Source organism: Condylura cristata, unplaced genomic scaffold, assembly GCF_000260355.1.
Source record: "Condylura cristata isolate star-nosed mole 26May11 unplaced genomic scaffold, ConCri1.0 scaffold00019, whole genome shotgun sequence".
Lineage (NCBI taxonomy): Eukaryota > Metazoa > Chordata > Mammalia > Eulipotyphla > Talpidae > Condylura > Condylura cristata.
The window spans coordinates 29,626,411-29,698,499 of NW_004567120.1; the positions used below are offsets into that span (position 1 = coordinate 29,626,411).

Here is a 72,089-nt window from a genome sequence, read left to right on the forward strand (position 1 = left end):
AAGTGTCAACGGTGGGCCCTCCTTCTGCTCTCCCTGGTGGCGCAGCAGGTTTAAAGCACAACACTAAGAAGCTAAAGCCACTTCAGCATGAGTTCGATCCCAGGAGATGATCCACATGGCGAGGCAAACCTCTCCTGATCCGCCTGCTGCTCCCCTCAGCAGTGTACTTGTCACTTGGCTTGTTCTGCTCCCCACTCTGTCTCTGGTGAATCCTCTCACCCACCACACCTCTGGCCTGTACCCCAGTTCTGTATGCATAAATAAATACATCTTTAAAATAAAAAGATCCCCAGATAATTCCAATGTGCAGTTCATTTAGAAATCACTACATTAAAAAAAAAGTGTAAAGGGCACACATCCAAACTTAATTTTATAAGCAAACCAGTGCCTTCGCAGGCTCAGTAAAGCTTCTGCTTAAGGAGACAGTTTGAGTTTTCACAGTAACCCCCAAAGCAGGACAGGGTATCTCACAAATGCTAAGAGGACACTTCTGTAGTTTAAAACTATGGTAGGTTTCAATTTAATGTTGAATAACACTTAAAAATATTAAAATTCACAGCCCAAACCTTAAAACAAAGATAAAAAAGCATTATGTAAGTTCAGATATATTAAAAAGCTAAAAAAATATGTTTGTGAACAAAGAGAATCTCTTGGATGAGGGTCTCTCCCATGCTCGCAAAACCTGGGTTCACTTGACATTTACCTCTTTGATTTATGCTTTCAAAGCATTAAAACTTGAGATAAGAGGAACTCCCGCCCCGTCTAGAGAAGGATAAAACCTCAGAGGGAGGTAAAATTTCCCTTCTCGTTAAGTAAAACCTGCAAAGCAAACTGTTACAAAAAAAAAATGTGTATCCAACTCCACTGTTTCTCCTCAGGGATCTTCTCCTCTAAGACAATAACGGAATAGAGCTAGATTTCCCACACAGAGGAGCGAAGTCCTTTGGCAAGAACAAGGGTTCGAGCATTGAATGACCCCTAACCCGGGTGGGGGAAACCTGGCCAGAAGGAGGGACCCAAGGGGCCTTAAATCTAGAAAGTTCGGAACCATCACCGGTCTCTCCCTTCCTGACTGAAAAAGATCTGGGGGTGGGCGGGTCTCCACAAACATCGGCATCAAATGTACAAAAGACCAAAGGGAGTTGCCTCCAGAAAAGCTCAAACCAGGCAGGGGGCTGAGAAACACAGGCCTTCGGAAGCGACCGCAGTAGTTACGGCGGCGGCGGGGCAGCGACGGCGAACGCGGGCCGGGGGCCGCGGCCTCAGGGCCGCCAACCGAGCCGCGGAGCCGCTAGTTACCTTCCTCGATTCCCCCCCTTACCGAGGTAGGCGCAAAATGGTGGCCCACTCGCCACCGCTCTTTCAAGCCCGTCCCCTCCCCCCGCTCCTCGGGCGAGTCCCGAAAACACGCACCCGGCTCTCGACCCTCACTCCGCGGCCCTCATCGTGAGGCGGCCGTAACCGCCCCCGCGGCGGCCCTCACAGCTAGGAGGCCAAGGCCGGCCGGGCAAGCCACTACACGCTTCCTCGCCGCGCAGTCGAGGGAGGGGACACTTACCGCGAGCAGAGCAGTTCGGCCAGACTGGGACTCCAAGAGGAGGAGAAAGAGGAGGAGCGCGAAAACACTAGGCGGCGGTGACTAAAACCGCGCCGGCCTCGGCGACTCCCAGCGCGGAATGAGCGCCTCAGATTAGGGCAGTAGTATATAACCACGCGCGCGCTGCCTCATGGGTAACGCCAGTTTCTGCCACCGTCCACCCGTTCCCCCCCGCCCCAAATCTCTCCGCACATCCGGGTTTCTTTTCTAACTGACCAGGGAGAGCCGGCGCGGACATGTGCGCGCCTTAAGCGTCCTCGAAGACAGCCCGCTTCGGCTATGGGCCGTGGGTCTCCGGTCAAAGGTTCCCTGTCAGGGCCACTACTTGACAAGCCCACTGTCCAATCCGAGCTATAGTCACGAAACAGGGGCTTCACAGGGTATCTGAGCACATGGAAACATGTATCTGCGTCCCCCCCTCAAGTCACGCCCCCGCCCCCCGCCGCCGGTGTTTCATCGTCACCAATTTTTAAAAATACTGTAGCAGGGAGGTGAAGATAATAAACTAGGTGACTAAAAGGAATAAAGGCCAAATTATTTAAATAATCTGTTGATTTCACTACGTTTGTTTGAATGACCAGTAACCCGGGTCGGGGAAACCTGGCCAAAGGAGGGATCCATGGGGCTCTAAATCTAGAAAGTTCGAAACTGATCGCTTCCTCATCACCGGTCTCTTCCTCTGACTGAAAAAGAATCAGAATTCTTGTTATTCCTAATTATGTCATATAGATGTCTATAAATAACCAAATTGTGAAGAAAAAATACATTTGCAAGAAAAATATGTATAAAGATAACTGCAAAAACATTTTCTAAATATTGGGTTCTGTGGTAAAGTTTCCTCTCCCAATTTTCATCACAAGGTCTATGAAATTAGTGGGTCACTAGTCAAGCTTAAAATCAAATTTTGGACCCTCCATCGTGGTGCAGCGGATTAAAGCACACCACTAAGAAACTAAAGCCACTTGAGCATGAGTTCTATCCCCTCCCCGTGATCCACATGGCTCGGCAGACCTCTCCTGACCTGCCCACTGCTCCCCTCAGCAGTGTACTTCCCGATTTGCCTGTTTTGCTCCCTGCTCTGTCTCTGGTGAAGTCTCTCACTGCCCCTACACCACTGGCCTGTACCCCATTTCTGTATGCATAAACAAATCTTTTAAAAAATCAAATCTCACCTCACTTGTTCCTTAACACATATTAAGTCACCCAGTAATTTAATTTTACCAGTTCTTCCTATTTGAGTTAGTTTTTTTTTCTTTCTCATCTATAACACCCTTTGCTACTGACTTTGAAAATAAGTTTTAAAACAAAGGACAAAGAATAATCAAACTAACAAACATGGAAAGTTAAAACTTCCACAATGTTGGAGCATTCATAGATTTCCCTCCACTTCAGACTAATAGTCCAGTGCCTTCACCTTTGCTGTGGGTGGGAAATTTAAAAGTTGGAAAGCTACAGCACCTATGTGGGAGCTTTTCCTCAGTCCCCCTCCCTAGAGGTCAGAAAGACCCTACACAATCCTCAGCCTTTCTCCCTGGAGCCATCCCTTATCTGTATTTCTCCTCCTTTTTTCTTTATGAGTCCGAGGAGTAGAGAAATTTCTTTCAAATTCCCGTGGTCTAATAATGTCAGAGCTTCCACATCCTAACTATAATTAGGAGTAGGGAGGATCAATCTGTCTCAGGGATGACCAGAAAACATTTATCACCAAAATTCAAATCCAATTTGCTGTTTTCATGGAAAATACAACGGCCAAGAAAACTGTGGTCAGCAAATTTTCTCTAGAGAAAATGTACACAAAAGTCAAATTATAATAAAACAGATGGCTGGTGAGAATAGAATCAGTCTGTGGGAAATTGTTTCTATGATTTGACTACTCAATCCAAAGAATTCCCAAAGAATTCCAAAGGCTTCTAGAAAACTTCTCTCTTAGTTCTCTAATTAATCATGGTTCTTTTTTTGTTAAGGATTTCCATTAAATAAGCATTTACTCCTGTATTACCTTTCTTTTTTTTTAAGATTTATTTATTTATGCATACAAAACCAGGGCACAGGCCAGAGATGCAGGGGGTGAGAGGATCCATCAGAGGCAGAGTGGGGAGCAGAACAAGCAGATCTACCAAGTACACTGCTGAGGGGAGCAGAGGGCCGGTCAGGAGAGGTCTGCCACGCCATGTGGATCACCTAGGGGCAGGCTGGAGATGGAACTAACACCCAAGGGGTTGTAGCCAGCTTGCAGTGCTGTGTCCTTACCCGTTGAGCCACCAAGGAGGGCCCAGTGTTACCTTTCTTGGCAAGTTCTTATTGAAATAAATTCACATAAGAGTTCACCACTTTAAACTGTACAATACAGTGGTTTCTAATATATTAACAATATTATGTAACCATTACCACTATAAAATTACCGAACATTTCCATCATCCCCCAAAGAAACCCCAGGCTTGTTATTAACCACCCCCTATTCTCTTTTGCCCACACCCCCTGGAAATCTAATCAAAAACTTTGTGTCTCTCTACAGATTTGCCTTTTTTGAGCATAGCATATACAATTGTCTCTTGAATAACATGGGTTTGAATTTGGTGGGGCTATTTACATGTGAATTTTCTTGTAAAAAGATAGTGTGAGTCTATGGCATTGATAAATATGGTAAAGTACTGTAAATGTGTTTTCCTGGTTACTTTTATGGTTATCTTATTGCAAGAATACAGTAAATAGCACATGTAACATATACAATGTTAACTGTTACCAGTAAGACTTCTAGTCAGCAGAGGGCCCACTTCTGGGTTCTTAGATGGTGGTCTTCTGGATGTGTTCTCACATGGCAGAAGAGACCTGAGAACTCTCTGGGGTCTCTTTTATATGGGTACTAATCCCATCCATGAGGGGTCCACCCTCATTACCTAATCTCCTCCCAAAGGCACCCACCTCCTAATATCATCCCTTTGGGGTTTAGAATTTAAACCTGTGAATTGGGGGGAGGGCATAAACATCCTGTTTATGATGTCATAGATACATTGTTCAACTGACAAAGTTAGTGGGGTAAATTACTAGCAATATGTGATTCCAGTAAAGGACATAGAGGTGTTATTGGTACAATTGTTGGAACTTTGATAAGTCTGAAACTATTTCCAAAATACAAGTCATAAAAGTTATTCTGGGTGCTTTTATTTCGCTTAGGCCCTGGGCACCTGCAAGGCGGGTGAGTGCCAAATGTTCGCTGGGCTAGGAGAGATTGGAAGGGCACTATAAACATTTAGGTGCTACCCTAATAGGTGCTACTCTAAAGGCCAATACTTTAGCCATGCTGCACTTACGAAGGGAATTGTATTGGGAAAAGTGGGAGTTGAAGCCAAACAACCAAATTCTGCCACAGGGAAGTATGTCAGAGTTCAGCTGATCAAGAAAGGGGAGGGGCGGGTAGTGCCCGCGTGTGGAGGGAGGTGCAGGATGTGAAAGGGGAGGTGTGAGGTGGGGGAGGTGTCGTGGAGGGATGGGCACTGAGAGTATGAGTCCATATTCCATGCTCAGAAAAGATGGCCCCTTGATAACAGGATGCTAGGATGCAGCAAGCACTTGAATAGCAAAGCAGGGTAAGAAAAGTAGATTCTCAGTCTCCTGAGTCATGTTATATTTACTTTGACTAAAACTCCTCTAGATGACTAGTCAAATGAAAATTTCAAAAGATTCTAAACTCAGGTAGAATAATGTGAGTGTTGCATGTATTTTTGGATAGCCTTGATTTCATTGTCCTCCACTGTTTAGTTAAAAAACAACTTAAGCAAAATGGTAAAATTATGAAAGAAGTTTCTCTGATACTCCTTCCTCCTCTATTGCCAACACTCACAAGTGTCCTGAAACTTCATGATGCCCTTTGTGTACCTATGGATGCCCCATTCTCCTTCCAGTGTCTCCCTCTATGTATTTTTAGTCTTATCTTTACCTTAATTTTCTCTAAAATCATACTTACCCCTAACATGATCCTCAAGGACTTGTTCTTTGCATGGCAGCATTGTAACTGATTAATCAGGGATCATGGACTAGTTTTGCTCTTAAAGGGCAGTTGTATACAGGAAAGTATAGCAGTTCTTCTTCCTCGGACACATTGAAAGAACATTTAAAAAAAAATCATTTACCTGCCCAGGCTCCGCCTACACCTGTGGGCCCAGTGACCTTGTGACACACACCTCTTAGAATTTAAATTATTTTCTGTATTAATGGTCTTTGTAGAATAAACTTACACTAAGAATAGGGGGGAAAGACATGAAATGGTAAATTCTAAGGTTAAATTCCAGTTGCACAAATCATTTATACATTATCCTAGAAATGAAGAGAGCATAAGTCCTGTACTACAGTGATGTGGAAAAGCCAATTCACATTTATGTACTTGAAATATGGTGTGCCGTTTATCAATGAATTAACCCTCAGTTCCAAACCGACCCTTCAGTGAAGGTGTTCTGATGGCAAACTAGACTGTCTCCCCCTTACATGAATACGATGTTAAACTTTGTCAGTGGAGAGTGCCGGAGAGATGGTGCACAAAGGAGACTTTTATCCCTGTGCTGATTCCTTTTTTTCTTGCTACCACTGCACAGCCCATCGGTGGTGCCAGTCTGAAAGAGGGGCGTAGGAACGGCACTCTGTTTCAGCCCCAAAGATGGAGGGCACAGTCCTTCAGCAACTTCACAGTCCCAGTCCAGACCTTTACCTTCCTCCTCTATCGCCAGCACACACGAGAGGCCCCAGTAGTAGATTTAATGTGAGATGCCTCTTAGGCTGACAGGTGGGGTGTTGAATAGGCAGAGCTCCGGAGAGGAACTGATTGAAACACCCATTACTTTGCATAAGAGTGCTTAGAGAAAGTTTACATAAGAAAGGGAGAGCCCAAGGGCTGGAGAGCATAACAAAGACTCTGTACAGAACTTTGAGATAGGGCCCTTCCCGGTGGCGCAGGGGTTAAAGACACAGCAGTACCAAGCTTTTGCCAGCCTCTGCAGCAGGCTTTTGATCCTGATCCCCGATTCCTTTGTAGGGAGCGGACGTACACACGGCGCAGCAGACCTCTCCGGCCTCTGCCAGTGCTCCCCTTAACAGTGTGTTTCAGAAAATTCGCCTATTCTGCGCTCCATTTTGTCTTAGGTGAATTCTCTCACCGCGCCTCCTCAAGCCCGCACCTCTGGTCTACACACCAGTTCTCCTATGCATAAATAAATAAATATTTGTTAAAAAGAACTCTGGAGGTAATCCATTTAAAGAGAAAGAGGAGGAAGCTCCAACGAAGTACACTAGGAGAGAGCTACCAGAAAGGTGCCAAGCAAATACGTTCAAAATGATGCTTCCGTTTCCACACAAAAACTAGTTCGAGACCCCCTGCTTCTCCCTAGAATTCAATTGTGATAAATGCTGAGGTTTAAGAGTAAGGTTAAGAGAAAAAAATTAAACATTAGCTTGGGTATGTTATTGGTGATCTTTGCTAAGAAACTTTTCAGGACAACAGTATAAACAAGGACAAATTTAGAAGTTTATTATATTATATTTGATTGTAATTCAGTGTAAAGCTAGTATGCTGTGGAATGGGTAATGAAAATTTTTGTGATATTTAACACTTTTTTTGTTTTGAATTAAAAAATACTCACAAAGTCATTTTCTACTTTTATGCAAAGTTAATTCACCTGCTGTTCTTTGCTAGAAGACAGTGGTCATCTTAAAATGAAGACCATCTCACTCAAAGCGACTGGGGAATAACTTTAACTCTACCTTGCACCGTTTACCAGGTGTTAGAAATAAGCATATTTAAACTCCAGAGAGGCCATGTACATACCATATTATTCACTGTTTTAGTATTCTTTTTGGCAAAGAAACATTCATGTTAAACCCTTATGTTTTAGAGGCTGTAAGTAAAATAAGACTTTCTCCAGGTATAATTGCCAAAAGACTAACCTCAAGTATTATCCTAACATAAAGTTCTTAGAAAGCTGGTGGCAAGTTATACATACACAGCTGGACTTTAAGTGTCAGATCAAATTATATAAAGCCAACGCTTACTAGTTTGATTTCCTACATCTCTGCAAAGTAGGTGTTTCTCTTTCTGTTCAAATAAATCTCTTGCTTTGCATCATTTCTCACCTCCTTAGGAGTCTTGCTCCATGACTCTGCCTCCACACAGCTTCTTTTGCTCCATCCCAATGCCTCTTTCTTTCTTCCCAGCATGTAAATATAGCCAATACAAAACTCCCCTATGAGCATACCCACCATTTTCTCTTCGAGGTCTAGTGTGGCACTTGGTATCTGGTCGACTCTCAATAGTAGTACAATGAGTACATGGCTTTCAGTTACTAGAGGTAGTTTTCATCACTAGAGGTAGCTGGCGAACTCCCCACGGAAGCAGGAAATTGTACAGAAAACTCATGGGATCACATGCTATAGTGAAAACACAGGTTCAAATCCAACTTCCATCACTTCCTGTTTATGTAAACTTGGGTAAGCTACTAGATTTTTCTTTTTTTGAAGATGTAGTTATTTATGCATACAAGAACTGGGGTACAAGCCAAAGTTGAGGGGGTGAGAGGATTTGCTAGAGATAGTGTGGGGAGCAGAACAAGCAGAGGATTCGCTAGAGATAGGGTGGGGAGCAGAACAGGCAGATGAACTGAAGTACACTGCTTAGAGGAGCAGCAGTCAGGACACGGGGGGAGGGGGCCTGCTGCACCATGTGGGACACCTCCCTGGCCTGGGATTGAACTCGTGCTGCAGTGACCACAGATAGCTTCACAGTGCTGCACTTTAACACCTTGCCACCAGGGAGGCCCAGCTACTTGACTTTTCTATACATCAATTAGCATCTGAAAATATGGTGGTTACTGCTGTTAAATGGTGTTATTAAATTTATTTTTTAATTTTTAAAAGATTTATTTATGCATACAGACCTGGGCTACAGGCCAGAGGTGCAGGGGTATGAAAGGATTCACCAGAGACAGAGTGGGAAACAGAAGAGGCAGATTGAGGAAGTACACTGCTGAGGGGAGCAGGGGGGGAAGACAGAAGAAGTCTGCTGAGCTGTATGGATCACCTCCCTGGGGAGGATCTAACTCACACTGAAGCCGCTGGGGCTAGATTGTGCTTTAACCCATTGTGCCACCAGAGAGAGCTGATGTTGTTAAATTTAACTATTACTCAGTGGCTTATTAAATCATAGTCTACATTCAGTGAGCTTTAGCTATTATTATTTGTTCTAAGTGTGTGGATTTTGCAAATAAAACAGATTGCTGCAAACCTTATGAATTACAGTAAACATCCCCATCCTCAGATTAACTCAAGAATTTCAAGCACTTAAAACACTGCACAATCGGTATAGCATGGGTGGCAAATGAAACACATCATACAAGTCAAATGTCTGGCAAAAAAAGATAACTATGTTTTTTTTTTCTATAATTAACCTAACTTCCCATAGCCTCCTCTCAAAATCTACAGGAAAATAATAACTAAATCCAATATGATTAAGGATGAATCCAACTTGACAATTTAAATAGCCCCTTGAACTAATGTTCAGGCCCTTTAAATAATGCTCAATATTTAGAATATATCCCCAATCCCTGAATTTCTTCCTCGGGTACTGTCCAGGTATATGAATGGAAAAAGAAGAACACAATTAGATTTTCTGGTATCACTTCTTTTCTTGGTAGTGACTCTGGTCCACTTGGGTGCTGATTCCCTTGTGAGCATTCAAAACTGAAATCTGGCTGGTGACTCTGGGGCTCTACTTTATTTTGACTTATATTGGGTCTCACACCACTTTTTGCTCTACTTAATATGTTCTATAAAGTAGCCAGTGGAATGAATTTCCTATTAAGCAAAAGTCACCCCAGTCATAAATTTTCAGGGAAGAAATATATTCAATGACCTAGATCACTAGGATTCCAGGTAAGGTCTTTTTCTGTCCCTCACATTTCTGATATAACCACAGAGCAGTAGAGGGCTCTTGAACAAATCTCAAGGATAATTAGCCCACTTATATAATAAAAACATTTTCACACTCCTTTCTGCAGAGATTGACATAGTCCTTCAAAGTGAAAGGTTTAAATTTTTGTAATCAATATTTTGCATTACACTATTTAGTAAAGTAGGAGGGGGTACACAGAAATGTGTACAATATCGACCTATCTCTGTGACATTAACAGCTAATTGGCAAGATGGGTTCAATATCCAGAAATGATTAGTGAGCAATGCAAAAACATGTACAATCAAGTACTAACTTGGTGTGGTTCAGACCATCAAGTACAGTGAGAATGCAGAAAAATAAGAAATTAGAGCAGGTGGAAGCAGACGAGGAAACACATTTCCCTACAGTGTGTTTATCTTGCCAGAGACTGTAATTGTCTGGAACAACAGCCTCAGTGAAAAATGTATGTTATGAGGTATATACAAATGAAAATAATTGTGATTGATTATGATAGTTATTTGTGAAGGAATCAAACATATGTTATACTATTGCAGCACTACTGTCAAGTTTGTTTGTTTTTTTCATTCTGGTTCTTGTGAGAAAGCTACACATTTAAAGCCAAGTGTTGTAGAAGAAACAAAGTTCCCCCACCAGAATGTAAGCTCCAAGAAGGCAGTGTCTCCCTAGCACATTGTTGGAACTGAGTTTAATATTATTAAACAAATAAATGCATCAATGCAAGTGTAGGAAAGAGGTACAAATTTCAGGTTCAAACTGAGTCACTTTTTTGTTTGTTTTTAGATTTACTCCAGTATGACACAAAGTAAATTAGAGTGTAACCCAATGATGAGTAGAGAGTAGCTGATAGGGAATTGAGGGGAACTGGAAGCAGAACCCAGCTAAGAGACTAAGAATGCAACACAACACTCATATCGCAGAGTGGAAAAGAGAATCCTTGGGTGTAAAATCTGGTCGGAAATGATAAGCACACTTTTTGGTCCTTGCCCCTTTTATCCACCCCCCCGCCCCCGCTCCCACCTTATTTCATGGGGTTTGAAAATGTTCTTGCATCTTTGAGTGTGGATTATCCTGAAAAAGCAAAGAACTTCAGCTCTCCTCTGTCAGTGATGGAGTGTCAGGTGGAACTGCCTACAGATGTGGTCTAGGAACTACTGTGAGGAAAGGTGCTAGGGCAAGAGCAAAGTCAAGGTCTGTCAGGTGGACAGATGGAGGGCCAGGGCCGAAAATAGAGGGGGAATTACTTCTCCAACTGATAGAGCACAGTATCTGATGAAGACAAGACAATTTAAAGGTGATGAAGAGGGTAGGTACAGAAACATTTTGTAGTAAAAACATGTATGTACAAACACTTCGATGTGGAATAGAAGAGAGATGAAGGAACTTGTTCAGGCCTAAGCTACAGCCACCTTTCCTTACTTTTCTCTGGTAAAATTTAATGCTGTTGGAGCTTATTCTGACACATGCTTGGAGAAGTGGATTTTGCTCTCCAGCATGCGGGGTGAATTGTGATTAATCTCATTCCCTTTAATAGAAATCAGTTGAGGATGGTTGTGAGCTACAATTTTGTCCACTGGGGCCCAATTCTGCTAGAGTCTTCTTGAAAGGGCTTTTCTTCTTTTGAGGAGAAAGAAAGAGGAAATCACAGGTACAGGAAGCAACATCCCTGTTCTTTGGCCCCCCCATTTACATCTGATGCCAAGGAATAGTGAAGCTAAATGCAACCCTGACAGGAGATGTTACCATCATGCTGAGGATAGCAGAGCAGAAAGAAGAAATCCACTTTGTTCCTCAGTCACATCCTTGACTAACTCAATTAACCAACGTGGGAACCATCTCCTCCCTGACATTTCATACAATAATGAATTTATCAGGTACTCTGTTGCTTGCACTCATGTCGATGCCTTGCTCCTTTCCAGTAAAGAGAAAAAAGCACATGTTATAAATATGACGTGTGAGTTTGAAAAGTTTGAAACCAATATTTCGGCTTTCACCCATCATCCCCCATCCTCTTTTACCCCACTCACTCCACCCCCACCCCACCTTTTACTGGGCACAGACAAGGAGACAGAGTACTGAGCTCAGAGTACTGAGCTCTCTTCCTTCCAATGACCTTGACTTTGTTTTTGGCTCACACTTATTGCCTTTGGTTCACTTCTGAGTGACGCCTCCCTGGATTAACCAGGCATGTCTGAACCCCAAGACACAGCTTAGGTTTAAGGGATATCCCCAAAGACAGCATCATTTTCTGCCTATATCTAGAATGCTCTGCTGTTTTTGAGCATGAATAGAAACTGCAAATGTCCTGGGTTCAGAGTTGAGAACTGGCACAGGCAGAGAAGAAGGTGAGAGTACACAGGAGTTAATGTGACTCCATTAGATTCTAAGCATTGTGAGGATCACAAGGCACAGCTGGTATTTCTGTAGATGGAACTCAACAGATGGGTGCTGAGTTTCACTGAAATGACTGATTTCTAAACCAAAAGTCGAAAGGTTTCTTATTACTGAGACTTTCATTCAGAGTACTTTTCAGCAGTCAGTGCCTTCCTTCTCAAAACCAAGATTTCATTTCAATTATCTGTGGTTTTCATGACATACTTGTTATGTAGGCGATGATAAGGATAATTTAATGTCATTTAATTTACCAAGAGGGGAAGACACAAAGGGATAATCTAACCTAACCAAGGTCTCTGAGCGTATCAACTGTAGAAAGCTAAGGCCCGTTATGTTCTCAGACCTACAACCCATTGTTCTGATAGCCTTGGATGGATTATTTTGATAGCACTCTCTTTGTGCTCTCTTATTAGCTTGCCAATTACCAAGCCAATCATATTCACCAGGGTCTGTCTACATGTTAGCCTCTGTCTGAGGAGAATGTAATACAACTGAAAAACAAGATACAATACAGTATTTCCCCCCTTGAAACATGTATATCAAGTCTGAAAAAAGGTGTGCTGGGGAAAGAAATGTTTCACTGTTCCCTCTCTTAGATAGAAAAAGCAAAAGCTAGATCAAGTGTTCTGAGTGACTATAAGTGAAAACCCAAGTGAGAAGTCCACCAACTTAAGATCCTCTTACTGGTGAACACTCAAGAATGTTGAAAAAGTTGTCTCCTCAGTCTTCAAATCATAGGGTGGGATGTGATCTTTCTCCCTCACAGAGAAGTCTCCACAGCACGGCTCTTTGTGTGCACTCTGTTAACAAATCCTGAATGGCACTGGAACATCTAGCATAAACCTTGACCAAAATGCCAATTATCATTCTAAGAAACACTCTTACTTTATCTTCATCCATTTTCAGTTTAGAGAGAAATATTAATTAAGGTGTCCAAAAAGACAAGGTCCAGAACTAGAGAAAGTTCAAAGGAGAAAGGCAGTGAGGGAAAGAATGCTGAATGGGAAGGGGACAAACGTGGATATTGAAGCTACGCTAGAGAGGTAATTCTGGATTAGCTCTAGGCTACTCTCTGGCCACTCCTCAGAGTAGACAATGGTGGTGGGGTCCAGATCCTCCTCTTGCAAGCAGCCATGGGGACGCAGAAGAATAGTTCCTCCTCCTTCCAGACTGCTGCACAGTGAGCAGCACAGAGGCTGGGAATTGAGTGCACTGGAGCACGACTACAGCCCAGAGGAAAGTGTTTCGTCTTCTACTGTTAAGTATGATCATCCATCATTTTAAAATATGTTACCTGTAGGTGTTGGAGGAAGTTCTTTATCAAGTCGAGGAAGTTCCCTTTTATTCCTAGTTGACTGAGAGCTTTTGTAATGTATGGGGGCTGGATTTTGCCAAATGTTTTTCAATGTCAACTGATAGGATTATAGGAATTGATGTTATTTCAGTTTAAATGTTGGGCAGAATTATTCAGTGAAACCATCTGAGCCTGGAGATTTTAAATTATCAATTCACATTCTTCAATATTTATGAGTATTCTGATTATCATTTTTGTCTTTTGTCAGTTTGTGATTTTCAAGCATTTGGTCAGCTTCATCTAAATTCCAAAATATACTTGGTAGAATAGTTTGCAACATTCCTTGATTACCCTTTGGATACCTGCAGGGTCTATAGTGACAGTCCCTGCTTCATTCTTTATATTGGTTATTGTGTCTTTTTTTTTTTCTTTGTCAGACTTGGTAGAGGGTTGTCAATTCTATTGGTCTTTTCAAAGATCCAGCTCTTTGTTTCATTGATATTCCTTGTTTTTCTGTTTTCAATTACATTGACTTTTGCTCTTGAGTTCTTTGGACTATATACAGCAGAAAAAACCTTGTGTAAAAATAATTATGATTATATTAGCCTTTTAATTTGAAATGATAAAAAAAACTAAAACCAATTCTAAAGTTACAGCTATTAGATTAGTGGTTGCCCAGGTCTGAAGATGGATATGGGGAGTAACTAACTATAAATGGGCCTGAGGGATTTTACTGAGGTGATGAAACGTCCTAGAACTGAATATTGATGATGAATGCACAACTTGACAAATTTTCTAAAAATCATTACATTGTGCATTTGATAAGGGTGAATTTTATGACATGTAGTGTGTACCTCAGTAAGATTATAAAACAAAAACAAATGATGATAAGTGAATAAATATAATAATAGAATTGTATAGTCCTGCCCCCTTTTAACAGCCGAGGAGGGGGACTAAATGACTTGCTCAGAGTCACATAACTCAATTAGTGATAGGGTTATCATATGAATCTAGTCCTATTAAGTTAAGACCAGACATCACCAGAGGCAATAATAAAAGACACAGAGGTGTATGCCAGGAAATAGCTACCTTTCCCAATGTAAGAGAGGTCGCCTCTCTCACAGAACAGTTCCCAAAGATCGCTGTGAGTGGTGCACTTGATGGCATCTCACACAAATTCTACCAGCTGATCAGGCTATGCAGTAGCCCCCATCCTTTGACTTGATAGAATTCTTAACGTCAAGTTGTAAACATCAATTCTGAGTGATTATGACTGAAAAGAAATTTAGGAGCTCGCAGACTCATTCTGGGGATTCAGAACCGAGCTCAAAACTGTGCAGCCAGATTCAAGGCCTAAAATCACTCTGTAGATTCAGCTAGTGAGAAGGCTGCTGTTATGCCCCAGTGTGCTGGACTTTGCTCCTTCCTCCACCCACACCATTGCCTCAGGATCTCAATTTCGCCACAACTGAGGCTATTACAAGAGACGGAACTCATTACTATCATAGATTTTATGTGCTACTAGTTCCTGATATTTCTGATTGAGCCAGCATAGGTCATGGAACACTAACCCAGGCTGCAAGACAGGTAAAGTGAATATTGACAGCTGTCAGCTTCCACACTGGGAGCCGGGTTCTGCTTTCCTCTGAGAATCATACGTTGTGAATTCGCTATTTGCTTAAGGCTGAGTTCAGATTCTGGACAACAAAACACACACCATGTCCACACACACACACACACACACACACACACACACACATTCTTCCTCTATGAGCTTGCTTGAACTGTGGTTCACAGGAACATTATTGACATCAACTGAAGCACCTCTGGTCCTGCTCTGGAACCTTGAAATGAAAATGTGTCTTTAACAAGCACCCAAGAAAACCTACATATACATTCAAGTTTAGAAGGGTTGGCCCCTTCCTGGTGGCACAATAGGTTAAAGTGCAGCACTATGAAGCTATCCACAGCCACTGCAGCACAAGTTCAATCCCCGGCCAGGGAGGTGATCCACATGGCATGACAGACCTCTCGTGTCCCACCTGTTGCTCCCCTCAGCAGTGTATTTCAGTAGATCTACCTGTTCAGTTCCCCACTGTCTCTGATGAATCCTCTCACTCCCCACATTTCTGACCTGTACCCTAGTTCTTGTATCATAAATAAATCTTTAAAAAATAAAGTTTAGAAGTATAGTTTTACCTTATACAATGCACCATCCTTAATTTCCAAAGTTTAGTCACCATTACTCTGCATGCTCATCCATAGAGTTGTTGGATTTAGAAAATTAAAAAAAAAAAAGAAGACTGACATTAAATGTGAATTTCAAGGTAAAAAAAAAATAAATCATTTTTTAGTAATAAAGTAGCCTATATTTTATGTCAACTCTACCTATCCCTATACATCTCTCTTCACAATTAGCAAAATGAACAAACAGGAACATTCAAGTAAGGACCTCCAGGAATGCATACATACCAGTTTTTTATTTTGACAAGGTCGATTATAAACAGGATGGCAGCAAAACATGTAAACTCTATACAATTTTAGGCATATTAAGTTCTGCATAAGCATTCCAGGCCTGAGGCTCTTATAATTTGAAGGAGGAATGGGCTCCAGTCTTAACTATTTCATCAGATAAAATGCTTCTTTACAAATGTACCTATGGGGGTCTCTCTGGTGGCACAAAGATTTAAGTCTCAGCACTCTGAAACAACCACCTCATTTGATCCCTGGCCAGGGAGGTGACCACATGGCACAGCAGACCTTTCCTGTTTTGCCCACTGCTCCCTCAGCAGTGCATTTCAGTCAATCCACCTGTTCTGCTCCCCACTCTGTCTCTAGTGAATCATTTCACTGCCCCTCACACCACTGCATCTCTGGCCTATACCCCATCTCCTGTATGCATAAATAAATAAATAAAATCTTTAAAAAAATTACCTGTGAATTGCAACGATTTTTATTTCATGAATTTTTGATGAACAGCACCTTTATCCCACAGAACTTGACTTACATTCCTTTCAAAATATGGATGAAACGAATCTCATAATAAATAAACTATCCAGTAAATAAAGAAAATACATAAATATGTGCTGGGTTTCCTTGGGAGAAGGTTCATTTTCTTCCTAAAGGAAAGAATTGTTACACATGTCTAGGAATCTCAGAAAAAGACATTTCAAACATTCTGTTTGCAAAAGAGGCAGATTGTATGATCTGTCAATCAGAATTAGAAGCATCATGTTCAAAATTTAAGAAAAAATTTTGTACTGCAAAAATATATACCAATTGCCTGGGTATATCTACACCCAGTCTGAGCTGTCTTGACTTACTCTAACATATTAACCAATGCATATGTTGCCAAGCAACCAAAATGAGTTGGGAGAGAGTAATTTAATAATTCTCGGGAGTAAAGTAGTAGTTTTCTAGATAAAAGTTTCTTGCATAGGTAATCAAGAAGTGAGCCGCCTCCAATGATATTTAGCATTTCATAATCTTTCGTTATCATAGTTTCACCAAATGTTAGCCCTAAAAAAGGATTGCAATTCAAAGAAGCAGAATTCCTGAGGGGATGATGACTTCAGAGGTTTTGTTTCATATTTGATGCCACTTTATAACAACTTTTTTTTTTTGGCTACTAACCTTTAATTTATTGTTTGCACACCCACTCTAGAGGCAAATATGCTAACAGGTGGATAATACACACTTACTAATGGGTCAGTTTATAAATGGGCAAATTGACTAGGCTTTCCTTAAATATATTAAGTAACAGGGAAAACATTTATAAGCTCACCATAGAATAGGTCAGTATTAAATTTATAATACAGAATAGTTAAAAACTATCTAAAATGTTTTCCCTCCACATAGTGAACTGCTTAAATAAATAATCATACATCCTTGATATATTGTCATTAAAAACCATCTTTCCCAGGCTCTTTGGAAATGATTCCAGGTTGGAACAAGAAGTTACAAGCTGGATCTCCCTGGTGGCACAATGGGTTAAAGCACTGCATTATGAAGCTCTCTGAAGCCACTGCAGCATGAGTTTGATCCCTGGCCAGGGAGCTGACCCACATGGCGTGGCAGACCTCTCCTGACCTGCCCGCTGCTCCCCTCAGCAGTGTACTTCCTCGATATGCCTGTTCTGCTCCCCATTTTGTCTCTGGTGAATCCTCTCACCACCCCTGTACCTCTGACCTGTACCCCAATTCTGTAAGCATAAATAATAGATAAATCTTAAAAAAAAGAAGTTACAAGATGATCATGAACATCTCATTAAACTAGTAGTTAGGTACTAAAGATCCTGAGTCATACTGAAAAGGACTCAGAAACCAACTTGAAGATCCCCCTTGCTGCTCAAAGGAGAGAACAATTTGAGTATTAATGAGAATAACATATCATATCTATTTCAATACATTAGGTCAAATTGATACACTAAAACTATGCTAGGGAATCAACTCACTTTTAAAAAAGATTTATTTATGTATGCATACAAGAACTGAGGTACATGTCAGAGGTGCAGGTGTGTGTGTGAGAAGATTCGCTAGAGACAGAGTGGAGAGCAGAACAGGCAGACTGACTGAAATACACTGCTGAGGGGAGCAGCGGGCGGCCAGGAGTGGTCTGCTGTACCATGTGGATCAGCTCCCTGGCTGAGGATTGAATTTTTGCTTCATAATGTCTGCGGATAGCTTCATAATGCTGCACTTTAACCTGTTGCACCACCAGAGAAGGCCCTCAACCCATTATTTAAAAAACTAGAAAGTAAATGAAAATGAAAGAAATATTCATTCTACTTTTTATATGCATAGTGTACCTAAGGGTAGCCATAGAATTAATAAGGGGACATTTTTCTATACAAAGGTTTTTCCATCTAATAAATGGAGAAGTTATGGAATTTCATTAGCTCTAATATAATAGTATAAGCTAGGAAAGGTTCTTGTGTGGTTAACTACACAAAAACAGGACAAGTTGTCATTATTTGTATATATGAAGAATTCTTGAGAAAAATCAAACTAAAATTTGATTAAGCCTCTAAGTCTAAATAATAATTTACAGAAAATTCATAGAACAAATAGCACACTGAATGACACAACCCGAAGACCTATACTATAGAAAGCTCTATAGGACAGATAGTACAGTATTGCTTCAACAAGTACATTGAAAGAGGAGAGAGATGTTTTAGAATAAAATACACTAAGACATATCAAACAGTCATAGGTACGTGGGAATTATTTGATGCCAGTTTGAACAAATGAACTGGAATGAAAACATCCATGAGAGGATGGAAATTAAATACTGACTGCAAGAGTGCATTTTTAAAAGTTATTATAAAAATTTTAAGTACCGTGATGGCATTTTCCTGTGTTTATCTTCATTTTTTTTAAATTGAGGTAACATTGGCTTACAGTTCTATATATGATACAGGAGTACAGGCCCACACCTCTTCACATGTATATTACCACACCTCACCCACCACTGAAGTACCAGTAACCCTCCATTCTGTTTCTACCCTCTCTCCCTCTTGGTAACCTTAGCTTTGCTGGTTTTATTTTATTTTAGTTTGTCTGTTCCTTCACTTTGTTTCTTCATATTTTGCATGTAAAACAAATGATCTGGTGGTGTTTTTTCCCTTCTGATTTCTGTTTAGCATAATCCTTTCCTGTTCCATCCATGTTGCAAAAGGAAAAATTTTGTTTGTCATAGCTGAGTAGTATTTCATTCTGTATAAATACCACTTTTTTTGAGGTAACATTGGTTTACAACATTGATTTAAGGGAATAGGTTATCACTTCCTCAGATGCATGTCACCACCTCACACCCACCACCAGGGCACCCATAATCCTTTACCAAAGACCACAGGTCTCCCTTCCTCCTTTGTTTCCACCCTGGCCCCTCTTGTAGCCTCTATTCTGCTGCCATATTTTAGATTGTTTTGGTTTAGTTTTGTCTGTTGGTTCTGTTTTCCTATATTCTGTATGTAAATAAAACCATCTGGGATTTGTCTTTCTCCTGATTTATTTCATTTACTATAATCCCCTCTAGTTCCATCCATGTTCACTGTCACATAGATCAAGAAGTCACTTTTTTTTTTTTAAATAGCTGAGTCAGTTATTGGGCACTTCGGTTGTTTCCATAACTTGCCTATTGGAAATAGTACTCCAGTGATCATAGAAATGTATATATTCCTTCACTTTAGATGATTTTGCCTCTTCAGTTAGATACCTATGAGTAGAATTGCTGCATCTTATGGTAGATCCACTTTTAATATTTTCAGAAACCTACATACTGATTTCCATAGAGGTTTGACTGGTTTACATTCCCACCAACAGTGTTAAGAGGGGTCCATTCTCTCCACACACTTACTGTTTGATCATTCTCACAGGTGTGGGTGGTATCTGATTGTGGTTTCATTTACATTCCCCTGATGATAAGCGATGTTGAACATAATTTAATGTGCTTATTTGCCATCTGTGTCTTCTTTGAAGAAGCGCATATTTACCTCTTCTGCTCACTTTTTGATTGGGTTCTTGGTTTTCTTTTTCTTGGGTTGTAAGAGCTCTTTATAGATTTTAGGTATTGGCCCCTTGTCAGATGCATGATGTACAAATGCTTTCTCCCATTCCATAGGATGCCTATTAATTTTAATTGTAGTTTCTTTTTCTGTGCGGAAGTTTTTTAGTTCGATGTAGTTCCATTTGTTTGTTTTTGTTTTCTTTGCCATTAGAGTGGAGTCCCCACTCTAATGGCATCCTTGAAGCCAGTGTTGTGGAGTGTTTTGTCTGTGTTTTCTTCTATGTGTTTAATGGATTCTGGTCCTATATCCAAGTCATTCATCCATTTTCAGTTCATTTTTGTGTATGGTGTGAGAGACTAGTCTAGTTTCTCTTTTCTGCATGTGGCTGTCCAGGTTGTTTAGCTTTGTGAGGAACAGTTTCTACAAGGGCTCTCCACAACCATAATATATGATGGTTACAATTTCTCCACGTTTGCTCACCCTTGTTTTTTTTTTTTTTAAGATTTATTTATTTATTCATACAGAACTGGGGTACAGGCCAGAGATGCGGAGGGTGAGAGGATTCACCAGAGACAGAGCCGGAGCAGAACAGGCAGATCGACGAAGTACACTGCTGAGGGGAGCAGTGGGCGGGTCAGGAGAGGTCTGCCTCGCCATGTGGTCGCCTCCGGGGCAGGCGGGAATCGAACTCATGCTGAAGTGGCTTTAGTTTCTTAGTGCAGTGCTTTAACCCGCTGCGCCACCAGGGAGGGCCCTGCTCACCCTTGTTTTTTAAAGTTTTAGAAAACACAACTCTCCAATTGATGTGAAATGCTATCTCATTGTGTTTTGATGTGCTTTCCCCTCAGACCCAGGGGTTTGAGCATCTTTCCATGTGTTTTTTATTTTACATATCTTCTTTGGAGAATGTCTTTCAAGTGCTTTGCTTATTTTTTCCCTTTTTCTTTTTATTGAGTTAGCATTAGTTTATAACACAGTATAGACTCTAGAAGTACATTTTCTCACTTCAACAACTGCATATAGCTCACCATACCCACCACCAAATGTTCAGTTAACATCCATTATCAATCAGTTGGTCTTCTCTGTCCATTTCCTCCCCCTTCCTTCCACTCTGGTCATCACTCTGTGGTCAGGGCTTGTTTTTGTTTGCTTGTTTTTTCTTTTACAGATGAGTAAACTCATAAGGTATCTGCCTTTATCCTTTTTACTTATTTCACTTGGCACAATCCCCATAGGGTTCATTGATGTGGTAAGTGCTTTGCCTATTTTTTAACTGGGCTATTTTTCTTTTCGTTGTATGAGAAAGCGCTTTATATATTCTTGATACTCATTTATTTTGAAATGTATGTTTGCAAGTATTTTCTGCCATTCTGTGGATTGTCTTATCACTTTCTAGGTAGAGGCACAAATGTTCATTTTGATGAAATGCAATTTATTTACTTTTTCATTTCATGCTATACTCTTGGCATCACAATTAAGACACTATTTCCTAACCCAAGGTCACAGGAATTTAGCCTATTTCCTTCTAATTTTTTTAGTTTTAGGTTGCATTTCAATCATAAATTCATTCTGAGTGAATGTTTGTATATGGTATAAGGTAGGGGCCAGGTACATTCTTTTGCTTATGAATATCTAGTCACAGAACTACTTGCCCAAGAATACATTTTTCCCCCATTGATTGAATCTGTCCTCATTAAAAATCAATGCACCATAGATTTATGACTTATCTGTGGAGTCTTGTCTTATTCCATGACTGTATTTTCCTTTTTCAATGGAGAAACATTTTTAATTACTGTAACTTTAAAGTAAGTTCTGTAATTGGGTAGTGTGAACTCTCCACCATTGTTTTTGTTCAAAATTGTTTTGGCAAATCATGTTCTTTTGGAGTCCCATGTGAACTTAGGATAAGCCAATCGATTTCAGCAAAAATAAAAATACAACTAATATTTTGATAGTTCTTGCATCACACTGCAGATCAATTTAGGGAAAATTACCATCCTGACAATATTACCTTTCTACTCGATCAAAACAGGTTGGCTTTCTACTTATTTTTGTCTTCTTTATTTTCTTCCAAGAATAGTGTTTTCCATTGCGCAAGTCTTACATTTCTTTGGGCACACATAATCTTAAGTATTTTTGTCCTTAATACTCTTTCGGGTGATAATGGGTTCTTAAAACAGTTTTACTGAGATTCATGCACATCTTGTTCTCCCCTATCCCTCTCAGAATTAACCAACCGCTAATCTACTTGTTATCTCTATATTTTCTTATGCTTGACATAGACATAAGCAAATATAGCTTTTAGGCTTGGTTTCTTTCTTTCAGTAAACATAATGGAATATTTTCAAGTTTCACTCATATGAACTTTGATACATACATAGCATGTATTAGTGTGTTATTTATTCTTTTCTAAGATAAGATAGTATCTTATCTGCATGCACATACTAAGTTTTGTATCTCTTTATCAGTTAATGGATATTTGGGTGTATCCATTTTTGGCTATTATGAATGATGTTCTTTAGAACATTGGTTTTAAATTTTTCAGTGAACATATGGTTTTAATTCTTCCATGTGTATGCCAAGGAATGGAATTGTCAGGTCATATATTGTCTATGTTTAACTATATGAGGTGCAACCAAAGTATTTCCCACATTGGCCGGACCATTTTATATTCTTTCTAGCACTCTCTAAGGGCTTGATAATGCATTTTTCATTTTTCATAAAAGCACGAGCAACTAAAGATTGATAGACCAATTGGACATCATGAAAAAGTTTTTCGGCCTCTAAGTTGTAAGAATGTGAAAAGACAACCTACAGAATTGTGGAAAATATTTGTAAATCATTGTTCTTGTAAGCATCAGGTATCCAGTATATATAAATAATTCTTGCAACTTAGCAGGAAGAGAAATAACCCAATTAAAAATTGACATGTGCACACAAAAACTTATACGTGAATGCTTATACTGCAGTATTAACAGTAGCTGAAAAATAGACTTAACCCAAATGTATCGATGAATGAAAGGTGCAACAAAATATGGTATAATCATAAAATGGAGTATTTTAATCCCCCAAAAGAAGTACTAATACATGCTACAACCTTGATGAACTATGAAAACATAATGCAAAGTTAAAGAACTCAGACACAAAAGGTCACATGATTTTTATGATTAAAAAGAGCAGATAAGTGGTTGCCAGAATGTGAGTGCTGGGACAAATGGGGAGTAAGATGACATACTGGGTTGGGAGTGTTCTGGGATGATTAGAAGGTGATCAGAAACTGAAGAGATGCCACTGAATGGAACACTTATAATGGCTAATTGCATGTCATTCAAATTTTACCTTAGCAAAGATATAGAATACTAAAAGGTTTAGAGAAACTTTGTCTAGCGTTCTATATTCAGAGAACAAATGTCCATGTGTTTCCTATGGGGGAATCCCAGAAGTAAGATGCTATTGCTGGCTGATACGAGTAGTGGGAGTAAGTTACTGGTATATGCTGAAACCTAGTTCTTGGATTTTAGTTTAGCAGTGACTGGCATGTCATAAACTGAGGGGTTTGATTGCAATTAAACTAATTTTTATGCGATATTGCTCCCTCTAGTCCCAACTGCACAGACAGAGCTATTATAGGAACGTAGTAGTGGGAATAAGAAAATGTATCACTGACAGTCATTTAAAATGACACATGCAAAGACGCATTATAGTTTAACTCTTTTTTTCCCTGTTGTGGTGTCAAATGATTATAGATTTCCTTCCTGTCTCCATTTATACCTTGTTAGTTGTATGTTGTAGAAAGATGCTTGGCAGCTCCAATTCGCAAAGAATTTGCAGTCTAATGAAGAAAAGAAGGTATAAAATAAAACATTATGGGCCCTAACAGTTACGAAAAATTCCACCAGTCATTCCCCATAGGAGCAGCCATAACTAAGGATTTGGCAAATGGTTATTTCTCCCTCTGAATCAGTTGCTATGTGAAGGGTGAGGGTTGACTTTCCTTTACTCTTCCAAACAGACCTAAATCCCTCAGATCAGATTACATGCCTTCTCCTCCCCCAGGATTTCCCTCTAACTTTATCACTGAGATGAGACTCAGCACTGGGCTGGGGACATCAGTGTTATCTGCTCCATCTACCCTTTGGTCACACTGGTCTTTTGCTCCCCAAAATGACCATTGGACCTGGTCCTCTCTGTTATGGCATCTGGGTTATCCACACACAACATCGTGGAAATTCCTGTCCCCAAGCTGCAATGGCCTTCCCTGCTGGACAAATCCCATTGTAAAGAAGCTTTTCAAAATATTTTTCATTAATTCTACCTCCCTGTTTCTATGCTGCTCAGGGTACCAGGGGTTCCCTTTTGCCACATCGTTGCCCACTGCGCAGGCTGCTTCCTTAAAATTTTCCCTTAGCTGTATCTTTTCTGCATGGACTTTACTTGTCTTTAAAGAACTGCATGCACTGACCCACTGATAGCTCACTGACCATATCCTTATTTCTACCCCTGAATTGACCAAAAGACGTTTAGTTATCTTGTCTTCTTTCTACTCCCTTTGAGTTTTCTTCTACAAGGGGTGTTCAGAACTTGTGCCAGATACTAGCCATATGACAGAACCTGATTACCCGCTGTAAAATGAAATGGACAATTGTGATCTGTCTCCAAGTACTCGCCCTGTTGTGAAATTCTGCAGCCCCGAATAAGATTAAGATGGAAGTGGTTGTAGACTTGAGGTGTGGGTGTGGGTGATCCACAGTGTAGTGTTTGGAAATCTGAAACCCACACTGCTGTGTGGAGATCTAGGGAGAATAGGCCCGTTATGCGGCTATGCGGCATCAGCACCGAATTTCACCAACCACAACGCACTCCAAGACTGGATCGAGGTGGTGGGGTCTCTCTTCCTCCCACGCGCCCATCTTCAGCGCCCAGAGCCCAGCGCCAGGCACAGCCTTCCCGGGCCTGAGTCGCCAGCATCCAGAGCGGCTGGCCGGGGGGAAGCAGCCACCCGTGGCCTGGGTCGTGGATCCAGATGCGCCGGCAGCTGTGTCTCCTGGCGCCGCTCAGGGCAGAGGAAGGAGGAAAGGCGGGAGGGAGGAGGCGCCGCCTGGCCGGCCGCCGCGCGCTCCCCAGGGGGCCTGCATTCCTCTCCCAAGGCCGCCCGCCTCCCGCCCGCCCCCCAACTGAGGGCTTTGTCCTGTTTAAGCGCAGCGGCTCCTCTAGGCTCCAGCCTGCGCCTCCGAACCCCCTCCCAGACCTTCTTTCGCGCAGGTGTGCTAGCGAGCCGGCGTTCAATGAGTTAACCAGGGCCTTTTTCGAGGAGTAAAGACGCCAGGGCGTGACCTGGGGCCGAGTCCAGTGCTGAGACCACCCGGGAGGAAAAAATGTCGGCCCGAGAACCCCAGTTCTAACCCCGGGAACTGCCAGCCCGCCCCGGGAAGAGCTGGCGGCCCCGCTCGAGAACAGTCTCTGCGGTTCTGATCCGAGACCCCTTGCCGAACAGAGTGAACGGTGGGGTGCGCGCTCTCCCAGCTCCAGGGAACTCTCACCCTGGGGGTTCAGCAGCTGGGGGACTGGAGATTGCGGGCCGGCAAGGAGGAAACGGGAGTCCCTGGCCAGCGCACCAGCTCCCGCTCTCCTCTGCAGGGCAACGAAGGCCCAGTGTCTTCACTGTTGGGGATGAGGTTGGGCGCACGAGTCCAGGGACACGACCGCCAGGGTGGCGCCCCCAGATTTCGCGCCCCGCTCCCCTTCAGGTCCCTCGGCGCTGGACTTCTGGGCACGTGGGAGAACTCTCAGAGAGAAACTAGTGGTCCCTGCAGATCCCTGGTCGGTGGCCGCCAGCTGAGCAGCAAAAGTGGGAGGAGGCCAGGCCCGGCCAGAAGGATGCCAGTGGCCGGCTTTCTTTTTAACAAAGAATCTTGGGTCCGCTGGAGCCGTCGGGAGGCTCCTCAGCCCCAGGGCGGCTCCTCAGCCCCAGGGCGGCCAGAGACGCGCTCCCTGCAACTTGTCAATTTTATCCTGGCGGAGCGGTTCTCTGAACATCCTTCCTCGTCTCTGCCCGGGTCCCACCGGCTTGACGCCCCGGGGCCCCTCACCTTGCCCTGGCTCTCCCGCGTCCAGACCGGCCCGCTATGGGAATGAGTGGGGTTCAGGGGAACAGGCATTGAGTTTCAGTCTGCAGTCCCTAGCCTTTCTTTTTCCTGACATGTTCCCACATCGCCCTACTCCCCACTTTGAGCTTCAGCGGTCTAGTCCGGAGACTCTTTCCTCTACCTTGGGTCCTTCTGGACGTGACCAAAGGTGAGTCCCAGTAGCAGCCCCTGTCCGCTGTTGGGACTAACAGGAGTTTAAAACGACCTGTTTGGCTACAGTGCCCTGTGAGAATTTTCCTGGCCGGCCACCCTGAGTTCTGCGGAGGTTTACAAAAGAAGAAAAGAAAGGAGCAGAAAAAGAAAGAAAAGGTCGATGTGGAGATTAGGAAGCGAGAACTGCCATGAGCTTTAAGCAGTAGTTCTGGGGCTGGAGTCCAGCTTCGCAGACCTGGACATCTACACTTTGTTGTAGTGTGTAGACTTGCAGATTAAAAACTTGAATGGCAGAGGGGTCATTCGGTTTAACCAGTGAAAAGGAGAAAAAAGAACAGAGTCATCATGAGTTACTCTCTGACCTGATCTTTAGGATGTGGAGTTTAATACGAAAAAGTTAATTTTCCTTCAGGCCCCCTTTCCATTTCCCTCTGGAATATCAGAGTAATATAGCTTATGATACCTGAAAGATGCCAGTTTCAAGAAAGCCAGTACAAACGCTAGAATTTTACGTCATTTAAGTGGGGCACATTTGAGACATATTTTTTTAAACTTGGGAAATAATGTAATAATTTAAAACTATCTGCTAAAACCAAGGACTCACTGCCCTTACTTGTAATGTGTTGAGGTTCCTTATTTAAATGCTATCAGGAGGTAGCAGCAACACCTGACCAATAGAACTCTGTTATAATGAATCCTTTCTGTATGTGATCATTTCACTGGACAGGATCCGGACTGCTTGTGTGTAAAGATAATTGTAATGAGATACACTTTGGGACAAAGTGAAAGTCTTAGCAAAATCTTACAACTTTAACTTTAAAATCTTAAAATCACTCATATAAGTGACTGGTTTTCCAGAACAAACCATAACCAGTCTTTCCAAGTAGTGTTAGGAAATAATACTAACATTTAATATATTTGCCTTATATTTGTGAGCTGTTACTTAAACTATTACTGAAATGAGTGGTACAAGTGGGTAGAAAATTAGATTCTTATTCCTCCAGTAATGCTGTCTAAGTTTACACTATTTATTTAGTACTAAGCTATTCCATGATTAAACACCCCATTTGTGTACCCTGTTTCGATCTTTTAAAACGAAAAATTTCTTATAAGTATTCTGAACACAAGATACATTTTATCTCATAAGAAGGTTGTGGAAATTACAGAGGGAGCTTTATATGTTTAGTGCAGTATCTGGAATGTATTAAGTACTATAAGAATCCCGTCCTCTTTTTACTCCTGTTCCCATGAAAAGTTACAAATTGATTTTGATATGAAACCATGTTAGGGACTCTTACAAGTCTTGGATGCTCCTTAGAATGGCAGCTGTTTTAAATTCCCAGAGTTTGTCCTGAACAACACGATGGACCTGTTACCGTTTTGCAATGTTCTATAGGAGGTTCTGTAAGTCAGAAAAATTAACTTATGCTTATGAAATTGGGATCATTGAAAAAGTCCAGTGCATTTTCAAAAGTTTTGGATTTGGAAATCATGAGGAAAAGTTTTAAAATTCTTAGATTTGGAAATCACTAGGAGAAAAACAGGCAACTCGGATTCTTATGAGAGATTACAGATCCTTAGAAGACTTTCATTCCTCAAATCTTTTTTAAAGGAACAGGGATATACTTACTTTACAGGGTAGTTATGAGACTTAAAGAGCTTGTTTATATTAAAAGCTTGGTATGATCAACAAATGTTACTTCTTTTTATGGTGTTCTTTTGTTTCCATATATTCTAATATTAAGAATAGCAAGCTTGAAATTATTTCATTCAACAAATTGAGCTGGTATTTATGATATCCAGTGCTGTCCAACTGAAATAAATATTTTACTGTAGTTATGTCCTAATGGGCAATTTTTTTTTTTTTGCAAGGAGGGTAGAATATTTTCTTGGCATTTAGCATAGCTAATTAATTACAGATTATACAATACCAGCTGTCCTGAATCAAATATCTTGTCTGCATTCAGTGATACCAATTATATTTCACTGGGTTTACTATCTTGATTCCTTGCTGTACAAATACTGTTCTTAATTTCCCACTAATCCTCTCTCCCTCTCAAATGTCATTTTTCCTCAGTATCTTTCTTCCCAATGTAGAAACTTGTACTCTTCTCTTGGATGTCTATGCTTTTGTTCCTGGGCTTTTCACATGGAAATCCCCCTCCTTCTTTCATTTGTAAAATATTTATTGAAATTTCACTGGAATTTACTGGGCAACACAAAAAATGATCAGTTCATATTCCCTGGGGACAAGCACTGTTCAGTCTTATGGGGATGACAAATTATTGTACTAAGTGATGGGTGACCCATCATGGAGTAGTGTAGGCACAGAAATAGAAGAAGTGCTTGTTTATGAAACCTTCAAGGCATGGCCCTCATCAAATTAAAGTGATAGTCTGTTGTATAATACAGGGAGCAAAGGACTTATGCACCTGGAATTTATTTGGTGAAAAGACATTTCTTGAATGTTTATGTGTGTCAGTCTCTGTTCCAAATGTCTTACATGGATTATTCATTTGAATGCACAGTAACTCCAAGGTTAACTGCTAGTACAATCCTTCTTTTTATAGTTGAGGAAACTCAGAGACAGGGAGGTTGGGTATTTATCCTGGACCACACAGCTGGTGAAGTGGGTTCATCCATTGGTAAAGCCTACATTGGGTTATTGTAAGGATTGGAATTAAATTAGTTCCAGTCTGTCTACCTTATTCCAGAAACTCTACCAGTCAGTAAAAGTTATAGGTTATTATCATTATTATTGCATTGTTCTCATAAAATATTTCCTGATACCTGCATATTATGTTTGAAAAATGGCTCATTGCATATTTTGAGTTAACATTGGTTTACATCATATATATGATTCAGAGGAATATGTCCATACCACCTCTGATGGGTATCACCACAACCCACCAACCCTAGAGTATCATATTCTTTTATCATGTATCTGAAAATGATACATTTTTAAGCAAGGACATTTATAAACTATTATTTCTTCAAAAGGATATTTAGAATTTCATGGGAACACACAAAACCTTTAAGATAAATAGTCAGGGCCTCCCTGGTGGCACAAGGGGTTAATTCTCAGAAGCTATCAGCAGCCACTGCAGCACTTAGCATGAGTTCAATCCCAGGAGCTCAAGTGAGCTGACTCACATGGCACAGCAGACCTCTCCTGCTTTGCCAGCTGCTCTCCTCAACAACATATTTCAATAGATCTGTCTGTTCTGCTCCCCACTCTGTCTCTGATGAATCCTCTCCCCCCCCCCCCCACCCCTCTGGCCTAAACCCTAGCTTTTGTATGCATAAATAAATAAAATTTAAACAAAAGATACAATATTCACAAAAAGAAATCCTGGATGAGCCTGTATCAACATGTGAAGGGTTTCACTGGATAATGTGATCACAGGTTTTTTTTTTTTTTTAAAGCTTCTTTGTCTCTGTATTCCAGTTTTCTTTTTAAGATTTTATTTTTTTTCATGGAAGAACTTGGGTATAGACCAGATGTGCTGGGAGTAAGAGGATTCACCAGAGACAGAGCGGGGTGCAGAACAGGCAGATCTATTGAAATACACTGCTGAGGGGAGCAGTAGGAGGGACAGGAGAGGTCTGCTGCACCATACATGGGTTAGGTACCTGGCCTGAGATCAGCACTCAGGCTGTAGCATCAGGCAGTAGTGATGATAATCTGAGACTTAATTCCTAGGCCACCAGGGTGGCCCTTTCAGTTTTCTTAAAAGAACATGTTTTATTGCTGAGTAATATTCCATTAAGTATGAGCACCAAATCTTCTTGATCCAGTCATCTATTTGGGTTGCTTCCATAGCGTACCTATTATAAATAATACTGCACTAAACATAGGGGTGCAGGTGACCTTTTGGATTAAAAATTGTGTCCTTTGGGTATATCCCTAGGAGTGTCCTTTGCTGGATCATATGGAAGCCCCATTTTTAGCAGTTTGAGAAACCTCCAAACAGCTTTCCACAGTGGTAGGAGGACTTTGCATTCCTACCAGCAATCAAAAAAGATAAACTCACTCCATTTGCAGCAACATGGATGGATCTGGGAAAGATCACACTCAGTAAAATAAGCCAGAGAGAAAAAAAAAATTACCGGATGGTTTCATTTTTAGGAAGAATGTAAGGAATCAAAAAATTATAATAAAGTAAAAATCAAAATCAAGAGACAACTATAAACGAGAGACGTTCTGCAAAGGCAGTAGGATCAAAGTGGGTGGGAAGAGCACAAGGGACTCTGGTGATGGCACATGGGTGAACTGGTGGTGGGAAGTCCATGGGGACTACAACCAAGATGAAAAAGCATACATTGTACAAAAATGAAGAATGATGTAAAATATAAGGAAGAAAATGTTTTAAATATTTTCTGATTGGAAAGGTAGCCACAATTCCTTCTACATTTAAAAAAAAGGCCCTGATGAAATGGTTCAGCCACTGTGAAAAACAAGTTGGTGATTCCTGAAAAAGTTAAATATAAACTTGGTATATTTCCACTCCTAGGTCTACACCCTAAAGAATTCAAACCAAGAACTAAAACAGATACTTCTACATCAATGTTCATAGCATGTCACATCAGACAATGTTCATAGAATGTCACATCAGACAAAAATTGGAAACTCCCCCGAAGTTCATCAGCAAATGAAAGTATAAACAAATGTGGTCTATACATACAATGGAATAACTATTTGACTTTAAATTCAGATATAGGGTACAACATGGGTTAACCTTGAAAACATGCTAAATGAAATAATCTAGACACAATAGAACACACATGATATGATTTCACTTACATGTGGTACACAGAATAGTCAAATTCATAGAGACAGAAAGAAAAGTCATATCAAGGACTGGTGAGGGAGGAGAAGGGAAAGTGCTTGCTTAATGCTTATTCTGTTTGGTTTGATGAAAGTTTTGGAAATGGGTAGTGGTGATAAAAGCACAACATTGCGAATGTACTTAATGCTACAGAGCTGTACACTTAAGAAGGTTAAAACAGTACATTTTTGTGTCATACATAGTTATTTCAATAAACAACAACAGCAAAGGAGTCAAAATTAACCTTTATCTAATTAGAGTACTACACTAAAATGAGATAATTCATGTGCACTTCTTAGCAATATGCTGGCCAAATAGGGAATCCTTACTAAAGGAAGGACACATGTCTTCTAGTCTTTAGAACCACTGAAAGATGGAATGAGCTTCCCAGTGGATGGCAATTGTGAGTTCCCTGCTACAAGATGTGATGTGATTAATAGGTGGCAAAACAGAATCTTAAGTTTCATATGAAGACGAATCCCCTGGGGACAGTGTTAAAATGTAGATTGTGATTTAAATAGGTCTTGTGTGGGGCCTGAGATTCTGCATTTCTAATAAGCCTGGCAGTACTGATGCTGCCAAATTTACCCGGGAGCTGGATGATTCTTTGGCGGGGGGAGGTGATGCTGAAGAAGGTGTGCAATAAACTATCACTTGGAGCAGGGCATTAAATGTATTGTCCAGTACAGTGGGCAACTCAAAATGTGTGGCTTTTGAGGATTTGAAATGTGGTTAGTCTGAACTGAGATGGACTATGAGTATAAAAATCACAAAAGCTTAATATAAAAACAAAACAAACTGTGAATAATTTATTGAGACTTTTTATATTGATTACATTCTCAAGTGTTATTAGTTGGGTTATATTGGGTTAAGTAAAATTGTTACAGTTTTTAAGAGGGGTATGAGTGGAAGGTATTTGGTTAGTATCTTGAAGCTGACAGCGTTAGAAGAGGAACCTCTTGTTCTGGTATTCTCAAGCTGACAGGAAGGATAAATGGAGGGAGAGGTTGCTTTCTAGGATCAACAAGGGGGTGGGAGAGAGAGAGGAGTAAAAGTCTATGAGGGGGTTAAGAGGTAAGGCAAGGTTTATGTGGCATGTATACCGTTAAAGGAGGACAAGACTGGAAGGAAACAGAAAAATGTTTGTGGTGGTATCTGGGTGGTTGGAGTGATGTTTCCTTTTCCTTTTTTTTTTTAAAAAAGATCTATTTATTTGTGCATACAGAACTGGGGTACAGGCCAGAGGCTCAGGGGCAGCGAGAGGCTTCATCAGAGACAGAGTGGGAAGCAGAACACTGCTGAGGGAAGCAGCGGGCAGGTCAGGAGAGGTCTGCCACGCCATGTGGTCACCTCCCGGGCAAGCAGGAATCGAACTCATGCTGAAGTGGCTTTAGCTTCTAAGTGCTGTGCTTTAACCCACTGTGCCACCAGGGAGGGCCCTACTTTTCCTTTATTTTTACTTTCTTTTCCCTCTGTAGAGATGCATGCCTTTCAAATGGAGTTAGGGTGTGTGGGTTAGCTGTGGTTAGTGGTAGCCAGGGATGCTGACTTCAGCATACAAGGCCACCTTGCAGGGCTTGTGACAGGGATACACACATTACAAGTGTGCTTGTGTAAGCCTGCGTGTACAAGGAAGCTTTCCACACTGCTGAGAGTAGTATAATCTCTGGCTGTCTGGATTTCAGGTCATTTCTATCTCTTTACACTTTTGCATCTAGTTTAAATGTTTTATAATGAAATGTACTATTTCACAATCAGAAAAAGGTTATTATAATTTCAAAAAATAGGTACACTCTTCACAGGAACTAAGCATCCCACCGTACTCTGTGTTCACAAAACCACGCTGTAGACGCTTGCTCTCCTGTTGGCCTTCAAGAAGCAAGTGGCCATGCTGTGAACTGCCCAGAGTGGGTCAAACAGTGGGAAACTGGGGCAACTTTAGGAGCTGAGCGAGGCCTTTGGCCAACAGCCAGGGAGAAACGTGTTCCAGCTGCCAGGAAGTGAATTCTGCAGCCTTCTGCATGAGCTTGGAAGTGAATTCTTCCCTAGTTAGATAAAAGGAATGTGGTGGACACTTTGATTGTATTCTTATGAAACCCAGGACCCCGTTAAGTTCTACTAGAAGTCCTAACCTACAGAAACTGGAAGACAGGAAGTGGTGTTTTAAGCCACTCAACTTGTAGCAAAGGTTTTTATGCAGCAGTAGAAACACATACTTCCTCCTACCAGCTGTGTATGAGAATTTGAGCTGCTTTCTATGAAACATCCTGTATTTGTCAGTCCTTTTTTTTTTTAAGATTTATTTATTTATCCATACAGAATTGGGGTACAGGCCAGAGATGCGGAGGGTGAGAGGATTCACCAGAGACAGAGCGGGGAGCAGAACAGGCAGATGGACGAAGTACACTGCTGAGGGGAGCAGCGGGCGGGTCAGGAGAGGTCTGCCACGCCATGTGGATCTCCTCGGGGCAGGTGGGAATCGAACTCATGTGGAAGTGACTTTAGCTTCTCAGTGCTGTGCTTTAAGCCGCTGCGCCACCAGGGAGGGCCCCTGTCAGTCCTTTTTTAACTTTGACCATGGTGGTGGGTATGTATGCATTGTGATTTTAAGTTTTTAGATGCCTAACAGTGAGTGTCGAGCACTTTTCCATACACCTATTGGTTGTTTGGATACACTCTGATGAAACACCTTGCCAGTATTTCTCAGAAAAAAAAAAAAAAATAGTGAGTTGCCTGTCTTTTTATCACTGACTTGAGAGTTCTTTGTTTATACTGGATGTAAACTCTTGTGGAATACAAGGTTTAAAAATCGTTCCTCCGATGTAAAAATAAACTATTATAAAAAAAAATCGTTCCTCCCAGTTGTAGACTGCCTTTTCATTCTCTTAAGAAACTCTTAATTTTATTGTTTTTTTTTGTCCCCCCAGTTTTACTGAGATAAATATTGTTTTTTTGGTCCCACCCCCAGTTTTACTGAGATGAAATGACATATACTATTGTAATGGTCATGTGAATTTTGCCTCAACTAATGAAACATGGTATCCTGCTTCCAAATACAACGCTATTTTCATTCTTTATGACCACATGTTTCTCTTGGGGGTTGAGGAGGTAGAAAGAGGAAGGCACATTTTGGTTCAACATAAGAGAGTATCCAATAGTGCAGTGGGCTGATTTGTAGTGTAAACGTACACTGAAATTATGCTAGAAGACACTGGATAAGTCTCTATAATGAATATTATATAAGGGACCTATAAGTTGCCTTTCAGCTGAAGATACCAGGGAGTCATCCTCTTGAATAGCTTTTCTCTTGGAGAGCTCAGAATTCAAGCATAACACAAAGTACAGTGCAAATACTGGTCTGTGTGGTAGTGATTACACAAAGAAGGTGATGCTTTGATAATGAGGATTAAATTTTTTCATGCAGTAGTTTTAGAAAAATGTTAAGCTAATCAAACTGCAATTGTGTTCAATAAAAACGTGGCATGTGTTCATGTTTCTAAAAATGCCAGTTTTAAATTAATCTATTGTAGCAGATTTGCAATTTGGAATGCATGCACACGTTTCTGATATTATCTTTATTCTTAGTAAGGAAATATGTGAAGATTACAAGGGTATTATTAAAGCTGGAAGTGGTATAGCATGGTTAAGTCAGATGGGAATTTGAACCCTAGCTCTGCCACTTACCAAATTACTCTTGACTTCTTAGGAACTCAGTTTTCTATCAAAAGGGGACAATAATAGTACCTGACTCATAGGGTAATTATCTGCACAGGAATCTCTTGGCCCCACCTTGGTTAGCATTCCATAATGTCAGCTAATATTATTTATGAGTGCTGCCTGAAGATATTTTTAAGTGGGGGTGGGAGGGGGAAGGAAGGTAGGTAAAGAAGATGTGAACTAAAGTGAGAAAGACTGTTTTGGAATAAAGATATCACATTTATTGATTCAACAAATAATCATTTAGTGCTATGTGCCTCGCGTTGACTCAACATACAAATCCTTTTATTGTGTGTTCCTGCGTGATTATGGAAACTTCACGGGGATACTTACTAATCAGATGTAGCCCACTAGCTAGTGGCATCTCTAGGGGGGCTTTATGCTATTCCTTCCAGCACCCAGTGGGTGAGAAGCCCATGCCAGCAGCCTTTTGTGGCTGGTTGGGAGGTGTGATGAACTCTGACTCTTCCATTAGCATTTCAACGCCTCAGCTTCTGACTCTTTCACTTTCGATATGCCCCCCCTATTTCTGTTTCCAGCATGTACTTTCTCAGCCCTGCAAATTGAGTACAGGGCCTGAGTCGAATTCTGAGGCCCCAAATGCCAGCTGCCCCACAGGTGCTGAGATTTATTTGCCTCCCGGATCTTTATTTTCTAACTAAATAACTTATCCTCATCTCCCCTTATTTTCCCACCTTTGTTTTAAGCTCTTTGCCCTACGCCTTCACTTTCCCTCCTTTTTCCTATGATGCACGCAGGCGCCCCACACCTGGATTCAGAGCTGGGGACAGAGGGAGGTGGGTGGGAAGGTGACCAGGCACAGTTCTGCCCCCTATTGGTGATCATGTTAATTGCAGAAATTGACAAATTCTCCCGCCATCGCTCACTCTCCCTGTACCCTCTGAAAGTCAGGTTTTACCCTCTAGGCCTTTGAACCTGCAGCTGGCAGGATCCCCGCGTGAAGACCCCAGCTCTCTCCTCCTCTTTCGCGCCTTCTTTTCAGGCTAGGCGGAGGTGGCGTTGGTATGGCCGCACCACCGTTGCCAGGGCGACGCCTTGGTTACTTCCGTTGGTATCAGTGCTTCCGGGTTGGTGTTGCGGTGGCGTTTCCGACTGTGGGAGTCGCGGCTTCCCAGTCGTCCGACGAGCCCGAGCAGGTGAGGGGGAGCTCCTGGACTTCTAGGCTGGGGAGCGGGGCTGGGCCGCGCCAGGCCGCGCGGGCCAGGCTGGCCTGGTTTCCGGCCTGGGAGGGGCTTAACGGTCCTTTGGTCTCTCTCTCCCCTCAGCTGAGTCCCTTCCCTGTCTTTCACTCTTCTGGCATCGGTGGTTTTACTTCTTCGATTGAACCCTGCTTCCTCGACCCCCCTGGGAGGCCGCCTCCTTCAGGCGCCTCCCTTCTCTCCACGAACTCGCTCTGACAGCCGAGGAACTGGCAAGATCCTGCTACCCAGAGGGTGAATGGGTATCTTTCCCGGAATAATCCTAATTTTTCTAAGGGTGAAGTTTGCAACGGCGGCGGTGATTGTAAGCGGAGTAAGCAAACACCTCCATTGTATTAGTGTGAGGGATGCTTTGGAAAGATGCTACTCTCGGGTTCCTACCCTTGCCACCCTTGTGGTGAAGGCATTGAAGGCATCTATTAAAATGCAGTTCGGCTAACTAACTGGGATGACAGTCATTACCACTATGAATTAATTTCTCAGACAGGGTAGCAGCAGGGACATATTTAGTTTTCTGTGAGCATTTCCGTGTGTTTCCCAGGCTTGGGATGCATAGAATCTTTGTGAATTCTTCCCTCCCTTTCAATGCCTACATCATTCAATTGTGTTATGTGTCCATTTCAGAAATTTATCTCTAACCTCACTGCCAAAACATCTCTCCTGTACCTTACTTCGCATTACCATAAGCTAGTCTCCCTGCCTCTCTGGTTTGTAATCCACTGCTTTGTAGGCTGACTAAAATGGTGTAGAGTTAAGTCACTTCTCTGTTAAAAAATGTCTGGTATCTAGGATTTCCCCCCATACACACACTCCCACCACAGATACTTTTGCTTGCAAACCTCTCAACCTAACCCATTCTTACCATACCTATTGTCTGATAATTGTTTCAAACAGATGAGGGAATTGTCTGTTACAATTAGGTGGTACTGGTGCTTCTCAAATACAATGTTACTGATGTGTGCCCACATGCTGTGCCTCAGGTGCTGTGCCCTCCCTATCTTTGTGGCTCTGTTCATCCTGTTCTCCCCTCCTTCCACCATCTTTTCAACTTGTTCAAGCCCACATGGTCTCCTTTTCCATGTTTCTCCTCTTATAGTTCGTACTATAAGTTTAGTACTTATTTTTTGTCTAATGAACTACTTTGACTTTTCCCCTACCAGATTATAAACTATTTTTAAAGGTTTGTTTATTTATGCATACAGAACTGGGGTGCAGGCCAGAGGTGCAAGGCGGTGAGAGGATTCACCAAAGAAAGAGCAGGGAGCAGAATAGGCAGATTGATGAAGTACACTGCTGAGGGGAGCAGTGGGCAAGTCAGGAGAGGTCTGCTGTGTGTTTTAAAAGCATGTACCCATAGTGCTTTGTAGGCTTGGGCATTTAGTATATCTTGAAGAGGTATTTGCTTGGCTGTCCATTACTACCTTCTGAATCTGAGAATCTCTAATGCCTACTCTTTCTTAAAGGAGAAAGCAAGAAAGGCACTGACCAGATCTTTGGAGTAGTGTAGGGCTCTGTAACTTGTATTCTAGATATTCTTATTGTCAACCTTTAAGCAATGAAATTTCCCTTAGATCTTCAGCACACACATCTACATTTTGAAGACAACTTTCATTGACTTCTTTATATAAGAAAAATGTTTGAGGTACTATAATATTAAGTTTGTTATGACTTCTCTTCTTTACCCATATCTAGAGATGGCCCCCCAGAAGTCAAAAATATTTTTAGCAAGGGAAGAGAATGAGCAGGGAGAGAATCTCTGAGGCTCAGCGGGGTCATGTACAGAGCGGGTAGTGATGGTCAGGCCCAGTGAGTTACCTCTCTGATTCCCATCATAGTCTGTTACATATAGGCTGCATACACAGAAGAAAGACAGCACATGGGAACCAGCTGAGTATCTGAAGGTGTGCCCAATTCTATGCAAGCTATTCTGGGGGTTATAAAAAGCATTGTGAGACATGGTGTCTGTCTTCAGGGATCTCACCTAGTTAAGAAAGTAAATCACATGGGTAACTGGAAGAAATACCTCATGCTCATCACTATTTTTATGTCTGAGATTAAGAAAAATATTGAGGGCCCTCCCTGGTGGCACAGCTAATTAAAGCACAGCACTAAGAAGCTAAAGCCACTCCGCATGAGTTCGATTCCCACCTGCCCTGGAGGTGACCACATGGTGTGGCGGACCTCTCCTGACCTGCCCATTGCTCCCCTTAGCAGTGTGCTTCATTGGTCGGCCGTTCTGTTCCCCACTGTCTCTGGTGAATCCTCTCACCACCCGTGTACCCCTGGCCTGTACCCCAGTTCTGTAATGCATAAATAAATAAATCTTTAAAAAAATATTGAAAGGATAAATGAAGGTTTAATGAACACAGCCCATCTGTGCCCTAGGTATGATGGGGCATGCATGTGTGTACAGGCCTGGTGTAAAGAATGAGGTTGAGGGTGACATTTTGATGATTCATTCGAAAAGCAACTGCTGTAATTTTCAGCTGAATTAATTGAAGCATATATAATAGAGAGAATGATGAAAATGACTGAGGAAGATAAGATGTAGGAGAACACAATAGCTGTCTTAAAATAGTTGAAGGAGTCCCCAAGGGAAAAAGGATAAACTTGTTCAATGCTGCTCCAAAAAAATGGATGAAGGCAGAATTTTTGGCGCAGGATGAGGAATTGTCCAAAATCTGACCAAATCAAAGATGACCCAGAACTTCTTCATAGCGAGATTCTTTCTTAACTTGGGAGGGAAAGGGTTTTACTATCCAGGTGGGGGTGGTTGGGTAGCGATGCTCACTTTGGCCAGTGGTTCCCAGAATGTTTGAAATTTATGGGCCAATAAAATTTAAAAGTGCGAAGAGGTGAACAAAGGAGGGTAGCCAGTATTATTTTGCCGAGGAAGGGCACTAAACATTAACCATTATTATCATTTCAAAAAGAGAGGTAATTTAAAACAATCCTCTTGGGGTAGGAAGAACATGATCTCCTAATAGATAGTCCTTTAAATTAAGTGAATTAAATGGAGTGAATTAAATTAAAGACACTGGGCACCCTTACTTTTTCCCTTCAGAATTTTGAAAACTTCATCAAGGAACTGCTGGGCTAACTGATGTAAGACTCAGTGCCTGGCCTTTCTGCTCCCTGCTGTGGTTCTGCCCTCTGCCTGCAACTGATTCATTATTATTCCCCGAACCCTGAGCACATGCTGTTGAAAGGGTGGCAGGTAGCAAAGTTGCGATAGAGGATTTCTCTGTGGCTGGAACTGTTGAGCAAAGTTGTGAGGAGCGAGCTTAAGAGAGCAGCACTGCAACTGACTGAAATGCTTGACTGTTTAGGGCTATTTCGAAGTTGGTGAAAGGAGACTGCATGTTTTCACCCAGTGGCATCTGCCACTGTCCATGCTTCCCCTCTCAGCATCTGTGGCACGCTTTCCCATCAACTTGAATCCTAAAATGTGGGCATAACTGGAAGTGTTGATAAGGCAGTATTTAGTACTCAAGCCTCTTCTTTCTAAGCTGCAGCTGATTCTGAATCGGTGATCCTATTTTGCTTCGTACAATACCTTTCAATACCTTTCCTCCAAAAGAGCTATTCCAGACTATGTCAGATAGTCTGGCTGATCACACTGCTTGAAAGGTATTTTGCATGAGTTTTTTTTTTTTACGGCCTCAACTAAAACATTTGTCTGTTTGTTTGCTGTCCTCTCTGAAAAACTGTCCTGTGCTTAGTTACAGAGAATTCTTTTGTGGGCAAAAGCAAAACTTTGTCTCCCCTAAAAGGAGACCTAGTGGTGCTAGCCTTAGATTGGTGAACAAGGGAGGTAGGCAGCAATAACACCTATTAAAATGTAAAATTTGGTACTTAATTTTTTCAAAATGTAGTAATAACACCAACTAACAGTTATTGAACTAGGTGCCAGGTACTTTTTCTGAACGTTTTACATATAATATTTAATTTTCACAATCACCTTATAATATGGTATTTATTACTATTCCCACTTTATAACTCAGAAAACTCAGGCATAAGAAGTTAGGTAATTTGTCCAAGGTCAAAGAACTAGTGAGTGGTGGTATCAGAATTTAAACCAAGGCAGGATGACTTCAGAGTCTTTATTCCCGATGATAAATCACTTGTAGAGGCTTTTGAAATTCAGTAGTATACATAACATGAAGCTCTGAAAAAGGAATATTGAAAAGATGCCTGAGAGCCCATCCTAAGAAAAGAGACTACTTCCCGATGGACCAGGATTTGGTAGACATGTCCAGACAGTAGTTCTTACAGTGCGAATCATTAGCCTTATTTGGGAACTTGGAGATTCTCAGGCAAGACTCAGACCACCAATCAGCACTTGAGGGTGAGACCCAGCAGTCTCTGTTTTAGTCTGTGCTATAGATGATTCTTCTGCACATTAAGACTGGAGAACACTGACCTAGAGGGTAGAGCTGTGGGGGTGGGGGGAAAGTCTTAAGAAATAGCTGAGGCTGGTAGCAACAAAAAAAAAAGGCTGAAAAGATTGACACAGGTCAGTTGAGGGGTGGGAAAGGAAAGAGAAGTTGGGGGCTGGGAGAAGCAAACATAAAAGAAGTATATTTGTATGTATGTTTTAAAAGACCTGGGAAAAGGAAATGCATTAGCTGGTTGGATATTATGTCAGAAGAGACAATATCCATTTTCTTGGGACCAGAAGGAAAGTGAAAGCATGTTTAGCTCAAGCCTACGCCTAATGGGGGAAGAGTGGGAGATGTGTGTAGCAAGAAGTAAACTAGCAGAATGCCCTAAAGTTTAATGGAGAGATGAAAGGGCTAAGAATATGACAGGGTAGTGGTGTCAGCCTGTGTTTTGCATCTGAATCCAGCTAACCAAATACCATGAACTGCTTTTATGAGATGCCTCAGCCTATATAATTTAAACCCCAGCTTCCTTCACTTGTAACTGTCCAACTGAATGTCTAAGTTGGGTGTGCTAGATGGACTCTTCCTTGGGCTGGGATGGGGAATGACATTAAAGGAACTGGAGAGAATGAAGGGCACAGGTTGCACTTTGAGTGAGTCACTCACACCCCCTTCCCGCTGCAGAATGGCAGTAAAGGACAAACTCATGGCCATCCAGCCCATCAAGCAGGGTCGCCCACTTTGTGTCATTCCACTTGGTAGGGTTATTCCTCTATATCTGTTTTGTCATGTAAATTATACAAGCAGATACTAACAGATACTCTGTACTCTTGTGCCTTGTTCTGATTTATGTTTATTTTTAGCACCAGAAAAGTGCCACTGTAAGCCATGAGATGTCTGGTCTGAATTGGAAACCCTTTGTATATGGCGGCCTTGCCTCTATTGTTGCTGAGTTTGGTAAGAATGTGAAAACTGACAAATCCACTTTTGTAGTAAAAATGGCAGTTGATGGTGACAGTTGTTTTGGTGAAAACCAGAAAAAGAGTGAAAAGCATTCCCTATTTGTTTTAAAAACGACTGTCTCACAGCTAGCATGTAAAAGCACTACTAATGTTATGGCAAGTGAAGTTAAGAAAAAGTCAAATCAAGGAAACCTTTTTTATAGGTTAATGACTCGTTAATTTGCCAGGCTTAAGTCATACACAGAAGGATGTAGGTGAGAGAGGGGTTTCTGCTCTATTCTTGTACTACTGGGCTTCCCTTTTTGCCAAGTTGCTTATAGCTTTCTTAATAAGTACCCGAACTTCTTTTATAAACATCTAATTTTAGAAATTGACTAACAAAAGCAAACCAGCTTCTTCTGTTTGATTTTCATTTTGAAATATTTTTAAGTTGTGTTTTTTCATTTTCCCAATCCTCTTTTTCCTAACTGTTCACAAGTCACTCCCCTCCACTTTGTTGACTTTCTTGCCAAATGATTTGGTGTTGTGATATCAAGCTACATAATTATGTTAGTTTTAGACCTTGAAATATGGATGATGTCAACAACATGGAGGGATAGAGAGGCTGGGATCAACCCTCTCACAGATCTTGAAATAATCCTGGAAACATCCTGCCAATATATTGACCACTTTGTGTGTTAACATAGTGAGAAAGAAAGAAGTTTGGCTAATGACAGTTTCCCTTAGCACTGTGCTGGTGTTAATTCTGAGTTAGCTAAGGGACCAGAATGAGTAGACCAAATGGCACTTTACCATTATCTTTAATAATATTAGGGAACGTTTTGTTACTTGTGAACCGATAAAAGCACCACAAAACTGTAATGTATGAATATCTGGAGCAGCAACCATGCTTTCCTTTCTTCTCTGGGAAAATTTTATGATGGAGCAATGAGAAGACTTATGGTGGGAGAGGGATGGAAGGCGGCGAGAGAGAAATGCCAGATTGTATGTTACAAATGGAATTAAAAGATTTAAATTGTTTTGTCTGAGAGTCTGGGCCATCTTAAGTCACTTTGCTTTATCAGTTTCAGTTATACTGGGTCAAACGCTGCCTTCTAGATAAAAGGCAGTGCGTTTTACTTTACTAATACACTGTCCCCTGACAGTGCTGTTCTCATAGTGATCTTCTGTGTGTTATAAAATGGATTTTGCCGTATCTTTTAAAAATGGCCATTGGCTTAAATTCAGCTGCAACTTAACTGTGAGTCTCTGGAAACGCTTATGAGTGTGTTCCTTCATAGGAACTTTTCCTGTGGATCTCACCAAAACTCGACTTCAGGTTCAAGGCCAAAGCATTGATGTCCGCTTCAAAGAGATAAAATACCGAGGAATGTTTCATGCCTTGTTCCGAATCTATAAAGAAGAAGGTGTACTAGCTCTCTACTCAGGGTAAGATGGCATTCTTTCCTTACATCATAAATAGAAATATTTTTTAAGGAAGCCATATATTTTCAGCTCTCTGATAGTTTGTTTTTCACAGTCATCATTTCAACTTGTAATTCATACTGATGTGCCAGGTTATATTTTACTTGTAAATCTAGAGCTTTGCATTTGCATTCATCTGACTCTAAGTAATACATTTTAAAGTGGATATCTCATTGCAACTTTGGCTCCCTCTTGTTTTCTCCAGAGACATTTATAGCCTCTGTGAAGAGCAGCACCAATTAAGAGCACATATTTCTGTGATATTCTCCCTGAGTTTCCAAATGCTGACATCCTTGAAAATTTTCCTCTTTAAAAAAAATGCAGATTAAGAGAGGGAAACCCAGTTTTTTTTTTTTTTGGCCAACCTTTGGTTAGTTTGGGGTTTATTACCCAGAGTGTTTACCTGCTATCAACTCCAAGGCCACTCCTGCATCTAGGCTACCAGTTATGGCTCAGAAAATGGACATCACTTATATTATTAACCGATATGAGACTTAATTGAAAAGATAATCTTCTTCGGGGAAAAAAAGGAAGTAATTAATCCTGAAGCAAGTGAATCATGAATTATCTGTCCGATCTTCTTTCATAAGCATGAATAATCTACAAGATTTTTTTTCTGATAGCAAGCAATAAAGTTAGAAATATGCATATTTAGTCATTTTAAAATCTAAACCATCTGAGCTGCTGCTGTCTTTCTATTTATAACTACTAAAGTATAGTGTGCAGTTTGGAAGAATCTAGAAGTATGAGTGAAAATGTCTCTAGTTTATAAGCAGAACTTAAATAGGGTGAAATCTTGGCTCCAGTACTTCTTTCTTGTTAAGATTAAAGAGAAGCCTGCAACTGTTAGAAGTAGAGGATGATTTTTTTAAATCTATGAATTGAGTAACGATGTATATGTCTTTCGTCTGGTTTTGCTATCAGTATTTTATGCTAACTTCATAAAATGAGTTGGGGAGTGTTTTCTTTTATGTTTTCTGGAAGAGATTGTGTAAGATCCATGTTAATCCTTTAACTGTTTGGTAGAATTTCGCAATGAAATTCTCTGGGCCTGGAGATTTCCTTTTTGGGGAAGTTTTAAATTAGGAAGTTATATTATTTAATGATTATAAGACTATTCAGATTATTTGTTTCATCTTGACTGAGTGTTGGTAGTTTGTGGTTATACAGGAATTTGTCCATCTCTTCTCAGTTATTGAATTTGAGTATAAAATTATTTGTGATATTCCATTATCCTTTTTTTTTTAAAAGATTTATTTATTTATTTATACAGAACTGGGGTATAGGCCAGAGATGCGGAGGGTGAGAGGATTCACCAGAGACAGAGTGGGGAGCAGAACAGACAGATCGAGGAAGTACACTGCTGAGGGGAGCAGCGGGCGGGTCAGGAGAGGTCTGCCACGCCATGTGGATCTCCTCCAGGGCAGGCGGGAATCGAACTCATGCGGAAGTGGGTTTAGATTCTCAGTGCTGTGCTTTTAACCCGCTGCGCCACCAGGGAGGGCCCCCATTATCCTTTTAATGGATGTGGAATTTGCAGCGTTATGCTGTTTCAGTCCTGATGGTGATAATATGTCTGTTCCATTGTGTCTGTGCGTCTTGTTAGAAGTTTATCAATTTTGTTGATTTTCTTTTAAGAACTGACTTGGTTTCATTAATTTTTCTTTATTTTCCTATTCTCAATTCCTTGGTTTATGCTCTTTATTATTTCCATCCTTTTGCCTGCTTTGAGTGTAATTTTCCTTCCCCCTCCCCCATTTTTTTGAGGTAGATTATTGATTTGAAACATTCCTTCCTTTTTTTTTTTTTAAAAAGAGGCATTTAAAAATATTTATTTATGCATACAGAACTGGGGTACAGGCCATAGGCACAGATGCAGTGAGAGGATTCACCAGAGACAGAGTGGGGAGCAGAACAGGCAGATCAACAAAGCACACTGTTGAGGGAAGCAGCGGGCAGGTCAGGAAAGGCCTGCCGTGCTATGTGGATCACTTCTGGGCGGGGATTGAACTCATGCTGAAGTAGCTTTAGCTTCTTAGTGCTGTGCTTTAACCTGCTGCTGAAGGGTCCACTCCTTCCTTTTTAATGTAACTGTTTTATGCTACAAATATTCTCATGAGCACTGCTTTTGCTGTATCACACATATTTTCACAGGTTCAGTTTGCACTTCCATTTATTTCTATGTATTTTTAAAATTTCTCTTGAGACTATGCCCTATAGATGGTTTAGAAGTATACTGTTTAATTCCCAAGTGTATGAGGATTTTCCTTATTAATTTCCAGTTTGATTTCATTATGGTTAAAGAATGTGCACTATATGATTTCAATTCTTTTAAATTTGCTAAAGGTGTTTTATTGTGCTCTTCCTTGGCAAATGTTCCATGGGCGTTTTTTAAAAATTTGTATGCCTTTGTTGGGTGGCATGATGTGGGTAATAGAAATGAGTAGTCTCTCTCAAAATGTGTAATCTGCAATTACATGTTGTGTATAATTAACATTTCTTTCATTCTTTTTTTTTTTTTGGCAGAATTGCTCCTGCTTTACTGAGACAGGCATCATATGGCACCATTAAAATTGGCATTTACCAAAGTTTGAAGCGATTGTTTGTAGAACGTTTAGAAGGTCAGTATAGACCTCCATGTTTTCTAAAGAGATGGCTCATTCTCTTTGATGTTATACTAAAGGGATTATTGACATCAAGCTTAGTGAGAAGTAATATACTTCAAATCACTTTATTATCCCATATCTAATTTTTCTGGAACCACTTTTTCAAGAATCCTTAAGGACTGTCTCTTACCTAAATAATTTGCTTTCATAGATTCTTACCTTGGATTTACCTAGTTTCTATTTGTAGGTTCTTTGTGATGAGGAGGCGTGGTGAAGATTGAATTTTCACTTTAGAACAATATGTTCTGTGGTTTCTTTTTTCTAGCTGAGAGGACTTGGTTCTTAGAGACTAGTTTTTCACATTTGACTACAGAAACCTATAATTAAAAGAGGCTAATAAATATCAAAGCCAGTCAAAATTAATATTTAATTTTTTTCTATTAGACATAAGATTTTATCTTTTAATATTCAGTTTCTGAGTCTTTAGAATGGATGATTCTCCAGAAAAAGACAATCCTGAATTTATGTGGGGGATTGGTAATGTTTCAGGCTAGTAGGACATTACCTGTTGTCCTTTAGCAACAGTGACTCCTTTTTTAAAAATGACAATTTATATTTTACAAGATTTATGCTTCATTATTGGTTTGGGATCTAGAACTATTTTAGCTTTTTAATTTTTATAGGCTTTGTAGTTCACTTTCATCGTCATTTCTCTGACCAGGTTTCCTTGTTCTGATAGCTTTGTACTCTGTTCTCAGAAACGGTCCCCTAGACAAGCGGCCTTTTCTCTTTCTTTTCTACAGATGAAACTCTGCTGATCAATATGATCTGTGGGGTAGTGTCAGGAGTGATATCTTCCACTATAGCCAATCCCACTGATGTACTGAAGGTAAGAGAGATCTGGTGGCACTGGATGTGTGTTGTGCGGTGTGTAAAGAACATGTGCTTTGAGTCAGATGTGGGTTCAGATCCCTACCCTTTCACTTGCCAGCTGTGAAACATGGGGTAAATCACATAACTGTTTCATCTATCGTGAAATAAAGTTAACAAACACATATTGCATAGGGCTGTTAAGGGTTAGGAATAGATCTTACAGGTAAACTGCCTATCATCCTAACTGGTAGGTAGTGGATGCTCAATAAATAGTAATTTTTTTATGATAAGGCATTAATTCTCTGGTCTTCAACCTAGAGTTTGCAGAACCCTTAGAGGTTCTTTCTACAGACTGTAAAATTAAGGGAATAAATTTTTTGACCTCTTTTATTTGCACTCTCCTAAAATTATCTACAAATGAACCCATGTTTGTAATAGTCCTTGCTCTGTGATCTGTGATGTAACTAGGAGCACACCAAACAAAGGAATTAATTATAATAGTTACCACTTAAGACATTTTAAGTTTACAATGCCTCTGTCTTTTTCTATTTTATCTTTATTTCTATTGAGGGTGAGATTTGATTTTAAAAATGATATATTTTGACCTGTGTAGGGATGGTCTGAATTCAGAAACAGTATAGGCTAGTGCTGCTGATTTTTTTTTTTAGTATATTATTACATTTCTTTCAGATTTTATCAAAACACAATGAAGCATTTTTATTAGTACTATGAATCTTTGTCTTATGGTAAACATTTCCTACTTACTAACTTATGATTAATTAAAAGCACTAAACATATTATTTAAATGTGTGAGAAGTGTCTCAGGTTTTAAAAAATTATTTTAGGGGGAATGTGAAGAAAGTCAGGACACAATCCTTTATTTGAAACCAAAGGTGGCTGGGCTGATAAGGAGATACCTTTACACTTCTGTCTTTTGAGAACCTGGAGTGTGACATAAAAAGTGTGTCAAGGTCATTGATGAGGAGAGTTGGCTGTATCCTAAAACTCTGAAATATTTGCAACTAGTTATACTTTGTTAGAATGTGCTTTTCAAGAACAATAATACTTAACTCCCTAAAGCTTCTGTTTTTACTCATCTGGATCCTAGGCTTAATCACCTTAGAGAGTTGCTTCAATTTTCTGTCCTCCTGACCTCCCTGGTACAGTTCTAACCATTGACCAGTGTTGTAATCTCCCTCCCCTACTTGAAACTTGTCAGGCTGAGTGGAGCTATGCCTGTGGCAGTCCAGTGTAGGGTTTATTATCACACTTGAACTGTTCAGTCCTCTCACTTCTCCTTCTCTAGTCCCGGTGACTTCCTTGCTTTCATGCATATAACTCTCGGCCCTCAGTGCTTTTCTCCCTTTTCTTCATGAGTGTTATCCTTCAAGACTGCTCAGGAGCAGGACCAGTACTAGGGTGAGAAAATGAGGTGCAGACTATCAGGGAGCAACAGGAAACTTAGTAATCCAGAGAAGTAACTTTTAATGCATGCATTTTCAAAAACTGAAAATGAATGCAAAAAAAAATGAATGATGAAGAAAATCTTCAAATTTTGTAGAATTTATCTTATTCACCTCACCCTAGTTCTGGTTTGCTGTATCTTGTCTTTAGTAAAGTTTTGCCATTGGCTTATTGCAGGGTTTTGTGCATTAATTTTGATTTCTTGGAGTATTGCATTAAGAGTAGTTATTTTGATTACTAAGGTATTTCATCTTCCCCTCCTCCTTTTTATATCTGAGTAAAGTGCCTTATTTGCCTCATTCTAGTCCTATGCCTTGCTCAGGAATCACCTGCTTGAAGAAGTTTTCCATTTACCATAGATGTTATTTGTGGTTTTGATTTGTCTTTTGTTATAGTTTCTATTCCAATTTAATTGGGCCTAGGTTTTTATTTCAAAATTCTTAGGTAGCAGTTGACTTGCCACATAAAAACATGCTGCTCTTACAGCATCTACTGAGGACACTTACTGAAACCTGGACCCTGCTTCACGGAGGTCAGCTATCCACTTGGCTGCCAGCAGTGACCGTGGCTGCATACGCAGAGTCTGCAATTGCACCAGACCTTGCATAGGCCCGCCTCATGCTATAGTTTCTTCTCCTGACTCACAAAACTCACTTTACAGAATACAGTATGCTTTTTACAAATAAAGCTCAATGTACGGTCTTTGAAGCATAACATTATACTTAAAATATTCTTTGGTTTTCATAATTACATAAGCAATGCATATTCATTGTAGAAAAGAGTAGAAGGCAGGAAAAATACAAGTGAAAGATGCTTTGTTGCCTCTTTATTCAGACTTGAGTTCCGAAATATTGGTTTCTTATTTTTATTTTTGATTTGTCTCCACCGGGTCTGACCCAGTCTTTGCTCTACAAATATGAGTTGAATGACCCCAGTATCTTCAACTGTAAAAAGAGGGTGACCGTGATAGTTATGTCTTTCTCAGGGTGTCTGTGATCATGAGATGAGCCGATCCATAGCACTGTACATATGGAAGTCATTACAATAGCTGGCCAGGAGGTGGGACAAAAGTCATAGAGAGGGACAAACCTTACCACTTTGAATATTTTCCTGGGGCCACTTCTAAGTGATTGTACTTAGAAGTTACTGCACTCAGAACTTTGTCTTGTATACCAAAATCCTTTGTACTGTGTAAGCCTGAAAGAATTCAACCACAAAAGCGTTCCTAGAGTTTGTGGCTTTTATAGAATGAAGTTAGAATCAGAGGCTAATTCTCACAGGATCCATTTGATAACTTGTTTGGCAGATAATCAGATTAACTGTTAAGAGTGAGAGCCTGAAGTGGAAAGCAACAAGAATTTACTCATTACCCATGAGGATCGTGATAAAGTGGGAGATTGTACAGATTGCAGAAGAGATGCCAGTCATCCCTGCTCCCACCCCTTCCTTAGAGACCTTGGCTTCTCTCTGCATCCTGTCTGTCCACAACTGTTTTCAGAGATAGAGAACCGAGTCAGAACCTTCTGACCACAGAAAAGTAAAGCCAGGGCAGGGGTATCCCACTTGGATTGTCAAGATTTGAACAAAGATGTGGAGAAAGAGTCTACCTTAGAAACACTTACAGCGAGGTCATGTTGGGCCAGGCTTGAAACACCGAGTGCACACAGCAGCAGAGGGCCAGATAAAGTGCTGCAGCTTGATCCACCAGCCCCACTTGGATGGCAAGGTCAACTTAGAAAGGCTATTTCATTGAAAGGAATGAAGATTAACTAGAAAGTAACACACATGTAGTTTGAATAATACAGAAAAAATAAACTGAAAAAGTAATGGTGTTCATTTATGGTAAGTGCTGGCGCAGGCAGCACTGAAGCAATAGAGATTTTTGTGGAAATTTTGGAGGGACTTTGGAGCTGGCTTAAGTTAAAGACTGATGACGCCAGTGTCTTACTATGTTTGGGAAGTTTGTGGGGAACATTAATTGCCTGAGGTAAAAGTCGATGTCCTATGAATGGTAGAAAATGGAGGTGAAAAAGGACTCACATGCTAAATTCAAATTGGGATGAACTGGTGAGAAACAAATGGAGGAAAAGTTATTCAATCTTATCATCTGTGGCATTTAGTTTGGCTGCTGTCTGGATCTGGTGGAAGGAGGATTTTCATGGAGGCAGGGCTGACAGACTTAGCTATGACCATATAGCTCATGGTAAGCATTTTTTTTTTTGTTTTAGTTATTTGCCCTTTATGCTTTGTGACTCAAGAGCACCAAAAGGAGACCGCCGTTCTGACTGCAGTGTGCAGTCATTGCCAGCCTCTTGTCACCAACTTGATCATGAAACCATGTAGTTGGCAAGGCCAATGTTGAATGTCAGATGTTTCTAATTTCAAGTGAGTGAATTATCTCATTTTGGTGCTTTCTGTCAAAAAATAAGCTCCTATCTTCTTGTTTTAGATTAGAATGCAGGCTCAGGGAAGCTTGTTCCAAGGCAGCATGATTGGCAGCTTCATTGATATATACCAGCAAGAAGGAACAAGGGGTCTCTGGAGGGTGAGTACATTCTTCCTGTATATTCTTCAGAACTGTGAGCTCCTAGAATTTGCAAAGGATGCTTTTTATACAGAGCCATAAAATCATGCATTGCCATTGAATGCTTACATACTGTATGTGTAAGATTCTTGGTACCACAAAAATAACCTAAGAAGCTCTTTAACACTTATAAAAGGGCCAAAACTTATCACTCATCTTTCTTCTGCTTAATGTTTGCAGGGCTAAGTATAATTGGACATGAAGTCTAAGAATTGTCTGTAGTCTAAGATTGGGTATAATTCACATACCATGTAACTCACCATAATGTGTACACTGTAATGATTTTTGTATATTCACAGAATAGTGTTTAGATTGTTTATGTCATCACAAAAAGAAACTCCCTGCCCAGTGAGTAGTCCCTTTCTATGTCCCTCAAACCTCCCAACCCCAGACTGCCACTAATCTACCTCCTGGCTTTATAGATTTGCCAGTTCTTATACCTCATGTGAGTGGATTTATATAATACATGGCATTTGTGACTGGATTGTACTTTTTGGAGATTATGAATAATGCTGTTATGAACATTGTGCAAGGTTTTGGGTGACTATGTTTTCACGTGGACACATTTATGTGTGATGTTGTTGGGCCACAGAGTAAGTTCTGTGTTTAACTCTCTGGGGAAACACCGTGGCTGCCTCATTCCCCATTCCTAGTAGCAGTGTACATGGGTTCTGATTTCTCCACCTCCTCACCAACACGTATTTTTTTTTTAATCCTGACCTTCACAGTGGGTATGTAGTGGCATGTCATTGTGGTTTCACTTGTCTTCCCTAAGGACGATGATGCTGAACAGATTTTCATGTGTTTATTACCCATTTGTGTATCTCCTTTGAGAAAATGTCTAATTAGGTCTTTTTCTCATTTTTAAACTGGCTTGTCTCTTTCTTATGTTGTAAAAGTTCCCTGTATATACTGGATACTTTTAGATATATGATCCACAAATTCTTTCTCCATTGTGTGGTCTATCTTTTCAGTTTCTTGATGGTATCCTTTCAATCACAAAATGTTTAGTTGTGGTGAAGTCCAATTTACTTGTTCTTTTGTTGTTTGTGCTTTGAATGTCCTGTCAGTGGTTTTATTTTTAGTACAGCAAGTCAATTGGGAGTTGGTAAGTGTTCCAGCATTAGCCACTGATTTGAAAGAGTGACCTCTGTACTTCACATTTTGATTTTTCGGTTGCTTTTCAATTCTTAACTCACATTATTCACATTTAGATTTATGTCACCACCTGTGTTCTTCCTTGGTGTCTGATGTCACTGATGTTTTGTAGGGCGTCGTCCCAACTGCTCAGCGGGCTGCCATCGTTGTGGGAGTAGAACTGCCCGTCTATGACATTACAAAGAAGCACCTAATCTTGTCAGGGATGATGGGAGATACGATTTTAACACATTTTGTGTAAGTATTCCAGGTTGTGCTCATTCTTTATTTCCAGCATTTTGGCACAAAGCATCTTTCACTCACGTCCTTATATAGAATTGATAACAGGTACGTATGGTCTAAACACCCTCCTTGTCTCTCTTACCACAACCTCAAGCCTTCTGATCCACGGACAGCCTCCCAGATTCTTTGCGCAGCTTAGTGCCTGGGTCAGTGTGTAACCCAGCAGCCTATCGGATGTCCACAGGATTTGCATTTGTTCCTACCAAGCCTCTGTATTTAATAAACTCATCTGTTGTGTGGATCTGGTTAATTTTGGATTAATGAGAATCAGAAAAAAAGGTAAAATAAAACCACAGTTTTGGCCTGAAGACTGTTGCTAATCTCATCCTACATTTTCTTCATCTTCTGAGTTTTCTTTTATTGCTCAAATGTATTTGGTACATGACGCTGGGGTTTGAACATTCCACATAGCTAGCAGATGATGTGTGACCCTTCCTACTTCGGGATCTAGTTAGGCTTATTTCCATGTCTCCTTAAATAACAAGAAAAAAAAAAGGCTAGCTGAGTTTCAGATTGAAAAGTTAAGGAGGCAACTTTTAGATGATACTCTTGGAAAGATTTCCTTTCACTTTTGGATCATAATGAAAGGACAGTGCCAGGCGTTATCTTATAGGCCTGGCTCATTCTACTTTTTTCTCCCCCATCAAAATTTTATTGATTTGCTATTTCTTTACAAAAATATATGCTTGGGAGTATAGCTTCACACCTCCACATTTGTACATATCTCATTTGCCCTCCACCAAAGCTCTAGTGACATTTAGCTAGTTTCTGTTCAGAGGGCAGGGGTGGAAATGAATCAGTCTTGCTTCTTCAAATTTTCATCTTTAGTTCCAGCTTTACGTGTGGCTTGGCTGGGGCCCTGGCTTCCAATCCTGTTGATGTGGTTCGAACTCGCATGATGAACCAGAGAGCAATCGTGGGACACGTGGACCTCTACAAGGGCACTTTGGATGGTATTTTAAAGGTCTGCAGACTGTGAGCTTGGGTTGCATTTTTAGTTTTCTGTTTCAGAGTGCCTTTCAGTCCTTCTTAGTTGCCACATAGCTTTCTGAAAATGAGAGAATTAGCATGTCTGTTTTTTTTTTAAAGATTTGGTTATTTGTGCAATATAGAACTGGGGTACAGGCCAGAGGCACAGGGTTGGTGAGAGGATTCACCAGAGACAGAGTGGAGAGCAGAACAGGCAGAGCAACAAAGTACACTGCTGAGGGGAGCAGCGGGGGGTCAGGAGAGGTCTGCCGGCCATGTGAGATCACCTCCGGGACAGGCGGGGATCGAACTCATGTGGAAGTGACTTTAAGCACTGTGCTTTAACCTGCTGTGCCACCAGGGAGGGCCAGCATGTCTGCTTTTAGTAGTCTCTCAGTCATCCCCAGATTGAAAAGCTGTGTCCTTACCCATCTGCTGATGCACAGCAGTCCTTAATATTCCAATTTGAATGCCTGAGGGTGTAGATGCTTTTATCAACAGCTCCATGTAGAGTGATTGATAGAAAAGACCATATCCCACATTTTCTTCCTTCAGATAAGATTCTGTGATACAGGATTTAGTACTCAGTTTCAGTTCAGCATTGTGTTACTGGTTTTGAATGTTTCTGAAGTGCTAGGTTCGTAAGAAGCTGAATATCATAAATGTATTATGTAATTTCTGATGATAATACTATGAAAAAAAATTTGGGACTGTAAGACACCATTACCATATGGTTTTTCTGCTACTATCAGTTTGGTTTAACAGCTATTATCAGACATCATTTTAATAGATACAGAGAAATTCTAGCATACTGCGTGTATCCAAACATAATCAACACAGCTTGGTAAGTGACACATTTTGGGATTTATGGGAGGAAATTTTAGTACAATGTGGAAGTTTGAGATTGGCTTCCTGATGATCCTGGCACATTGGATAATCTTAACTGAAGTCTGTCAAGAGCTTTACTGTGTATCAGGGACTATTTTAATGAGACTTAGTCTTCACCATTACCCAGTGAGGTAGATACAAAGTACTGAGGGATGAGGGAGGTAACTAACTTGCCCCAGGTTGCACAATAAATGGGAGAGCTGGAATTTCATCTCTAACTGTTTGACTTCAAGCTGGCATTCTTAACTTCTGGTACTTTCCTCTTGTCAGCGGCTGAGGGTTAATTGGGTCATAGAGGACATTGCTATGCTGAGGTGCTGAGACTTGCTTTTTTTTTTTTTTTTGTTAACTTGATGGGGAGCCACTGAGAGATTTTAATCAGGTCAGAGTTGCATTTTAAATACATCACTTGGATTTTGTGGAGACTTGATGTAATGCAGTGGTTTTCGATCTTAGAAAGGCTATGGAATCACTGGGGAACTTTCACAGCTTCCACATCTACCTTAGATCATTGAACTCAGAACTTGGGATGGGGGAGTGTGAATTATTTTTCAAACACATCAGATGATAACAATGCTAATCCAAGGTCGCAGAGTTTTAATTGCAGTTGTTACTGGAAACTTTACTGTGCCAGACAGTGTTAGGTGGTGGACATGTAATGTGAAGAAGACAGTCCCTGCTCTCCTTAACATTACATTCTATTTGAGGGAGACAGACAGTAAATATCCAAATAATAAACAGTGTGATTTCAGATAGCAGTAAATGCCATGAAGAAACTAACAGCATGAGTGACTCGGTGATGGGAACTGCTTCAGCTAGGATGACGAGGAAAAGACTGTGAGAAGGTGACATGTAAGCAGAGGGATGAACGATGATAAGGTAGCCACGTGAAGATCTGAGAGAAAAACATTTCATAAAGAGGGACAGGTACAGAGACCATGAATTGGAAATGAACTGAACATACCCAATGGATCAAAAGAAGGCTGGTATGACTGAGTGTTCTGAATGAAGGACGAAGTGGTAAGAAATGAAACTCGAGAGAGGAGCAGGGTCTAAATCATGAGGATCCGGAAGGTCATCACAGAAAATTTGCAGCTAGAATAGACTTCACTGGGAATCTACTGGAGAACAGTAAGCAGGAAAGTGACACTCTGACTTATAATTTGAACTTACTAATTTGATTGTTTTGGCTTCTAGGCAAAAACTATAGACCACTTAGGAGGCTAATTGTGGTAGTTTAAGAGGAGAAGAGGTGGCGCCATGGCTTTGAGATCTCTTGTTATTACAACAGTCTATGATTCTGCATCTGGGATTTATGTGGGCTGCTTTTCACAATTTTCCAAAATGAGTTTTGGTTTGAGGCCCTCAGCATTTACTGGAGATCTGCTGGGAGAACCGTGTTATCATTACATTTGCTTATTAATACCTCTATTATGTTACTATATGCTCCTGAAAACGGTCAGTGAGGATAATTTTCTCAAAGAGTCCTTAATACATAGAATGGAATAAGGGCTGCTCACAAATCTGCATTTTCCTGTTATTGTCTTACCCAAATATAGCCACTTTTTAGTACAATGGCGGATTTTGCATCATAGTGGAAAGGTAAATGAACATCTTTCAGTGTGTAACAATGCCTACTGTAGAAGTTACTTACTAGGTGAATTTATTGAATGTGAACTTCCCTCTGACTGAGTTCCGCACACACCATCAGCTTCTGAACCTTTGTTATACATAATTTGTCACTGAATTCTCATAACCACTCAGTAGATCTGTGTAGAACTATTTTATAAAACAGGAAAACCAAGGCAATTCACTTGGTTCCACATGTAATTCTCAAAACAGCCACACGAGGTAGCCATTGGCAGTACACAGAATTCACACCCAGAGGGTTGTGACTTGCCTAACTCCTTACCTTGTTTTCCTTGGCTTATTAGTACTTAGCAGTTTTGGAGAGAATATATATCAACTTACGTATTTGTCAGCTTCAGGACAGTATATACCCCAGGAGGCCAGGAACTGTAAAAGTTATCTCTCATTACATAACAAACTCCTCTAAAGTTCAGTGCCTAAAAACAATACACATGGATTATCATTAGCACCCACTTTCTGTGGGTCAGGAATTCAGAAAAGGCTTAGCTGAGTGATGTTAGCTTAGGCTGTCTCATGAGGTTATAATCCAGATGCGACCTTGATCTGCAGTCATTTGAAGACCCAAGTAGGTATGGGATATCAGTTTCAGAGGTCACTCATGCAGCTAGTAGCATAGGTGCTTACTAAATCTTTGTTGAATGAGTGAGAAGATGGAGTTAGACTACATATAAATGTAAAATATATGCATTTGGGAAAGAAGACCATTCATGGAGTCCTAAGTGGTTGGGGAAGGGCATGGGAGATGAACAGTAGAATAAAATGGTCAGATGTAAAGAGAAAGGGAAATTCACTTGTTTTTAATTATATCTTTTTCTCAGATGTGGAAACACGAGGGCTTTTTTGCACTCTATAAAGGATTCTGGCCAAACTGGCTTCGACTTGGACCCTGGAACATCATTGTATCCTTTTAACACACAAGAATATAAGCCATTCCATCAAGATCTCAGGTAATTATAGGCTATGGAAAGGAACTTTTGATAATTGAAGCTTTTAGGAAGAGAGAAGTATAAGCATTCCCAGGGTGATAAGTGAGGATGGCACTGAGTAGGGAAGCAGCTTTCATTTGGAGTCTAATAAAAACTACAGGGAGTAGGAAAGATATGCTTCAGTTTCCTCTTTAAAACGAAACAGTTCTCCAACAGACACAGCCATTTCGGAAGGAGTTCTGAAGTTTTTGGAAACCCTGATGGGAGCTGCCCATGGGAAAGTCCAGAAGGAGTTAGTCCACACTTCCTACCCTTAACTAGAAGACTAAAATAGCTGAGAAATAAGACAGAAAAGAAGGAAGCCAGAGATTAGTAGGACACTTATGGGTGAATCCCCCTCCAGTTGTGCATCAGTGCCTCCTGGGTAGGGCTGCGGACTGGTAACATGTCTGGTGTTCTGTTTACAGTGGCGAGCACTGCAGAGCTGACAAAAATTCCCTGCCATTGTGGAGCTGATAGACTAAGAGAGGGGATTTCTCCCTCCTTGAACTGCTCTGATCACCTGATGACTCTAGCACTGAATTATGTATTTTTAGTTACTGCATTCTTGGCTCTTTGTGCGGGTGTCCTATCTGCCCCTGAAGAGTGTATGTATGTTAGAATTCTTGTTTATGTTGCTCAGTGCTAACAGTCCTTCCAGGCACATGGTAGGCACTCAGCACATACTTGAATTACAAGACATTATTTTAAGAAAGTATTTTAAGGAATTGCAACTGAGAATAGCACAGACTAAGTTCTTCGATTTTTAAAGAATGTAATATACAGTTTTAGAGCTGTGTCTGGCTTTCAGTATCAACCCAATGATCTTCCATGACTAACTCCTCAGTTTTTTATTACGTACGAGCAGCTCAAGAGGCTTCAAATCTAAGGACTGAATATCATGTGAGCCAAACCCTGCCAACCTTTCTACTCACCTACTTTACCCTTTTCCATGTTCTGTTGTCTTTTGACAAAATTGTGTTTACTGAACCATTGGTCTCCCAGAACCTCCTGATGGAAGAACACTAGGATGGTTCTAAATTGTTTCTAAATTGCTTGTGTTTGTATTACCATGTTAACTTTTCCCTGAGAGAAAGTGTTAACATTGAGAGTCTGGCCACAGATTGGTATCTTCTGTGAAGATGGATACTGATGGATGACATTCCAAATGGCCTTCTTTTCAAATGTGGGTTCAATGTGGCTGGTTAGCCCCAGACTGGGCTCAAGCAGAAGGCATAGGCCAGGGCAGTTGCTGCAGTGTATGTCACAGACCTCAGTTCTCATTAAAGTATTTATTGGCAGATCACTTTGACTTTGTCTTCATTTACTATTTTCTCCTTTGCCAACTCTCTTGGTTATATTCTCCCAGAAGGAATGACAAGCAGGTGACCGTGAAACCCGGTCTAGTCTCTTAAAGCACATTGATGATATAGACTACGTGTGTTGAGCTTCCTCGTTGCCATTTTTTGACACAATGCCATTCAACTTGTGAACATCAAGTAAATAATTCTTTCCTAAGCATGAACAATAATAAATAATAAACAAGTAACACGTTTGCAAATTTCTGTATATCAAATGCAGAGTCTGAAAATAAAAGTGTGTGCCTGAGACTCTGTTTTAACAAGCAGCAAGTTCTGACTACATTCTTGTACTAGAAGAGTGCCTAGCACATTGTGAGCACTCAGATATTTGTGGAATGAATAATTTAGTTCTTCATCTTTATCCATTCACTCATTTATTCAACAAACATCTATTGTGTGTCTCTTATGTCCCCAGACATATATGGGAATATAAAAGTGACACAGTCTTGGTTTTCAAGCTCACAAATGGGCAAGTAGATCATTATAGTAGATACCCAAAATGTCATGAGAAATGAACAAAATGAACTGTAGAAGTGCAAAGGAGGCAACAGTCAGTGACCAAGGGGTTTGGGCAAAGCTTTGTAGCAGAGGTGACATTTGGGCAGAAGAGCAGATGGTGCCTTGTGGCTAAAGCAGGGAAGGACATTCTAGGCATGACTGAAATGTAAAGCAGTGGTGAGGCAGAATAGCTTGGAGGTCTTGTGAAAATGTAGATGCATGCACCACCAGCCAGAAACTGAACCTGTTTGGGTGAAAGGCAGTAGTTTTGTTACAAGTGTCTGATGCAGATGGTCCTTAGAATACACTTTAAGAAGCACTTGGAAATAAGTGTGGGATAAGGTGAGAGGAAACAAAAATAGCGTGACGGGGAAGCTCATGGGGATTACAACTGAGATGGAAAAAGGCACAAAATGATGTAAAAATAAACTTATATTAAATTTTTTTAAATGAGAAGGCCCTCCCTGGTGGTGCAGCAGGTTAAAGCACAGCACTAGGAAGCCAAAGCCACTTCCACATGAGTTCCATCCCCGTCTGCCTCGGAGGTGACCCACATGGTGCAGCAGACCTCTCCTGGCCCGCCTGCTGCTCCCCTCAGCAGTGTACTCCAGTAGATCTGCCTGTTCTGTTCCCCACTCTGTCTCTGGTGAATCCTCACCGCCCCTGCACCTCTGGCCTATACCCCAGTTCTGTATGCACAAATGAAAATAAATCTTAAAAAAAAAAGGGTCAAATTATGAAGGGTCTCTATATGCTCTGAAAGAGTGGTTTTTATCCTGGGGGTGGGGAGGAAGCAAAGAGAGTTTAAAGTGGGGGAACAGTATAACTAGGTTTTATTTTTTTTTTAGGAAAGTAACCCTAATTTGAAGAGGAGTGAGGGGAGCAAACCCAAAAAGTCAAGGCCCACTAAAATCTACTCCTTTTTATTTACAAGTAGACAAAGTTCTAGAAAAACTAATTTGTTCCAATTTACATAATCAGATTGTGGCAGATATGAGATGCACATATGTTACCAGGTTTCTTCACTGTCTCATTCTACCACCCCACATTACTTCCTTATTAAAATTTATTTTTTTCAGTATGATAGAATAAAGGGGGCGGGAAGCTCAATTATTTTCAATATAAAATTTGAAAAAAAAATTTGAAGTTGAAGAACACTTTAGCCAAAGTATCAGACTTAAGTACGGCTGCCTTGATTTAGACATAGGCCTTGGCAGAGAGTACACCTGAAAGCAACTGATGCATTTTTTATTTTTGGTGCAGTGACTTCTCCTTTTTCTTAATCATATATTCATACAGTATCCCCTCAGGTAATTGATAAGATGACTAGCACATTCTGACTGAACACTAAGGGTTAACCCATTTGGTGAAACAAGCTGCAGTGAGGGTGCCTCAGGGAGTAAGTGAGGGGCCACTTCTTGCCACATAACATTTCAAGGGGATCGTTTCACATGTTTATTGAATTTAGTGTTTTACAAAAATACTCATCATAGAGTTTCCTTAAGGAATAAGCTCCCTGTTGTATCTTTGTATTGAAATTTTTGATTGTAAAGTAACTTTAGGGGCACATCAGATAGGATGTCTTTTAAGACATATTGAGAAGGGAACTCCTTTAGAGTCAACAAATACAAGGAAATAATAAAGGGACTAAGAATCTTGCTTGAAATCTTGTTTGTCATAAAATTCAGACCAACTGTCAATACTTTATGTTCAGCTTATCTGTAAAACTAAAATGCCTAGAAGTAAATTATTAATTAAAAAATGCTCAGAATGAAAGGATAACATAAAGATGAACAAGTACCACTACTGAAAGAGAAGTAATTCTTTTCCCAAGTAAAACGCCTAACATATCCAAAGGATAAGAACTGGTGAGATGATGAAGAAGTCCTAGCTCATAGGCTACTGCAGCACTTGTAAATGGGGAGGGTCCTTTGGAGGACAGGTGGGCACGTCCTCAAAAGTTAAAAGCTCAGTAATGATGACTCATTAATTCCAATCCTAGGTTTATACACAACATAAAACAATGACTCAGATACTTGTTTATCAGTGTTCACTGCAGCCTCACATTAGTCAGAAGATGGGAACAACCCATATGTCCATCAGTTTGAGTAGATAAACAAATGTGATCTGTTCATACAGTGGAATATTATTCAGCCGTAAAGAGGAATGGCATACTGGCACTTTGCGACAATGTGGATGAACCGTGAAAACATTATGCTAGCTGTGCAAGAAGCAAAACTCAAAAGACCACATACTGTATGATCCCAGTTATATGAAATGTCCAAACTGATACAATAAGAATTTAAATTCTACCATATTTTAATGGAAAATTAGTAAAAGTATCATTTTTAAAAGGTCGATTTCATCATTAGAAACCAAAACATCAATTTTTCTAGTATTACCAATAAACCCCATGGACACACCCACCCGACTCCCAGGCTACTCACTGTTTTTTTCTCTTCATTGTCCGGATGTGAGGTTTTGCACATAATACATGCTTGATAAACTCTTCCAGGCTAGATAGGCAAATCCATAAAGACAGTAATTAGTGGTTATGTAGGATCATGAGGGTGGGGGGGTAATTGGGAGGAACTGTTAATGGGTATAAGATTTCTTTGGAGGATAAAAGTGTTCTAAAATTAGAGAATGGCATTAGTTGTGCAACTGTAAGTATACAAAGAAGCATTAACTTGTAAATTTTACAAGTGATATTTATGGTGTGGAAAATGTATCTTGGTAAAGCTGTTTTTTTAAGCCAGCATGTGCTTCAGCTTGATCAGGATGGCTAGTGAGGGATTTATATCCTTTCAACTACCCTGTGAGAAAGGTACTATTCTAATTTTTTTGATGAGAAACTGAGGCACAGAAAGATGGGCTCGTTTGCCCCTAGAAAGCAGAGCCAGCCTCTGCGCCCAGGCAGTCATCTGGCTCACGGACCGCACTTGTAACCTGTGTTAGAGATGCACCAACTCCACCTTGTCCTGAGTCACTTAGTTTATGGCAGGTGAGCAGTAAAGAATATTGATTTCATTAATTCCCCTATCTTTATAGCACCCTGGGAGAGAGAAGGTCAATAGTTGTTGTGGTTGGTCAGTCTTTGACACTTCACTCGTACTTGATTTAGATTATTTTCCTGGAGACCTGTGACCCAGAGCGTATCCCTTTCCTCTTATCCCGACATGGATTGCTTCCCTCTTGTGGGACTGGCCTTCCTTCTCCAGGACCGCCTACCTCGCTCACCCTCCCCTTCCTCCTCCAGCCTCAGGAAGCACAGCTCACCACACACAGGAACATGTACCTGTTGTAGATCATTTTTTGAAGACCTTGGAACTGTTGGTACAGATGTCACTAATTTAAACTGTAATGATTTGGACATTGGATCAGGCATTCAGATATACTTTTTTGATGTCGTTTTCTCATGTTTTCATGATCAGACTTCTGGTCTCTCTTCTCCAATGCAAAAAACGATGTTGCTGAGCTTATGAAAAAATTTATGGAAGGAATGATTAAACTATTAAGGACCTGACTATAAATGTTTTCTATTCACTAAAAAGCATGGCACTTAAGAGATATTTTTGTTAGCTTAGCTCAGTTCGGATATTGTATGTAAGTTCAAGGAATAAAATTTATTTTTTAAGATAAGTATGTCCTCCATTAGAAGACTATTTCTCAATCTTATTTCCTGGAGTTAACAATAAAAAGGATTTTCCTTCTTTCCATACAGTGTATTAACATCTGAATTCAATTATATTTTGGGCTGCATGTATCTCACTGTAAATACTCTTCATGCATCCTTGACTCTTCCATTCCTTTCGTAATTTATAATAGAAAGGAATTTAAGCTTTATCACAGCATAAGGTTGGAATTTTGGATTATGAAGTCTTTTCCACGTTTCAAGTAGCCTCAGTCATTCAGATATACTTTTTCGGTTTAGTTTTCTCATGTTTTCAAAAACCACCCCCGAGATGACATGGCATTTATTGAATAGCTCAGTGGAGACATCTGCCAAAATACTGGGTGCTAAAAGCACATGAGGCAGTTTTGCAAATCAGCATGGCGTTTCACTGGCCCTATCACTGTTATCTCAGCATGTTTATCAGCTTTTTAATGCCTTAATGTCAACACAACTGAGACAGAACTGGAATAGATATGGGTTTTTTATAGCACATAGGAAATATGATTCAGTCGTGGGATTGGTGGGCAACATACACCAAATAAAAATAAACCTAACCAATGACGCCTCCTCAGATTCTTGGTGTTACATGACTTTATATATAAAATGAATCTTCTGGAGCCAATGAATTCTGCCTGCCACATTGTTTAGGAGGGCTTTTGAAAAAACAAACAGGAACTCGGAGACCCTTAGCAGCTGCAGTGATTGTTTCCTGGACTCTCATGAGAGGGCTCTTTGAGCGCAGTGCCTGATTCTCATCCCAACAGCCTATAATGCAGTGGCCATATGGCGGGCGGGGGCGTGCTCAGCCCTCACGCACTTTACTCTGCCATGGTTGATCCCTTGGGTGGAGCACATCTTCCCTTTCAGCAAGGCTAGGAGGCCAGGACTAGACTTCACTGCATTAAGCCCTGGCTCCTCGCTCCATGTGAACGTGCTGTGTTCTTATGCCTAACTGGCGCTTCACGGTACTGCACGAAGCAACTATCTTGGAACATTGTAAGAGTGAAAACACAGTGAAACTGGTATCTGGATATTACACAGTGCTGTGTTGACGCTGCACTGCACGGGGTGTTCTTTAACTGCTGGTTGCATTAGTCTTGATTTCTAAATTTGCAGATTAACTCTAGCTGGAGGCCATAGAACTTTTCTGTGGCCTTTTTGTATGTGTTTTTCTCTTTGTAGAAAATAGCCAGTGAACCCCCTCAGTGTGGTTTATGCTTTCAGGTAACATGCATTTTTATTTCTTTGAGATACTCCTATCAGTTTTGTCTGTTCATGGATCACTTCTGACTTTTCTTAGCAAGTATTGTAGGGAGGCATCACATTTTAAGAAACTCCAGCAAAAATATGGATCACCATTCTTATAAATGCTTAACTTTCCTTGACTTAGTGATACTTCTTCTGAGAGTTAAACAGAGATGTGTGAAAGATTCATATGCAAGGGCATTTAGAGTGAGAAACTGGAAATGACATAAATGTACAACTAGAGGGAAACAGTTAAATATTTTATGCTCATGTTGAAAAGCATTCAGTCACTACAAGTCATTTTTTGAAGAAAAGTTGGTACAGGAAAATAGGTACAGTAATGCTAACTACAAAAACAGAAGAAGAAGAATAACAGGTAATCTCTAGATGGTACAATTCTGGGTAATTCCGACTTTATATTCTCAAAAATTTCTAAAATGAACAAAATTGCTTTTATAATCAGAAAAGAATAATAAACATCATATATACATCCACATACATTTAAAAAGAAATCCCAGCAAAGCTGGAGCAATTTTAGCACCTCCCTATCAATACACATTGTGGGAGAGATAGATGGAAAAGTGGATGAATGATAATTGACTCGTGGCTATCACCATTGAATTTGCAGAACTGCAGAAATAACAAATGGAGATTTGTTAGCTTCCAGACATCAGTTGGAAGGCACTGAAAGAGTTCCAGAATAAGAGAGTCGGCTGGGGGTGCCAGGGCTGTGGTCTGGCCTTGGGTCTCTTTGCTGCACCTGTTGCCCAGCTGTTGCTCGCATGTTCGCTCTAGTTGTCTGTGTGCCCTCTCGCTCATGTGTCTGCTCCTTTCACTGGTCTCTAGTCAGATTGGCCACTGACTGAGCAAGTAAGAGTAAAATCAAAGTCACGAGCCCACTTCCCATTTGAACTAGTAACACTTCTCCATAGAGAGAGAAGATATCCCCAGGCGACTGACTGGCCAACTCGCAAATACACAAATTCATAGACATGCTAAATGTCCGATTTATAATGGACCTACTTTCTACCCTATAAGGTCTTAATATCTTAAGAGACTGCTGAACAGGATCTGACTTGCTTGCAAATTTATCAGGAGACAGCATCGAATGCAGGCGCGAAATCTAAAGGTTTCCTCTCCAGTGCTATTATCTTCACTGTGAAGGAGCCGTGTCAAAGAAAGCCATTAGGGTTTTACACAACTTTTTGTATCTCTGCTTTGGTGGCTTATTAACCACAGCATTCTTAATAGCAGTTACTCTTAAACCCAAGCATATGATATATGCCTTGCTTATATCTGCTCTGTCGTTCTGCCAAGGTATGAGATTTATGATTTGTCTTTTCCAACCCAAGTCATGTCTCATCACTCATTTTCAAAAACCACGTTCAGGTGTTAAACAGTCGCAGCTTGGAGCCTAACTGTCCTTGTGCTAAAGGTCATAAATCTACAAAGATGACAGATTTCCTTAAATCAGGCAGCTGGGTATTTCCCTCAGAATTTTTTTAAGGAAGGGGAAGGGAACTAGCATTTTCTGAGCAGTCACAGTGTGCAATAGTTTACTGGGCCTTCTCACACATTACCTGAGTCTGTCCCCACTCTCACCCTATGACACGGACATTATCATCTCAATTTTACTTTGAGAATTTAAACAAGTGAGTCATAATTGATCAGAAAACTATCTGCTGTGATTTCTTCTCTGCACATACTGACTCCCAGCGGTAGCAGGTTTTCCTCAATGAAACAAAATAACACCCATCACCCAGCTCTGCACTCCAGCCTCTCTCCTTTATAGCAAGGCCAGGAAATGAAGCTTTGAGCCACCACCAAGGGGGGCATTGGTTTGAACCTGCTTTCAAGTCATGCCCAAATCTAGTTATGGTCTGTTTCACCTAGTTCCCAGTAACTCACACCCCAGCCCAAGAGTGTGCCATAGCGTGTGCTGGGCGCTCAGCACTTCAAGGCATACTGGGTTCCTTTGTCCACTCGGGAGTCAAAAAGACCCCCAGCTGTAGGCACAGAAAGCCTCTATGGGTGAAAGCAAACACGGTTCTCTGGGCCAGAGTGGTAAACAGAGCAACTGAAGGGAGATCTGCCAGAGGAGGGCTGGTGTATGTTAGGGTGATCAGCGAGAGACAGGTCCGTTGGCTGAAGGCAGAGAGTCCAGAAGGAAGAGGGAGAATACTTTTCAAGAGTGGCGAAACTGAAAGGAATAATCACTAACCTCTGAAAACTGGTGAAAACAAGCTGGGAGTTTATGTGAGACTGAAGGGAATTAAAAGGCCTTGGCTCCCGTGGTGGGGTGTCATCTTTTCAAGAGGAGGAGGGTGGATGCTATCCAAATTCTAAACATTATAGTTGGGGATTTAAATGAAAAATCTTGCAGGCCTCTTAGAACTAGCCACCACTCACTGAGCTCAAATGCATCTTTTGACCAACTCATTAGATATACAGAGGTATTAACCTTCCAAAGTTGTTTGGGCCCCCAAACCCAGACAACTCATCCCAGCCCGTTCGGTTTCCTTTTGCCCTCTTCTGTTGTCCACACGGCAGTGTTTCTCAGGAGATAATCTAGTTTAGGGGCTGTCAGAGACACGGCTCAGAATCCACGGCCACAGCCAGGACATGGCAGGCAGGTCACAGGGAAGCTGTGTGGGGCCTGGGTTTCCGCTCCTCTCTGTTCTTGAATGTCTGCTGCCACAGTGTGTGAGTGACCTGCACATACATGAGACCAGCTGCTAACACACTCATTTTCTAAACCCGCAGGAAGCGGGAGGCGGCACCCGCTCTTCAGCTGGTCTCATGAGCCATTTTGGTGGCACCCTCTTACGGTAGCGTTTTTTTGAGAAATGCAAATTAGGGGGCAAATGGAAGAGGGGCAAACTCCATAGGGCACAGTGTGTCCAGTGCAGTGAGCTGGTCCTGCCTGCCTGCTACCTCTCCCCCTCCCCCTTTTCCCTCTCTCTTCCCTCCCAGTGCCTCAGAATTGGTGTTTCAGCATTGTCACCAGCAAGGAGCTACAAAGTGACATGTGAGGCCACCCGAGGAGAAGGCGTACAGCAGAGTTAGGGTGGACTGGGAGCAGGAGCAGCAGAGAGGAATAACATTGGCTATTTCCCAAAGAAACAGTATTTTGAGTACCAGGAGGCAGGGCAAGGGCAAGCTTGGAATTTGACTCTGGTTCCTGAATTTCCTCCAGGCACTCTAGATGACATCTCTCATTTACTTCTGAAAGGAGAACACTCCACAGTTTTCCAAAGCAATCACCATGGGAGACATTTGAAAAGAATCTCATATCTCCTGTGCCGGCACCTATCCCTACAGTCACCAAAAGCCACGTGTGGTTCTGGGCATTTGAAACCTGGCTATTTGAAGTAAGAATTTCTGTACGGGTAAAACACACCAGCTTTCAAAACATTTTGATATAAAAAAAACAATTTTTTTATCAATTACTTTTTGAAGTAACATTTTAATTATACTGTGCTAAAGGAAAGCTGAACACTTGCTCTTATTTCTTAGACCTCTTTAATGTGGTTACTAGAACACTTAAAATTATATATGTGGCTTGTATCATCTTCCTATTAATACTACTCTAGTGCATTCAAATCCAGGGTTTGATTTTTAGGCCTTTTCAGGAGTTACTTCTTGCTTTAAATAAGTCTTCCTGTACAGGGGAAACAGTCTTGTTACAAAAGGAGAACAGGGAAGAATGGAGATGGGTGAATGGGGGAAAGTGATCCCAGAAGCAAGCCAGCACCCTGCCTCTGTTACCTGTCAATCTGCAGTACGGGGTGCTGGGGCTGATGGCGGCTGACGGCCTGAAGCAAGTGCACCTAGCTTCATCTAAGCTCCTAGTTGGGGCAAGTGGGGTGGGAAAGGCACTTGGAAACTTCACCACCCTTACCGTGTTAGCTATGAAGCTGTGAGTGGGAGATAGTGGCGATACGACAGGAACTTTCCCTGGAGCCCTCTGGGCCACCATCCCTGGCTGAGAGGAGGAGGAGAAGTGAGGCGAGCCCTTTCTTGGTGCCCAGGGCCATCTGGTAGAGCTGCTGTCGCACCTCTTTCTGCCAGTAGGCATAGAGGAGTGGGTTGAGCAGGGAGTTGCCCACACCGAGTAGCCACAAGTACCGTTCCAGCACCAGGTAGAGGTGGCACTGCTGGCAGGCCACCTGCACAATGCCAGTGATCAGGAATGGGGTCCAGGACAGAGTAAAGCTCCCAATGAGAATGGCCACCGTGCGAATGGCCTTGAAGTCACTGGGAGTCCGAGGGGGCCGGTAAGCTCCAGATGTCGCTCCTGCGTGTTCCATCTTTCGGATTTGCTGATTGTGCATGGAGGCAATCTTGAGGATGTCGCAGTAGAAGAAGACAAAGAGGAGCAGAGCTGGGAAGAAGCCTGCGCAGGAGAGGGTCAGCACATACAGAGGGTGAAACACTGCGAAGAAGCTGCAGGGCCCCTGGTAGGTGGTCTGCTGGAACACGGGGACTCCCAGCGGGAGGAAGCCGATGAGGTAAGACAGCAGCCACAGCCCCACAATGCAGGCCCCGGCCACGAGCCCACTCATGATCTGCACGTAGCGCAGGGGCTGCTTGATGGCGAGGTACCTGTCAAATGCAATCAGCATGACGGTGAGGACCGAGGCAGCTGCAGAGGAAGTGACGAATGCCATCCGGAGGCTGCACAGGGTCTTCTGCGTGGGCCGAGCAGGGCTGGAGAGCTGGTCTGTGACTAGGCCAGAGATGGCCACTCCGAGCAAGGTATCAGCCACAGCCAGGTTCAAGGTGAAGCAGAGACTGGCACCATCATTCTTGTGTATCAAAAAGAGCACAGCCACAGCAACTAGTACATTTGCTGTGATGATAAGGAAGGCCAGCACAGCCAGCGTCACCCCAAACGGAAACGATGACTCCATGTCTCGAAGTGGCAGGATGCCCACTCACCAGGGCATGCTGTCTTCCCAGCTCAAATTCTCCCAGGCTGAAGGAGCCCTGGGCTCACAGCTGCAGCACCGTTCTGCATCACCGGCTGTCCAGACTGGCGGCTTTCCCCGCTGGGGATCCTGCCTTTTTTACTCCTCAGCCTCCTGCCTCCCCAGCTCTAAAGGCAGCAATCCTCTGACAGACCTCCCCCTGGGCCCGAAGCTGGCCCCTCCTCCTGCACAAGCAAGTCACTAGACAACTGTCAAGTACCCATGCACACCGTTTGGCCAGGCTCTCTGCCTGCACTGAGGTCTGAGGACACTCTTGGGAGGGACTGGGCGGGTCTCCTGTCTGGCAGGAGATATCCCTCACTCTAATCTCACTTCTCCTTCCTCCATGGCTTGATATTAAATTTCCACTTCTTTTCTTCTTAAGCCTGAAGTACTAGCTTAATAACAGAGGTTATCATTTGCTTAGTAAGGAATTCTCAGTTACTTTTTTGACTGTTTTTTTTTTTTTTGGCATAGATGTGGGGTGTAGGCTAGAGGTGTAGGAGCTGAGAGGACTCACCAGAGACAGTGGAGAGCAGATCTACTGAAACACACTGCATGCTAGGAGAGCTCTGTTGTACCATGAGGTCAGCTCCCTGGCCGGGGATCGAACTCAAGCCATAGCAGTGATAGCGCTGAAACTTATCCCTTAGGCCACCAGGGAGGCCCTATGACTGCTTTTAGTCAAGCAAGATGATCATAATCAGTTGAAGTGGGATGGGAGGGCAGGCCAGGTAGTTCAGCGCTTAGCCGATTTTCAGAGGATAAGCACATATTCAGACTAGTTCTTACTGTTTGCTTTCAGGCACTTCCAATTCTAATTCTCTCCAATATGTTGTGCCATTCTCCTCTCTCATTTCCCATGAAGCTCAATTTGTTGAGGAAGGGCAGGAGAAACAAAGTAGAATGAATAGCTGTCATTCATTTTAGAATAGAACTCTGTCCCCCGCTTAAAGCTGTTGTCTGCTGGACATGTGTGCTGCAACCTTGTTCCGCAGCATGCCAGGCCATGTCTCTGGTCCTGAGGAGTGACTGTAGCCTTGCCTTTTAAGAAAAGATTATTTATGCATACAGAACTGAGGTACAGACCAGGGGTGCAGGGGCAGTGAGAGGCTTCACCAGAGACAGGGTGGGGAGGAGAACAGGCAGATCATGAAGTACACTGCTGAGGGGAGCAGCGGGTGAGACAAGAGAAGTCTGCCATGCCATGTGGGTCACCTCCATGGCCGGGGATCAAACTCCAGCTGAAAATGGCTATGGCTAGCTTCATAGTGCTGTGCTTAACCTGATGCGTCACCAGGGAGGCCCTGTTGCCTTACACTTTTTTTCTTTTTTGCCTTGTACAATGTTTGATTTCTCCTCTCAGGTATATTCCCCATAAAATTCCCAGCATCAAGTCACCCATGAAACATTACCAGTCTCTTGTGCTATTCCCTCCCTGTGCCTGCTTTTCTTGACCCTGGAGACCTGAGCTACCTCCAGGATAAGAGACGAGGAATGAAGCTGCTTTCTGGAAGATGGCTGCGCTAATGTTGGTTTGTGGAATTTTCCATTTTCCAGGGTTAGGACTTGTGTGGGCTAAGCCACATGGCAGCGGTGTTGCTGAGTCAGGCGCGAGAGCCTGGGGAGAGCAGCTGGGTTGCTCGCTCCTGCTTCAGATGGTATCTCCGTTTGCTTGGGCCCATTAGAACTGACCTTTTGCTTTGACCGTCTTGGATACCAAGGAGAGAGGGGTGGGCAGAAGAGCTGTTAGAAGCTTATTTACTCAGTTCAGGTGAGAGCACAAATGGGAAAGGTTAGTGTTTTAAGTGAGCAGAGAGCAAGTTGCACAGTTAAAGGCAAATATTATTTTCAGGATGTTTGGATAGTCTGAGAGGGGCTTTGGCAGGTGCCTCCCTGACAGGGAGCAGAAAGTCTGTGGAGTGGGGGCTGGCTGCCTGTGCCAACCTGATAGCATTTCTTCTTTGGTATATCCACCAGGAGGCTGATTTCAGTCGCTTAGCACCTGGCCTCAGGTGCTGGGGCTGTGGCTGCCTGCCTCCTTGTGACGCCCCTAAGGTTGGTGGGCCAGGGATATTGTCATCGCCAATTCCCAAGTACAGAAACTTAGTCCGGGAGAGTGAAGGGATCTGCTACCCAGCTAGGAAGGAGGGGTAGAGCTGGGACTGGAGTCCAGTTCTCACTTCTGGTCCAAGGGCTTTTTTGCGATTCCATGTTGTGGAACTGGCTATGGTAGGCTGAAGAATGTATCCCAAAGATGTCCATGTCCTAATCCCTGGAACCATGAATGTGTTGCCTTACATGACAAAAGGGACTCTGCAGATAGAATTAAGGCTCTAGGGATGGGAAAATTATCTTGGATTTTCCTAGTGGGTCCATTGTTACCATCATCAAGAGGGTGGCAGGGGATCAGAGTGAGCAGTATTAGGGATGTGACAATAGAATCAGGAAACTGGAATGAAGCAAAGGAGGGGCTCAAAGAGGCCCCAGAAAGCTGGAAAAGTCAAGGAGATGGATTCTCTCCAAAGGCTCCCAAAGGAACCAGGCCTGCTGACACATTTACTTCAGTCCAGTGGAGCTGGCCTTGAACTTCTGACCTTGAGAACTATGAGATAATGCATTTGTATTGTGTTAAGCTACTGAATCTTCAAATTTGTTATAACATCAAGAGGGAACAAAAACACAAGCTAAAGGGTTCAAAAGTGGGAGCCATCACTGTTGACTGATGAGGTCAGGAAGTTTTCTACATAAGAGATGCCTTGATGGAAGTTCAGAGCTTGGGAAGGTTTTAGTCAGAGAGAGGAGAGTGGTCCAGTGGTATCAAAGTTGAATAATAAAAGGGGTCCTGTATGGTATGGACAGAAATGGAGTTTGGCTGAAATTGTGCCTTCATGTTGGGGAGCAGAGAGAGAAGACTGGCAAATGGGGGCTGGGGCACATATAAAAGGACAAAAGAGCTAGGATGCATGTGCTAATGACTAGGAAAGGGCTGACCGGACACCATGCATTTTATAGACACTGCAATAACACAATTCCTAGGGCTTGGTGACTGGCTATATATCTTTGGGTAAGGAATAGGGAAGACCAGAATATGATACCCTATTTTTGAACCTGGGCAGCCAGGAAAAGTGGTAACTTTGAGTAGGGACATCAGGAGGTAAAGCTGATTTGGGATGTGGTATGGTGGTGAGAAGTGGAAAGATAATACTGGCCACACAAAACTGTCCAGTCTGTCCTCCTAAAATGTGCAGATGGCCGTTGGCTTCCTTTGCATTGCCCAGAGAATGCAGAACTGAGCTCTGCATACATTGGGTGCTAAGTGAATGTTATTGGTGGAGATCACTAGTACCTGCACTGGACAGAAAACCCTGGTTCTCCTCTCAGACGTTAAGTTCAGATGATCCTCCACAAGCCTAGGCCTTTCCCACTCAGACTTAGGTAAATCTCTGGGCATCATCTTACCTACCAATTCCTATCAATTGCAGGCACATCTGTGATGTCCTGGGCAAACTTGGGATGGTTTTCAAGCTGTACCAGCTTTAGAACACACCTCTGCTGAATCCGCCAGTTGGATAATAGTCTATGCTCTCCTCAACTTAAATTGTCCTTCCATTTGGTTGGTCTTACTCTCCTCCTTTGCTCTGGCTTTATTCTGAAATCTGATGACTAAGGCCCAGATGTAGCCCCAACTCTCTCATTTCATAGTCACCTGAAGAAGCCAGCCATATAATGCTGCATGATTGTTTACCACTTTGCAGTGGCTACCTCAGCCCTACCACTAAGCAACTTAAGATTTCTAGGAGCAGATAAAACCGGAATACAATCTGTCACTGTTTAGTTTTCACTACCAAGATAATTTTATAAAGTTAATGAATAGCTGGGGTGAGGTGGGGGCGGGGCACAGACCCAGGGAAAGAAGAGAAACTGTCATTAGTGGGCAGCCTGTTTTACTTCTTGACAGAACACGGGAGTCCTGGTGAGCCATTTTTGGGTCTATCCCTCATCACCATCACCATCAATGAGGCTTTAATGAAGGGCCTTGTTTCTGGGATTTTGACCTAGGCCTACACAGAGAACTACACAAGTCTGGATTTTCACTCTTACATCAGATATTGATCTGAACACATGCAAGATGGAACAAATTTTCAGTATAGCTTCGATCACACACTATATGCAACTGATTCTTCTACTGGTTCCTGGGTACTTCCTGAGTAGAATGTATCCATTCTTACCCTATTACTAACCCGATAATAATAATATTGTAATAATATATATTGTTT

General features: G+C 41.5%; 3 protein-coding genes across 4 annotated transcripts in view; 1 reads left to right on the forward strand and 2 right to left on the reverse strand.

The window, feature by feature from the left end:
- Positions 1–1,656, reverse strand: part of ZNF280C (zinc finger protein 280C) — a 45,539-nt gene extending 43,883 nt beyond the window's left edge. The window contains exon 1 of the mRNA XM_012727017.1: positions 1,559–1,656. The gene's annotated coding sequence lies outside the window, so the exon portion shown is untranslated. The remainder of the gene's footprint in view (positions 1–1,558) is intronic.
- Positions 1,657–35,657: 34,001 nt separating this feature from the next.
- Positions 35,658–57,366, forward strand: SLC25A14 (solute carrier family 25 (mitochondrial carrier, brain), member 14). Of its 2 annotated transcripts, XM_004685800.2 has the most exons (11): positions 35,658–35,746; positions 35,876–36,122; positions 41,058–41,151; positions 42,437–42,584; positions 45,147–45,241; positions 46,030–46,115; positions 50,013–50,108; positions 51,418–51,542; positions 52,416–52,551; positions 55,913–55,993; positions 56,907–57,366. In XM_004685800.2, the coding sequence occupies exons 2-11, from the start codon at positions 36,048–36,050 to the stop codon at positions 56,946–56,948; spliced, it is 978 nt and encodes a 325-aa protein (XP_004685857.1). In that variant the 5' UTR covers positions 35,658–35,746; positions 35,876–36,047; the 3' UTR covers positions 56,949–57,366. The 2 variants fall into 2 exon arrangements, with proteins under 2 accessions (XP_004685857.1, XP_012582737.1); XM_012727283.1 differs by lacking the exon at positions 35,876–36,122 and having other exon boundaries at positions 35,664–35,746.
- A 9,328-nt stretch (positions 57,367–66,694) lies between these two features.
- Positions 66,695–67,763, reverse strand: GPR119 (G protein-coupled receptor 119). Its single transcript, XM_004685802.1, has one exon. It carries the CDS (start codon positions 67,750–67,752, stop codon positions 66,745–66,747), a length of 1,008 nt encoding a protein of 335 aa, XP_004685859.1. The 5' UTR covers positions 67,753–67,763; the 3' UTR covers positions 66,695–66,744.
- Between the last annotated feature and the right edge of the window lie 4,326 nt (positions 67,764–72,089).

Bases quoted from the DNA above. Each gene is read 5' to 3' on its own strand.
- SLC25A14 (XM_004685800.2), top strand. From the start codon at position 36,048: ATGGGTATCTTTCCCGGAATAATCCTAATTTTTCTAAGGGTGAAGTTT. The intron at 41,152-42,436 runs GTAAGAATGTGA...GTTCCTTCATAG, and splicing joins CTCTATTGTTGCTGAGTTTG to GAACTTTTCCTGTGGATCTC. The intron at 55,994-56,906 runs GTATCCTTTTAA...CTAACTCCTCAG, and splicing joins TTGGACCCTGGAACATCATT to TTTTTTATTACGTACGAGCA.
- GPR119 (XM_004685802.1), bottom strand. From the start codon at position 67,752: ATGGAGTCATCGTTTCCGTTTGGGGTGACGCTGGCTGTGCTGGCCTTC.